General features: G+C 44.6%; 1 protein-coding gene across 1 annotated transcript; it reads right to left on the bottom strand.

The window, feature by feature from the left end:
- Window positions 1–8,121: 8,121 nt before the first annotated feature.
- UFM1 (ubiquitin fold modifier 1) lies at window positions 8,122–31,858 on the bottom strand. Its single transcript, XM_075337312.1, has 6 exons — window positions 31,776–31,858; window positions 26,369–26,425; window positions 23,436–23,493; window positions 18,803–18,842; window positions 18,117–18,149; window positions 8,122–11,368 (listed from the first exon to the last, which is right to left on the bottom strand). Coding segments are annotated over exons 1-6 (258 nt in total). The 5' UTR covers window positions 31,778–31,858; the 3' UTR covers window positions 8,122–11,300.
- Between the last annotated feature and the right edge of the window lie 40,231 nt (window positions 31,859–72,089).

The raw sequence follows: 72,089 nt of genomic DNA on the forward strand, positions 1-72,089 counted from the left end.
AACCTGAAGTGCCCATTGTAAGGAAGTGGGTCTTTTGTAGTATAGCCCTTTGGCAGGGCAGCCAAAAATTGGGAGGCTCCACATTGTCCCTGGATAGAGACGTGCATGAGGGCCTGTAAACCTGAAGTGCCCATTGTAAGAAAGTGGGTCTATTGTAGTATAGCCCTTTGGCAGGGCAGCCAAAAATTGGGAGGCTTCACATTGTCCCTGGATAGAGACGTGCATGAGGGCCTGTAAACCTGAAGTGCCCATTGTAAGGAAGTGGGTCTTTTGTAGTATAGCCCTTTGGCAGGGCAGCCAAAAATTGGGAGGCTCCACATTGTCCCTGGATAGAGACGTGCATGAGGGCCTGTAAACCTGAAGTGCCCATTGTAAGAAAGTGGGTCTTTTGTAGTATAGCCCTTTGGCAGGGCAGCCAAAAATTGGGAGGCTCCACATTGTCCCTGGATAGAGACGTGCATGAGGGCCTGTAAACCTGAAGTGCTCATTGTAAGGAAGTGTGTCTATTGTAGTATAGCCCTTTGGCAGGGCAGCCAAAAATTGGGAGGCTCCACGTTGTCCCTGGATAGAGACGTGCATGATGGCCTGTAAACCTGAAGTGCCCATTGTAAGGAAGTGGGTCTATTGTAGTATAGCCCTTTGGCAGGGCAGCCAAAAATTGGGAGGCTCCACGTTGTCCCTGGATAGAGACGTGCATGATGGCCTGTAAACCTGAAGTGCCCATTGTAAGGAAGTGGGTCTATTGTAGTATAGCCCTTTGGCAGGGCAGCCAAAAATTGGGAGGCTCCACGTTGTCCCTGGATAGAGACGTACATGATGGCCTGTAAACCTGAAGTGCCCATTGTAAGGAAGTGGGTCTATTGTAGTATAGCCCTTTGGCAGGGCAGCCAAAAATTGGGAGGCTCCACATTGTCCCTGGATAGAGACGTGCATGATGGCCTGTAAACCTGAAGTGCCCATTGTAAGGAAGTGGGTCTATTGTAGTATAGCCCTTAGGCAGGGCAGCCAAAAATTGGGAGGCTCCACGTTGTCCCTGGATAGAGACGTGCATGATGGCCTGTAAACCTGAAGTGCCCATTGTAAGGAAGTGGGTCTATTGTAGTATAGCCCTTAGGCAGGGCAGCCAAAAATTGGGAGGCTCCACGTTGTCCCTGGATAGAGACGTGCATGATGGCCTGTAAACCTGAAGTGCCCATTGTAAGGAAGTGGGTCTATTGTAGTATAGCCCTTAGGCAGGGCAGCCAAAAATTGGGAGGCTCCACATTGTCCCTGGATAGAGACGTGCATGAGGGCCTCAAAACATTGTTCCCATTGCAAAGGAGCGGGTCTCCTGTCGTTGTAATGTCCATTCTGAAAGAATGGGCGAAAAAATTTACCACTGGGGGTATACCTGAAACAATGGCCTAACTATTGTAACGGTCATCATGGTGGCGCATGAGGAGAAGGAGGAGCAGTCCAGCGATTATCCAAAGTCTAGAAGTGTGTACCCATGGGTGAGTGTAGGTACATGGCAAATTCCCGTTACAAACGTTAAATTCCGCTCTCATTTGCTGGTGGTGTGGGGAAGTCTGGCCCAATTCAACCCTTGTTCATCTTGATCATAGTCAGCCTGTCAGCATTTTCAGTTGACAGGCGGGTTCGTTTATCTGTAATGATTCCACCTGCGGCACTAAAACCACGCTCTGACAAAACGCTAGCGGCAGGGCAGGCCAGGACTTCCAAGGCGTAGAGAGCCAATTCATGCCACGTGTCCAGCTTGGATACCCAATAATTGTAAGGCACAGAGGAATGTCGGAGTACAGTTGTTCGATCTGCAAGTTACTCCTTGAGCATCTGGGCAAACTTAGGATTTCTTGTGGCACTACCCCGCACCTCAGGGGCTGTGGTACGTGAGGGGCTGAGAACACTGTCCCACATCCTAAAGACTGTTCCCCTACCTCTGGCGGATTGGACTTGTGCCCCTCTCGGCTGTACGCCTTGGTTGTCCACTGATTCCTGACCTATGCCACTAGCGTTTTGTGAGGGGAATGCTTTGCCTACTTCCGTGACTATGGCCTTCCGGAACTGCTGAATTTTGGCTGACCTCTCCGCCTCGGGAATATGAGACATAAAGTTCTCCTTGTAGCGTGGGTCTAACAGTGTTACCAACCAGTAATGATTGTCGGCCAAGATGTTCTTAACGCGAGGGTCACGAGACAGGCAGCTTTCCATAAAGTCAGCCATGTTCGCCAGACTCTTAACAGCCAGTACTTCAGTATCCTGACCAACACGATGACTGAACATGCTGTCCTCCTCCTCCTCCTCATCTACCCTGTCCTCTGGCCAGCCACGCTGAACCGAGGATATGACTGGTGTGCATGTCATATCCTCAATTTGGCCGGAGAGTTGCTCAATGTCTTCATCCTCCTCCTCGTCATAGTCCTCCAATGCACGTTGTGATGAGACGAGGCTCGGCTGTGTGTTATCACCCACACCCACTACTGTTTCTTGCTCCAACTCATCGCGCTCCGCCTGCAATGCATCATGTTTGTTTTTGAGCAGAGACCGTTTTAGAAGGCAGAGAAGTGGTATGGTGACGCTAATAATGGCGTTATCCCCACTCACAATCTTGGTGGAGTCCTCAAAGTTTTGGAGAATGGTACATAGGTCGGACATCCATCTCCACTCCTCAGGTATGTGTGGAGTTTGACCCATTTCCCGACGGCTTAGGTGATGCAGGTACTCAACAACTGCCCTCTTCTGCTCACATATCCTGACCAACATGTGCAGAGTTGAATTCCAACGCGTGGGGACATCACACACCAGTCTGTGAGCTGGAAGATGCAAACGGCGCTGAAAGCCGGCAAGGCCGGCTGAAGCAGTAGGTGACTTTTTGAAAATGTGCAGACAGGCGGCGAACTTTTACCAGCAGATCAGACAGCTCTGGGTATGACTTTAGAAACCGCTGAACCACGAGGTTGAGCACATGGGCCACGCATGGAACATGTGTCAGCTGGCCTCGCCTCAAAGCCGCCACCAAGTTCCGGCCATTGTCACACACGACCTTTCCTGGCTTTAGGTTCAGAGGTGTGAGCCAGTGATCTGCCTGCTGTTTCAGAGCTGTCCACACCTCTTCTGCATTGTGGGGTTTGTCACCTATGCAGATTAGCTTCAGCACAGCCTGTTGCCGCTTCGCCGAGGCAGTGCTGCAGTGCTTCCAGCTTGGGACTGGTGTGGAGGGTAAAGTGGATGAGGATGCGCAGGAGGAGGATGAGGCTGAGGAGCATGACATTCCGGAGCTGTAAAGTGTGGGTGAAACCCTGACTGAGGTAGGGCCTGCAAACCTTGGTGTGGGAAGGATGTGTTCCGTCCCTCGCTCAGACTGGGTCCCAGCTTCCACAATATTAACCCAGTGTGCCATCAACGAGATGTAGCGGCCTTGCCCACAAGCACTTGTCCACGTGTCTGTGGTTAGGTGGACTTTGGCTGAAACAGCGTTGTTCAGGGCACGTGTGATGTTTTGTGACACGTGGTTATGCAATGCGGGGACGGCACACCGGGAGAAATAGTGGCGGCTGGGGACCGAGTAACGTGGGACAGCTGCCGCCATCAGGTCGCGGAATGCTTCTGTCTCCACCAGCCTAAAAGGCAACATTTCCAGCGCAAGCAGTCGCGAAATGTTAGCATTTAGAACTGTGGCATGTGGGGCGTTGGCAGTGTATTTGCTGAATGGATAACTGAATGCTACGCTGGGACAAGGACGTGCTTGATGATGGTGTTATTTCTGCGTGGGCAACTGCAGGTGCAGGGCCAGAGGAGGCTTGTTCGCAGGCAGCATGGACAGGGGATTGGCTCGCATGCACAAGCGAAGACGTAGCAGTGACATCAGCAAGCACTGCTCCTCGACTCTGTTGTACCTCCCACAAAGTCGGGTGCTTGGCTGACATGTGCCTGATCATGCTGGTGGTGGTCAGGCTGCTAGTTTTGGTACCCCTGCTGATGCTGGCACGGCAGGTGTTGCAAATGGCCTTTTTAGAATCATCTGGAGCCAACTTAAAAAACTGCCAGACTCGGGAAGACCTAACATTTGTACAGGCACCTTGTGTCGTGTTGTTGTTCCGGGGAACGGTTGCCTGACTTCTGCCTGGGGCCACCACCCTGCTTCTTACTGCCTGTTGGGATGCTACGCCTCCCTCACCCCTGTGCACTGCTGTCCTCGCTCTGCATATCCTCCTGCCAGGTTGGGTCAGTTACTGGATCATCCACCACGTCGTCTTCCTCTTCCGCACCCTGCTCCTCCTCCTGACTTCCTGACAATTGTGTCTCATCATCGTCCACCCCTTGTTGAGACACATTGCCAACTTCGTGAGAACGTGGCTGCTCAAATATTTGGGCATCTGTACATACGATCTCCTCATGACCCACTTCAACAGGAGCTGGCGAGAGGCCAGAATGTGCGAATGGAAACGTGAACAGCTCTTCCGAGTGTCCAAGTGTGGGATCAGTAATGTCCGTGGACGTGTACTCAGCCTTGTGGTAGGAAGGAGGATCAGGTTCTGAAATGTGCGGTGCAGTATCACGGCTACTGACACTTGACCGTGTGGAAGACAGAGTGTTTGTGGTGGTGCCAATCTGACTGGAAGCATTATCCGCTATCCAACTAACAACCTGTTGACACTGTTCTTGGTTCAAGAGCGGTGTACTGCTGCGGTCCCCAAGAATTTGGGACAGGACGTGCGAGCGAGTAGATGTGGCCCTTTGTTGTGGCGAAATTAGAGCTTGCCCACGACCTCGGCCTCTGCCTGCACCACCATCACGTCCACTTCCTTGTTCGTTGCCAACGCCCTTGCGCATTTTGCAATGCTGTGCTGACGTGTATTCACTAGACTTGTGCGTTATATCCAAGTTTGTGCAAAACGCACACAAGTGCACCTGTACGCTGCCACCGACAGGCACACACGTGCGGTTTTTAAATGCAAGCACGGACGCACTAAGAACCTAACAGGTTTTTAGGAGCGACAATTACTGAGAAGTTTGACACGATCAGACACTGCTGACTGACGTGTATTATTCACTAGACTTGTGCGTTATATCCAAGTTTGTGCAAAACGCACACAAGTGCACCTGTACGCTGCCACCGACAGGCATACACGTGCGGTTTTTAAATGCAAGCACGGACGCACTAAGAACCTAACAGGTTTTTAGGAGCGACAATTACTGAGAAGTTTGACACTATCAGACACTGCTGACTGATGTGTATTATTCACTAGACTTGTGCGTTATATCCTAGTTTGTGCAAAACGTGCACCTGTACGCTGCCACCGACAGGCACACACGTGCGGCTTTTAAATGTAAGCACGGACGCACTAAGAACCTAACAGGTTTTTAGGAGCGACAATTACTGAGAAATCTGACACTATCAGGACTGTTTTAGACTGTGTACACCAGCCCCAGATATGATGAAGGCTGGTATATGGTCACCACTAGGAATGGCTATATACCCTGCCTGCCTGTATACAGCTACAATAGTCCTGAGAAGGACTCTTCTGGTCACTAGCCTGTATTCCGACCTGGCTATACCCTGCCTGCCCTGCCTGTTTACAGCAACAATAGTCCTGAGAAGGACTCTGCTCCTGTACTCCGACCTGGCTATACCCTGCCTGACTGTATACAACTACAATAGTCCTGAGAAGGACTTCTGGTCACACTGTTTGCAGCTCTGCTACGGAAATAACTATAAAGGGCCGCAAACCTTTCCCTGAAGCAGCAACACTCTCCCTGCACTCACTGTCTGGATAGCTGTGAGCAGAGCACAGCGCGCCCGCCAGTATAAAGCCTCGGTCACGCTGTGCAGGCCGGCCAATCACTGCAATTCCACAACTAACAGGGCTGTGGCATTGCAGTGGTCTGCCAGCCAATCCCTGCATGAGGGCTGCCTCTCAAAAGAGCGCCAACATGCAGGGATGAAGACCACGAGTACAGCACGAGTATCGCGAGATTACTCGGTCCCCGCCGAGTAGCCCGAGTACAGTGATACTCGTGCGAGTACCGAGTAGTGACAAGCATACTCGCTCAACACTAGTGCCACCCCTTTTACTTTCAGAAAAAGTTTCCTGTTCCTGGGAGTGGATACACTCTTACCTACGGTGCTGTCATGGGAAGGGAAAAGACTGAACCCAAAGTGTGTTAAGAAGTCAGTGAAAAGTGATGGAGGAAGTTTCATGGTTTGAGGAGTGTTTTCTGCTGCAGGAGTTGAACCTCTCATACAGCTACATGACAGAGTGAATGCAAGTGTGTATCAGAACCTTCTTCAACATGTGGTTCCTTACTTGAGTTCATAACTCAATCAACCAGCAATTTTCATGAAGGACAATGCCCCCTGTCACACAGCAAAACAGATAAAGCAGTTCCTCGAAACATTAAACATTGAAACAATGAAATTGCCAGCCCAGAGTACTGTTCTAAACCGAATAGAAAACCTCTGGAAAATCTTTGGTGACAAAGTTATGGCAAAGAAACCCAAAACAGTCAAAGAGACTGGAAGAAGAGTGGACCAAAATCACACCAGAGCAGTGTGAGAGACTAGTGATGTCCTGTGGCCGCAGATGTGCTGAACTCATTCAAAGCAAAGGTCTGTACACATCCTGATTGGTGACTGTTGTTACCTTCAGAAAATTTTGTTATAATCTTTCTCTGTGCTAAAGTCATTGTTGTCCTCTAATTATGATCATCACGTTTTGGGCAAAATAATGGTTTTATGGTGATAAACTTTTGTAAAACGCTGTTCTAGTGGCATGGTGTACCCCTTACAAAAAAACTTTCAAATGTTCATCAATGTAGATTACATTATTTATGAAAAAAGCAAGTGATCATACATTGTTCTCTAATTTTGATCTCCAGTGTATATCACTCAATACAGCAAGTTTCATTCTGTTTGATCCACGACTATTTCTTCAGTAATATACTGTCATTATCTTCGCTCTGCTCTGAAATGGTATTACAAATAGCTGTCCGCCTATAAGTGATTCTGCTCTGTAGGATATAGGTGGACTGGGAATCCATAATCCTGTGTATTAATAGAAAATATGATTCACAGAGCTTCAATTTATTACAGGCACCTTCCAGTACCTTGAAGCAATGTGCAAACAGCTGGTTCAATAAAGTTGGATTATTCTGCCATGTAATAAGTTCAGCTGTATGGGATCAATATTCAAAACTGATTTAATTCCAACATCAAATTTTCTTAATCTGATTTTTCACATCTGAATTCTACATCATAGATAGTCAGGTCCTAGAATGGACCACCAGACCTGTCAAGCAACATACAACCAGCTATGTGAGGGTGACAAGATATTAGTGAGCGAAGGTCATAGATTCAAAAATTCTGTACAATAGGGAAAGACATATTGGATAGTATGACTTTATACTCCATTGGCTTGGCCAAAATGATGCTTACACATATATATGAAATGGCACAAGAGCTACCTTCCAGGCTACCAGATGATCAGGCTGAACTTTCAGTAACTACTGAAAGTGGGACCACCCAGATCGTGAGGAGGGTTAGTTTTAACATTTCTCTTTCTTCACACGTTAGTGAAAAACACACATTTTTTCACTGACATGTTAAAGATGCATTTGTCCCTCGGCGTGCCATGATTTTGGCGCACGTGTGTTCTCTGTGTGATATCTGTGATAACACTCGGAGATCAGGGACTTCTATACTCACCTATCCATGCCGCTGATGTCTCCTGTGGTGCTGTCTCCCCGCTGCTGTTACTTCCGGGTCGTGGTGCAGTGAATATTTCCGAGTATAATTAGCCGACCTGAAAGCAGGAAACAGCAGCTGCTAGAGACAGCATCGCAGGAGACACGTGAGTATAAAAATAATTTTATTTCAAAGACGTGTTTTCTCTGGTACGTGTCACACGGATCACATCACTGTGTGGTCCATGTGACATCAGTGATGCCGAAGAAGAACGGACTTGTCACCGTGCGGAACACACAGACACACGTGTGCGCTGCACGGAAACACGGTCAGTAAGAAATCACTTATGTGTGTGCAGACCCATTGATTTTAATGAGAAACAAGAAGAAAACATTAAGAAAGAAATTTCTAAAACTTATAAAACACTGAACTCCCACTTAGAAGTTGAACATGATTATTTAATGTGTAACATAAAGAAACTGTTATAACAATATTTATTTCTTAGCAAAAATAAGCAGTATCTGTATCTTGCTGTATGTTGTGTTCTTAAATGAAGCCATGGTCATATTTAAATTTTGTCACTTTAGGCCTTTATTGCAGTTCGGTAGCACCTCCTTGTGGGTGGCAGATATCGGGTGCCTATAGAAGTCTATGGGGCTGCACTGTTCCTTCACACAGCTCTGATGTCATAAGGAGGCAAAAAAATAATATACAATGCTCCAGTATAACGGAGATATTGTCCAGTAGAATTATTGCTTATAGCGGAAACTCTGCAATATAGTGCCATGTACAAACAGACGCACGACAGTCATACAGTGCCATAGGGGCTACACAAATCAGCTTTCTATTAGGAGGAAGAAAACAGGCCCTAGCGCCACCTATGAGTCTTATTACACCAGCTTGCGCTTTGCACATGGAGAAACCTTTGCCCTTAGATCTGTCACTCAACAAGACTCTCCACTGAGTGATGCACAAACAATTGACAGCAAATGACTTTTCTTTGGAGAAGACCCTGGTTTGGCAGAAACTCATGTGGCAAGATTAGTCCTAGTGTTGGATATGACTGGTGGTTACTTCCAAGAGGTGGCTCTAGAGAGCAAGCATTCTTCCTTTCAGGGCTCGCTCACACCACCGTATCAATTGGACAATTGTTATCTGATTTTTTTATCGGATAGCACTCAGGCCAGTGATATGTAACAGGGCAGTGCCAATCAACATTTTTTTTTCTCACAACAAAATGGCATAAGCAAAAAAAAATTGCAGCATGCTGTGATTAGACACGGAAATCAGACGACACACACCCATTCAAGTCTATGGGTGCATGGAAACTATCGAACTGTACTCGGATGACATCTGAGTGCAGTCCGATTACCTTGGACTCATGGAACGGAGAAGATGGAAAAATGTTGCTCTGCATCTTCTCCTCACCTGTGCCATGATTTTCTCACTCGAGAGAATCAGCTGCCACTCTGATCAAGCTCAGATCAAAGTTTGATTGGAGTGTCATTAGCAGAATCGACCCAATTCTCTTGTTTTGGAGAATCTATGGTCATGTGACCCTGGCCTTAAAGGGAATTGGCCAACAGGCTTTTACCATTTATTCTGAATGCAGCATAATGTAGAGGCAGAGACCCTAATTCCAAGGATGTATAAATTAATAATTGGTGTGCTGTAGTTTCAACACAATCAGTATTTTATCAGCAAGAGATTATCTCGACAGGACTAGGTCTCATGTGCAGTCCAGTCATGTTAATCTGTGTAAGGGGTACTTTTCACATAGCGAGATCGCTGCTGAGTCACAGGTTTTGTGACGTTCCAGTGACCTCATCAGCGATCTCGCTGTGCGTGAAACTAAGCAGTGACCTGGCCCCTGCTGTGAAATCAGTGTTCTTGTTCATTTTTTGCTCGTTGGTCTCCCGCTGTGCAGCACACATAGGCATGTTTGACGGTGGAAGACCAACAAGCACCGACTCTGTGTAAGCAGCGTACACTGGTAACCAGGGTAAATATTGAGTAACTAAGCAAAGCACTTTGCTTAGTAACCCGATGTGTACCCTAGCTACGTATACAGGGAGCCAGTGCTGGCAGCCTGTAAGCGGTGTACGCTGGTAACCAGGGTAAATATCGGGTAACCAAGCAAAGCGCTTTGCTTAGTTACCCGATATTTACCCTGGTTACCAAGCGCAGCATTGTTACACGAGTCGCTGGTGGCTGGTCGCTGGTGAGATCTGCCTGATTGACAGCTCACTAGCGACCCTGTAGCGACGTACGAGCGATCCTGACCAGGTCGTATCGTGGTCAGAATCGCTGATATGTCATTTAGTGAGACGGTACCCTAACCCTGCCCTCACCACTGATTGGTTGCTTGCCGACAATGTACAGTGTATACAGGAAGCTGCCAGTCAGTAGTATGGGTGGCGTTATACACAGCGCAGCATTCATAGCATTGCTACATCTACAACAGAAAAAATACAGATTCTATCCAAACTACTCCAAGCAATCCAGAAAGTGATACATTGCTAGAATCAGGTTCTCTACCCCTACATCATGCTGCTCTCAGATTACACAGCAAAAATCTGCTGACAGATTCTCTTTAAAAGGGGGCTAATATGCATTATGAATACCTTTATTCCCAAGAGGCCAATGCTTGACCTAGACGTCTATGTTTGCATAGTTTTCCCAACAAGGAAAAACATACCTTGTATGGAGGTCTAGCACTAGAAGTCCCAGAAATTTCAAGCTCCATAGGGTTCCAATGGTAGAAATATTAAATGACCCCTCTCTGGGGCTTCTAGTGTTAAGGGGTTATATAGAGTAGGCAACATGATGAAGTGATCCCAAATCATTGAGAATGAGTATTTAGGCTATAACTATCAGGTACGTGGGGGTCAAACACTTCACATTCCTACCAATCAGCTGTTACCTGCTCCTGCAGTGGTCAAATTAAAAAGTGTTTAAAAAACAATGCAGCTCCGACACATTATTTTTGTGGTCCCTTCTATTCATCTGAAGGGGGCCTGATCTGTAGCAGCCAGGAGCGGCCACTAAGCTGGGACAGATCTCAGCGGTTTCGCTCCTACAGGCTAATCGGTGGGGGTGCCGGACTCCCAAAGATCTAATTCCGAAGACATATCCTTAAGAAAGGTCATCAGTATCAGATTGGTGGGAGTCATCAATATGAGGGTAGTAGACAACTCCTTTAAGATACCCATGTAAATATATTTGCTTTCCAATTCTCTTCCTGTACATGATAGCGTTTGACCACAAAGAAAATAGCAATTCTTTTACATAGTGATACACATAATAAAATGTGAAGTACACCCATGTACACAATGGACTCCGTTCTTCAAAAGTGGCAGACTACATTGATGGATTAGTAAAAGCAATATGGTTTTATAGACACGAGAGGCAATAACCTTACAAATCTTTAATCTTCAAAGTCACTTTGATTTTAAAGGGAAATGGGCCTGACTGAATTAAATCTTAAAACCGACTTAACATTCAGTGTCTGATCTTTTTTTATATTTTTAAGCCTGGAATAAATTAGTTTTTCTTTTTTTTTTTTTTTCCTTTTAATGTTTCCAAAAGTAAATTTACAAAGCAAAATGTCCAGATATTAACAGCTGCCCACTCGGTCTCTGGGAATGAGTCTAAGTTCTGATCCGTGTTTAAGGAATACATTTCCTAGAAAGAAAGAAAGAAAGAAAAAAGGAGAAAAATGTGAATAAATTGAAAATTCATTCAAGTCTATAAGAATAAATAATTTATAAAAAGAATTAACTGCAAAGTTTGTTGTCATGAAGCTCGATTCTCCTCCATTCAGCAATGATGACATCAGAGAATGTAATGTAAGAGGCAACAGAAAACAAAATACTAAAAATGGGGTAGTATGGTTGAAGAATTGTATGACAGCAAGCTGAGATCTTAAAGGGAATCTGTCACCTTTTTGCGTTTTTTTTCGGTATCAATATGAGCATAGAGGTGAAATTAGCCATACCTGTATGCCTCCTGGATGAGGGGTTGTTTTCCTATTATTACCATCTTTTCAGTTAAAATTAAAAGGTATCAACCACTGAGGGCTCTTAGTTCTTTTAACAATTTTTTGATCAGGAAGAAAGTGGAATGGGGCCGGTCATGAACTGGATAAAGTCAACCCCACAGACACCGATTGCTGCAGCACTGCACACGAGCATCAGACCGCGCCATTGGACTTCTCGCGGTAATCAGAAGAGAACGAAGGAAAAATGTGCCCCATTCTGTCAAACAGGAAGGGTCCTAGAGGGTGCCCACACTGATCTAAAGGGTGCTTTAAACGCTGTGACATCGCTACCGATATATCGTCAGGGTCACGTCGTTAGTGACGCACATCCGGCGCCGGTAGCGACATTGCAGCGTGTGACACCAAGGAGCGACGATCAACGATCTCAAAATCGTTCAAATACGGTGATCGTTGACATGTCGCTCCTTTCCTTAATATTGTTGCTGCTGCAGGTACGATGTTGTTCGTCGTTCCTGCGGCAGCACACATCGCTATGTGTGACACGGCAGGAACGACAAACATCTCCTTACCTGTGTCCACCGGCAATGAGGAAGGAAGTGGGCGGCATGTTACGTCCCGCTCATCTCCGCCCCTCCACTGAACGCACCTCCCCCTTGAAGGAGGGATTGTTCGGCGGTCAAAGTGATGTCGCTGACAAGGTAAGTGCATGTGACGCTGCCGTAGCGATAATGTTCGCTACGGAAGCGATCACCACATATTGCACCAACGACAGGGGCGGGTGCTATCACTAGCGATGTCGCAGCGTGTAAAGTACCCCTTTCAATTATCACTTATCCAGTGTATAGGCGGTGCTTTCTAGAGACTGGGACACCCCTCTACGGTGTATTACTTTTAATCTGTAGACCACGCATGAAGTTTTCTTCGCACTTTATAGAACAGGAAAGCGCTCAGTTCCAGAACATTTAATGCTGGAGAGGTTCATTACACAAGCAAATGACAAGTATATTAATTACACAGTAAGGGACCTCAATTAATTGCTTCATGCGTGGTGAAATTACATCTTGATTTTAATATGATGTGTGCGGCTCTTTGCCCACTGTTGCTACGTTGCACCCTGTTGCTGCTGGGACTAAATTTTTAATGGCGACGTGGAAAAACCCATCAGGATGAATTTTAAATGACTCGGGATCAAAAGGTCCTAAATTAATTCCGAAACTTGCGTGAACACAGAGATGGTGTCGGCTGAAGTCAATTACTGTATCTTCCTACAAGCAAATAACAGTATATAGCTCTGCGTCCGGTAAATCACGGCGTGGACATATTTATTGTTCAGTAAACGGCAAAACATAATCGGAAGTGTTAGCGATAAATTGTGGCACATCTAAAGACAAGAAAAAGAAACTGCTGAAAAACCTGCCATGTAGATCTAATAAAGTGAATATTATACCAATTTCATATGGAAATTAGAATAAAAATAGAAATAAAAGAATATGTTCAAGAATAGGATCGGAATCACATACCTTTCAGGTTTCCTTTTTTACTATAGGAACAATTGGTAATTACGGTATATAAGGGGAATCTGTCACCAGGTTTTTGAGTCCCTAATTCCAGAGATATATCACACACTGTAGTGGTTGCTGAAGTTTTGATTTTCTCTAAGAATCTACCCATTTTCTGAATGCCGAGCTCTGTATAACCCCGCACACAGTGCTGATTGGCAGCTTTCTGTGTCCACTGTGCATAGACAGAAAACGGCCAATCAGTGGTGGGGGCGTCTTTAGACTAACTGGCAGCAGGTTTACTAGTCCTGCAATGATAATCTCCTGCTGATAAAACATTGGTGTTATATAAACTACAGCAAGCAGCCCAGTAAAAGTTATACATTACCAAAATCAGGGTCTCTGCTTCTATGTTTTGCTGCTCGGTAGCAAAATCCTAATGACAAATTCCCTTTAAAGGGCTTGTACCACGTTAACAAGCTACCCCCCAATCCATAGTATGGGGACAACTTATTGATCACTGGAGATCTGACCACAAGGACCCACCGATAGGGGCTGTGAAGAGCCCTATTTATACGGAGGAGGATGGTGTCAAGCATGTGCACATCCACTCCATTCACTGTCTACGAGACTGTTGGAAAAAGTTGAGCACACGACTGGCCTATCTCTGGCAGGTCCATAGAGAATGATTGGAGTGGACGTACACATGTACGATCTCTCTTCAGAGCCTGCTTCTCAGGACCAGTAGGGGATTTAGCTGTCAGACCTCCAGTCAATAAGTTACCAAATATCCTATTGATAGGGATTTATTAACCACTTTAAAGGGATCCTCAGCAAAGAACATCGCTTTCTAATTATTGGGGATTTGACATCTGGGACTGGTATCGACTGTAAGAATGAAAAGGCTGAGGTGGTGTTTCACACTGTGCCTCCTTCATTGTTTTCATCCTGCACAGCAGCGCCATAACCACACGCTGTGCAGCGGAAATGCAGAACAGCTCTAATATTCCTGGTCAAATGGAAAGCTGGGCAACTGTGGGAAGGGTCTTACAAGGAACAAACAGAAGATGCACTACTGTAGCCCCTTCATTCTCTGGGTCAGTGGAGGTCCCAGAGGTAAGATTCCCATTGATTATGCAGTGACGACATATCCCAGCAGTATGCAATCATGTTGAATGGGAATAAACCTTCAAAGTGGTTGCTTCATTATTTTCTGTTAGGGGACTCTCAATGAAAAATTGATTGCATGGTATCCTGGAGCTGGGACCCATCAGCTAGACGTTTGTGATTATACGGCCGGGGCCACATGGGGGATTAATGCGATCCTCGCATGACACTCGGCTCACGCTGGCAGCACAGCGGGAGCCAAGTGTCATTGCGATCGGACCTCAGCTGCGGGGGGCGGGCCGACACTGAGGAGAGGCGGGTCGGCTCTGAGGAGGGGCGGGCCGGCGCTGCGGAGGGGAGGGCCGGCGCTGAGGGCCGGTGCTGAGAAGGGGAGGGATTTATCTCCCTCTCTCCTCCGTAGCCGGCTATTGCCATTCTTGCTCTGCACTCGCAGTACACCGGTGTACCGCGAGTGCAGTGCGATCTTTCTCTCGCCTCATAGACTTGAATGAGTGCGAGAGAAACAAGGATCGCATTGCACCCACAACATGCTGCGATTGTTTTGTCAGTCTGATTAGGGCTGAGAAAATAATCGCTCATGGGTGCTGACACACAGGCTAATATTGGTCCGAGTGGAATGAGATGTTTTATCACATTCCACTCGTTCCGATTTTCGTGCCGTGTATCTTAGGCCTAAGGGGTACACTGAAAGTGTCAAATGACCCTGCAACACAGGGCAAATGTAGCATTACATGACAGTCATTAAAATCAATTGGGGATAGATGCTCTTTGCAGCTGCTTTCTACTCTGGCTCATATATTGGACATAAATCCCCATTTAGGATATGTGCACGCGTCATCCTATAGACGCTGGTGTACTGCAGAGGTTTGAAAGCAGAAGAAGCTTCTTGAAAATGTTTCTCCTGAAACGTATTGTCGCCTTTTCTGTCATTTGTTTTCTACATTTTTGCCACCGGCGCCTTTATTTTTAAATAACTTCATATATAAAATAATGTCTGGAACCAGGTGGATGGCGCCTTCAAGGTTTTTTACGCTTAAATTGGTTAAAGAGAAGTTAAAGGGGTGTTCCACTACAAAGCATAGTGGCCACATCGGTGTAAAGCTGTGACATAAGGCTTTTTCTAAATACCTTCTGTTGTCAATTCTGCCTTTGAGGGGCACTATTGCCCTCCGCTCATCCCCTTCACGTGACTGGGCTGTGGGCGGAGTTTCATCACGTCACAGTCCATCAATTCACACGTTCTCTCCTTCACCGCAGAGCACCGCAAGTACGAGCGATGCTGGGCTGTGATGTGTGGTGAAACTCTGCCCAATTCCGGATGTTGACGTAACATCATCAGACGTCACATGATGGGGATGAGCGGACAACGATAGCGCCCCTCACAGGCAGCATGGACAACAGAAGGTATTTAGAAAAAAGCCTTCCGTCACAGCTTTACATCGATGTGGTCACTATGCTTTGTAGTGGACTATTTTAAAAAAAAACTTATTACATATGCACAGCAAGTTGTTTTGGCATTGCTGTACAGATATTCAATATTTTTGAGCTGTTTTTCAGGTTGGGTCTGCTGGTAAAAGATATCTTGGGCACATACTATTAAACAAAACGTGTCAGGTGCCGTGGCCCCCTGAACAACTTCTATAACGCTACTCCATGCTACGGCTGTATTCGATCTACTTGCTTCCCTTGTTTTACAATCTATATTTTCAAAATCAAGGTTTTTTTGCTTTTGTGCTATGTAAATATCACATGTCCTGCGTGGAGATGAGCGGACTCGTGGAAGTTCTGTTTGGCGGAACTGCCTGGACTTTAGATGAAGTTCAGTTTGGGACCCGGACTTGACCTGAATTCCAAGGGAAATCACTAATTAGGCAGTTCGGGTCTCCACCCACGTACAGCCAGCCATAAATAGAACAATTCCAGGGGAGGGCGTTTTTTCTTTTTGGGACATTACATCCGATCACGCTGTTGCTACCCCCAGTGTGAGCTGTTGAAACACTGCAAGTGGCTTGAACTGAGCTGAGCACCGAGCGTTCCTGATCACAGCACTGCTCGATCGGGTGGTTTGCATACGTAAAGCACCCGAACTCCGAACACTGATATGTTTCTTAAAGGGAACCTGTCACCAGATTTGGTGACTATAACCTGTGGCCACAACCAGTGGGCTCTTATATACAGCATTCTAAAGCCTGCTTTACACGTTGCAATTTCGCATACGATTTCGTATGCGATTTGCAACGCCCCCATCATATGTGTGGCACGTTCAATTTGTTGAACGTGCCACACAAACGATTAACCCCCGTCACACGTACTTACCCGTCCATACGACCTCTCTGTGGGCGGCGAACGTCCACTTCCTGGAGTGGGAGGGACGTTCGGCGTCACAGCGACGTCACACAACAGCCGGCCAATAGAAGTGGAGGGGCGGAGCTAAGCGGGACGCAAACATCCCGCCCACCTCCTTCCTTCCGCATTGTGGGCCGGGAGCCGAAGGACGCTGGTAAGATCTGTTCATCATTCCCGGGGTGTCACACACAACGATGTGTGCTACCCCGGGTACGATGAACAATCTAACGTGCAATTCTAGAGACAGGTACGATGTGTATGCGATGAACGTTTTAACGTTCAATCGCAATCGCACGTACCTGTCACACACTGCAATGTACTTACAATGCCGGATGTGCGTCACTTACGACGTGACCCCGCCGACACAGCTGTATATAAGAGCCCAGGCCACTGTGTAGAAGGTAAAATCACTCTATAATACTTACCTAAAAAAGGTCGCTGTGGTGGAGTTGGGTCATATGGGCGTCTCCGTTCTCCGGTGCCAGCGCCTCCTCTTTCGGCCATCTTCGTTCTCCTTCTTCTGAAGTCTGGGTGCATGACGCTTCCTACGTCATCCAAACGTGCCGGCATTGAGGTGTTGCGCAGGCGTACTTTGATCTGCCCTGAGCAGGGCAGATCAAAGTATTGTAGTGCACCTGCGCGGGACCGGTGAGTCTGTATGATGTAGGATGTGTCATGCACACAGGCTACAGAAGGAGGACAAAGATGGCTGAAAGAGGAGGTGCCGGCACCGGAGAACGGAGACGCCCCATATGGCCCAACTCCACCGCAGCAGCCGTTTAGGGTAAGTAGTATACAGTGATTTTTATTTTCTACACAGCGGCCTGGGCTCTTATATACAACATGTTAGAATGATGTACATAAGAGTCCACTGGTGGTGGCCGCAGCTTATAGGCCCCAAATCTGGTAACAGGTTCCCTTTAAAAGTCTGTGTTCGGTACAAACCCCAAACTTTACAGTTTGGGTTCATTCATCACTAGCCCTGGGTAAAGATGAGCTCACCCAAACTGTAAAGCATACACCCTGCTTTGTTGCGCAGTAGGAGGGAGGCAGAATATTGGGCATGTGCGTGATCGGCAAAGAACCACTGGTGACATGGCACTTGCAAATTATGTAAATCGCTCACAGAGAGGCGATGTTATAAGGTTGGAGGACACCACACCGGACAGGACCTGAGGCATTTACAAAGCAGGAATTCAGAATAAACCTTGATTTTGAAGATATTTAAAGATCACAAAGCTACAAGAACGGTGTAGTCAGAATACAGAGATAGCGTGGAATAGGGCCATGGAGGTTGGGGGGGTTAGTGCAGCTTCAAGGTTCCTGTTAAGTACAGGATTACACCTGAAGCAGAATAGATTCACTTGTAAATACAACTTATCAGATTCTGTGCAAGGATCTTGGAAACAAAAATACATTTTGAACCCAGAGCAGCCCAATTCTATGTGATGCCACTTACCAGCTGTCTGTGCTGGATTTAATCCTACTCCATCTGTAGAACAAAACCGCATAAATACATTTAGAAATAAATTAATAGTAAACTGACTCATATGAAAAATTATGTAACAAATAATCCCAGAAAATAGAAAGGAAAATGAAGTATCGGGTTTGCATAAAAGACAATTTTTACATCTTGAGCCAATAGCAAAATGATTTAGGCCAACTATGTGGCATATTGCCGATGCACCCAGCTCACTGCATTAACCCTGATAAAGGATTTCCTATACTAAAACAGTGATGGCGAATGGCTATAGATATGGCAACAGTGATGGTGAATGACCTGGATATAGTCCAGTCCCCCCCTTCCCCGATTTTAAGAAGGAAGGGGCCGCAGCGCTGGAGGATACTTTTCTCGGGCACGGCGGGATCAGCAGTAAACCTACACTGTGGCACATTCATTGTCAGGCTTTGCTTGGATGCCGTCAGACTCCCACCAAATTAGAAAAACCCCTTTATGGCTACAGGAGCCTGTTTAATAAGAATCATGTATGAGAAAAAAAGGATCAGCCATGAATAGGTGATCGGCACATGAAAGACTTTCTTGCAATCCAGGATGAATCCTTTCCCAATATAATGCAGGATTGCGCCTGAGGGACAATACACAATGGTGTCATAAGAGAATGTTAAAAAAAAAAAAACACTTACCATTGGTAATGATGGCGCTGGTTTCTGCAGGGACCTTAAACTAAAAGAGAAGAAAGAAAAGAACATTTTATCCCCTTGTGAGACAGAACAGAACAGTACTTAGTTTGATAGGTACCCAACAAAAATGAGGTTGCTGGCTGGCTGTTGGGCTCACATAAAACTGGCCATTTTTGTGTGCTAAGTATCTCAAATTTTACATGTTTTTTTTCATAGCAGTAATGCATGTCTATATTCCCATATTCATTGTTCCACATATCTTAGCACTGCAGTATGCAACTGTCTCCTTTTTGTTATTCTTTCATGTTCAGTTTGCACCTGTTCACATTAGAAAGATAGGATGTGCCATCAGTCCTTTTCTTACATTACAGGGCTATGCCTTCAGATTGAGCACTGCTGCTCTACAGCCTCAGGCGATTTTAATTTTCTATTTGCAGGTTCCTGTCGCCCCTTAAGTTATAGGTTTTTAACCCAAAGAGAGGCATTAGTTTGATGGCGACCCAACAAAAATGAAGTTGCCTTGTCGCTGGCTGTTGGGCTCACATAAAACTGGCCAATTTTGTGAACTAAGTGTCTCAATTTTTACATGTTTTTATCATAGTAGTAATGCATGCCTATATTTCCAAATTCATTGTTCCATATATCTTAGAACTGCAGAATGCAACTGTCTCCTTTTTGTTATTGTTTCATTTCCAGTTTGCACTTGTTCTCATTAGAAAGATAGGATGTGCCATCAGTCTTTTTATTATAATTAGAAATATAATATAATAATATATTAAACATGCGCTACCATCTTTTCTTAGAACTCAGTTCAGCACTGTTCCTCTGTTATTCCTCATGGAAATATATAAATTGACAACTGGGTGGAGTCATGTGACTTTGCAAAAGAGGGCACTCCTTCACATTCAAATTTTAAGGACATAATGATTTACAATGGCCAATCACGGCCATTAAACAACCACCGGTTGGCTCCGCATAACACGTTGGGGGGGTATCAGTTGATTGACAGGTGGAACATACTTTCATACACAAATTGGGGTATCAGTTGATACACAGGTTGACCATACTTTCATACACAAATGAATTATAATCTAGGCAGAGAAATCGTAATACCTGAGAAATTACCATTTTGATCAGCGGCCTGTTTAGACATGCAAATAATTGGGAACGAGATTTAGCAGTGTGGTTGCACTTTCAAAAGGAACTCTATTCACCTCCTGGTATAGAGTTAATCTGCAAGTTAATACCATTAGAAAGATGCCCGTCCGCAGTACTGAAAATGTGGCTAAGACAAGAAAATGAACTTTATTCTTCCTGCCGGCTTTCAGTCATATTGTCACCGCTTACAGAATTGCGAGACTGTAAGGACTTTTTCTAGCAGCCGGCTCTGTACTGATGCAGTGCAGACTGGGCTGTCAGTCAAAATACCAGGGCACACTTACAGTCATGACTCCCAATGTTGAGAGTGGTGACTGTAGCTGGCACTCCTATGTGACTGAAAGCCGGGGGCTACAGGGAGAAGTAAAGTTCATTTTCTCCCAGTAGCCGCACTTTCAGTAGTATCTAATGTTATTAACCTGCAGACTAACCCAATATCTCCAGGTTAATTGACATCAGACGTTACCTGACATCACAGATTCCCTCCAAGGCCTTTGACAAGGTTAATGGTAAAAATCAGTTCAATCAAACACTTCCAGGAGAAATATCAAAGGTGCAGCATAACAAAGTTTTAAGAAAAGATGATTCAGTATTTTTTATTTTACAGGGAATGATTGAAGTAAATTGAGCACCACTGCTTATATAATTTGTGGAGTGACCTCAAATGTATTTATAAACCCCGTTACTGTGGGAAAGTGCACATGAACTCCAAAAATGTGTCCTGTCATATGATGGACACACAGGTGCACGACTCATTACAAATCATAGGACTTTTGCATTTTTGCCTTGTTCGCAGCAGATCCGCAGCATGTTCACTGGAGGAATAGCATCCTCTGTTCAATGGGGCTAATCCCCGGTGTTTCCTCCTGAAATATGTGACATGCTACTCTTCTCATTACTTGGAACGTTTTTAGCCGTCATGCAGTTGGAAATGTGTATACATTTTCCGGAGTAAGTCACAAGGTTGCAGAAACACCATTCACATCACGGGATGCGGATTTAATTGCAGAACTAATATCGAAATCCGTGCAAATCCTGACAGATGTAAATCTACTCTGTAGAGTCAGGCAGCAATGTGTCCATCATGTGGCAGGGACAGATTTTTATCTAGCAGAAGTAAAGGTGGCCACACACCAGGGTTGTCAGATGAAAGTTTGTTCAGCAGACGCCTGCCGCACACATGAGCGCTCAGCTTGGCAGAGCGTAAATGCGTTTTCCACAAGGAGAGGACAGAGCTGCTGCCAATCACCTCTGGTAGCGCCTCACCTTCCCTGAAAGTAAAAGGGTCGAGTGTTAAAATTCCAGATGTTTTCATTTCTTCCCAATTTTATCTGTTCAGATCTTGAACCAGTCCTGTTGAAATGGATGAGCTCATCCGACTGTCATCTGATGTATATGGGGAGAGGGGCTTAAACTATGAACACTGCCATTCATGTTTGCAAGCAGAGATCATCAAAGTAGAATTGAGCAAATCAATTGCCAAATTCATTACACTGGCCAAAACTGCGGCGAGAATACCTGCAGTAAGGAGCTGGCCACGAGCTAAAGACTATTGGATGTTTTCCAGCATGGAGCACTGGTTACGTTGACCTCATTGTTGTGTCTATTAGACATTGCTTGCTCAACAGTTTAAGGTACACAATTTGAAGGGGAAGAGGTTGTAAATGTGTGTATCCTAGTTGGCATCCATGGACTCTAATGTAATCAGGCCTGGAGTAGGATTCATTGTCCTGAATTTGGTGGAGGTTGTGCGTCTTTTGTTCCCCTCTGCAGGGGGCCTCCAGAATACACAATACTGCAGACTGGCTGTAGACTTGGACATCTATGCCCCCCTTCAATACTTGGAGTTACATGAAACAAATGGTTATTGGAGTGGGATGTGATCACCTCTCCCATCTAGGGTTCTGACTCCAAAAGAGGTAGAAAAGCGAGAAGACACATGTTTTGTCAGTAGTTGGTGCTGTGACGTGGAGAAGAGAGGTTCTGTTGTGGCAGTCTGGTCCTGGTGCCTATGGATGAGACTATAGAGCTTGAAGCTGAATACACGTGCTACGGTCGTGATATGCGTTGTCTGGATTTAATGAACAATCCTAAGGACTATTGTTGATATTCATCACCTGGAATTGAGGAACTATCCTAAGGACTATTGTTGATATTCGTCATCTAGATTTGATGAACTATCCTAAGGACTATTATTGATATTCATCACCTGGATATGAGGAACTATCCTAAGGACTATTGTTGACATTTATCATCTGGATTTGAGGAACTATCCTAAGGACTATTGTTGAAATTCATTGTCTGGATTTGAGGAACTATCCTAAAGACTGTTGTTGATATTCATCATTTGGATTTGAGGAACTATCCTAAGGATTATTGTTGATATTCGTTGTCTGGATTTGAGGAACTATTCTAAGGACTATTGTTGACATTCATCACCTGGATTTGAGGAACTATCCTAAGGACTATTGTTGACATTCATCATCTAGATTTGAGGAACTATCCTAGGAAATATTGTTGATATCTGTCGTCTGTAGGAACATAAGGACTATTGTAAATAAAAATAATAGTATTGTTAATCTGCTTAGGTGATTAATACAACCCACAACCTTGGATCTTCACACCACCTCTTACCTGCCAGCGCCAGTGGCAATTCTATTAATTAGCCAATTTGGAGCAACATCATTGTTATAGTGTGATACACATGCTAGGCTAGATGATCCGCGGATGCCGGCAGGTAAGAGGCGGTATTCCCGCTCCTGTGTTCCGGCCACAGATCACTGTCATGGCTGAGGGAATTGGACGAGCGGATAAAAGCCATGAAGTTAGAAATCTGAATATTGTTTCACTGCAATTAGGTTTATGTTGCGGCAGGCAGAATAGCCTTTTAAGAGCATTTCCCATAAAACAAATGCTCGGTGACAACTATTAATGGCAGCAGTCTCAGTGCCTGTAAGGGCTGTCCTTCAGAAAGTGACTCTACGACGACAGTTTGACAAGGCACAGTTCTCTGGATACAGATTACCCCCAGGTGAGACACCACCATCTAGCTGGTGACTAGTTACTGCCAGGGACGGGTAGGGGGGCGCCTGTCAGAATCTTCACGTCATCGTCACAATAAAGGTTGCTATGGAAACCTTCTCCGGCATTGACATTTTAATCAGTTAGTAAAAAAAGGAGCAGGAAACAATCCTTTCCAGACGACTTCCCTCGTTTACTTTGCCCAGTCTCATATAAGCACATTATGGAAGATTCACAAATGCAGCAGGAAATAATCCACAAATTGGAAAGAGCGGTGGAAATGCAATGAAACATCCACTTCATCATTTTAACACAGTAAAATGCGAGAGAGCAGCAAATGAACGTCAATGTCACCAAAACGGCTGCTAGATGCCCACAGTGGTCCGGCTACGCTGGGTTGGCACATGTAGTGGTCCCGGCAGCTGGCATAATATTAGAAGATTAGCTCTGCACTCACCTCCTCTGCTGCAAACTTCAGCACCGCGGTGAACGGCGTGCTCTCCGGGACACACAGCCTGCGGACGGGAAGGTGACAACCTTAGAACACTGGTGGTACAGCAAATCCACACACGTATGATGCAGATTATGCTGCGAAGATAGTTACTGGTCATCTCTGGCTATGGTCCCTGGGCGGATTATTAAAGTACATTTTCTCTAAAATACTGGAGCATATCATAAAAAAAATGTATTGTTGACTGCATTCGTGCCACCAGTCTGCCATTCACGGTGCCCGTGGTTTTGGACAACATCAATTCGATGACAGGTTCCCTTTAATAGGAAGTTGTCGCTGTGATAGTCCACCTGAATCTCTGGGACAAGGCGTAAAGGCCTCGTTACACACTTTGACATATCTAACGATATGTCGGCGGGGTCACGTCGTTAGTGACGCACATCTGGCATCGTTTGAAATATCGTAGCGTGTGACAGCTATGAGCGACTGTGAACGAGCAAAAATACTCACCTTATCATTGCTCGTTGATACGTCGCTCATTTAAAAAAAAAAAAAAAAAAAAAAAAAAAAACGATCGTCCTTCAGCGCACCGGTTGTTCATTGTTCCCAAGGCAGCACACATCGCTCCGTGTGACACCCCGGGAACGACGAACTGCAGCTTACCTGCGGCCGCCGGCAATGCTGAAGGAAGGAGGTGGGCGGGATGTTACGTCCCGCTCATCTCCGCCCCTCCGCTTCTATTGGGCGGCCGCTGAGTGACGTCGCTGTGACGCCGAACATCCCTCCCCCTTCAGGAAGAAGATGTTCGCCGCTCACAGCGAGGTCGTTCGGGAGGTAAGTACGTGTGACGGGGGTTACCGATGTTGTGCAACACGGGCAACAAATTGCTCGTAACGCACAAACGATGGGGGCGGGTGCGATCGCACATGCGAACGCACGATATATCTACGCGTGTAATGGGCCCTTTAGGCCGGGGCCACATGGAAACTACTGCGATCCTCGCATGACACTCGGCTCACGCTGACAGCACAGCAAGAGCAGAGTGACATGTGAGGGTCACTGCGACTGAGGTCCGATCTTGCGATCAGACCACAACTGCAGAGGGGCGGGCCGGCCCTGAGGAGGGGGAGGGAGGGATTTATCTCCCTCTCTCCTCCGTTGCCGGCTATTGTGATTCTTGCTCTGCACTCGCGGTACACCGGTATAATGCGAGTGCAGTGCGATTTTTTTCTCGCCCCATAGAACTTGAATGAGTGCGAGAGAAACAAGAATCGCATTACAATCGCAGCATGCTGTGATTGTTTTCTCGGTCCGATTAGGGCTGAGAAAATAATCGCTCATGGGTGCTGGCACACAGGCTAATATTGGTCCGAGCTGAATGCAATAAAACATCGCATATCATTCGCTTCAATTTTTATGCCGTGTGGCTTAGGCCTTTATATGTAGCACGTGTGTAAACTCACTGCAGTAATAAATGCCTGAATTACCATAATATCATTTAGGTGCACTGCGCTCTGCATTGTGATGTTCCTCAATTATTCCTCCTGGAAGTGTGTGCATTTAGAACTGGTCATTACCATTCTCCTTCTACATCTCTCTCCACACACAAACATTGCCTAATCACGACTGATGGTGTCCAAGGGAGCACATACAAGTGACATGCTAAAACATACCACTGATAAATATAAAATATGCTCCTTTTAGTGCGGTGGTAGGCTGTGCAGGTCCGCACTGAGGCCGGGGTCACCCCAGCATAGATTCTCTCATCTGAGGGGATGGGCACAATTATGCAAATGACACTAAGCAGTGTTTCATCCCTGTGTAATCATAGTGCAATCAGATCCCCTCGGATCACAAGAAGATGAAGAAACATTTTTTTTCCATCTTCGCCACTCTGTCAGTCCGAGAAAATCGGACTGCAGTCTGATGTCATCCGAGTGCAGTACGATGCTTTGCACAGACTCAGTGACTTGCATGGGGGATTGACAAGATCCAATAATCAGATACAACTGGGACATGCTGCGATTTCTTCTTCTGATTGACGCGGTCCATGGAAAAAGAAAATCGGACTTGTGCATGGCCCCATAGAGTAACATTGATCCAATTTTTGTTAGATCGCAGTTGGACTGAAAATACAGTGATGTGAGCGAGCCCTTAGCCTTAGTACTGCCAATCCAAGAACTCATCCAGGCATGTTTCTGTACACATGGTTGAGCCTTTGCCTCCACAGGTGTCTCACTCCATACAAAGGGGTAATCGGGCTCACTCACTTCCGTATTGGCAGATGATGTCACGTGTACAGATGTCTGCCATGTAGTGAGAATTGTAGACATGATACCACCATATGTACCCTGGAGATATATATACCGATTGCCAATTCTTCTACGGGTCCCTTCTACGGGGACCCATAGAAGCATCGGCAATAGGTGCGAAATGGCCATAGTCTGTGTGCACGCCATCCCAGCACCCTCCCCCAATGCCTGAATAAATGTAACATCTGATTTTTCTGCAAACCGGTGAGTGCTTTCTTTTTCTTTTTGGACAACATGTTTTGCTGTTGTGTGCCCCAATGGCTTCTCCCATTCACTTGGCTACAATGAAGGGTCTCCTTCTATAGCGGAGCATGCACAGAGAACCGGTGGGGACATATCTCTCTGACTAGTCCCTGACCATGGTATCAACTGAGTTTTTTTTCTAAAATGCTGCTGGCTATCATAGTACAACATACATGGCACGAAAACAGGAGCCAGTCTTTGATCCCTAGTACCTGTGGTTCGGACAGCATGGACCGAGTGACAGGTTCCCTCTAAGCAGTTACACCAAACCCAAAGGAGAAAGTAATGGCATAAAACAGGGGATATATGTTACCAGCCTACTGGTACAAACGCGGTCAGGAAGGGTTTATGGTATGAAAGCACCAAGAACGGGTGCACACTTACACTTTGTAAGGAAGTCGGGGGTCCGCTGTAAGCGTAATTTTAAACGTTACTTTTGACCTGAAAGAATAAAAAAAAAAAATTATAGTATGCTCAATACCAACATTTCCATTTCACCCACAGACCAACATAGAATGTCATTATACTGAGAGTGTGGGAAAAAAAATACATACATATATGAACCTAAAGATGGAGGAAGACTCATGTACATATATATATAAAACTCTCTACATGTGTCCATACTGACGTCTCCACTAGTGAGGGGTGAGTCTCATCTGCCTGATCTCTAGTTACTACAGATAAAATGGCAAACAACGCCAAGAAGTTATTAATATAATAATAATATTATAATAAGAAAGAACAGTAAAAGTGTCCCACATGGGGTATATTTCTGTTGGATGCCTCTGTGGTATATAGTGAATACATTATAAAAAGACAGTATTGGCACATGATGGGTCAATAACATGTGTTTGGTGTTGGCATAAGTTTAAAGTGGTGTCTGGTCTTCTTCTTAAAGTCTGCCGTCCCACTATGTGATGGCAGATTGCTGAATCCTTACAATAATTCAGCGAGGCGGCGCACATCTAGTTGGAATGTGGATGAAGTAGAAAAATCTTGGCAGCAATACAGGAGAATCCTAACAGCCTGCAGTGTGCGCACTGTAAGGATTCAGAAGTCTGATGTCACAGAGTTTTAGAAGAATACCAGACAACCCCTTTACTGTGGTGTTATAATGTGATGCCCGCACCATATTCAGCATCCATTCTTATTTAAAGGGCTTGCCTGTAACTACTTAATCTTAGAATGGATGAGAAGTATAACATTGGTGGAGGGGGCCAACATCTGGCACCACCACTGATCAGCTGACATCAGCAATGGCATAATTTCAAGCGTATTGGTCCCAATGCAAAATCTCCAACTATCACAGGCCATTAATAGCATTGTTCTTCTCAGAAAGGGCCTTTTTTGCCTTCCAAAGACTGAGTGCGACTGCAACCCTGGCACTTATTATACTTGGAAATCACCGTTGACAGCCAAATGTAAGTAGCGTTCAGAGCGGTACAGTACAGTGCCATACACTGATTAGTGGCCACTGCCGGTACTGCAGATCAGCTCCACTCCATACACTGTGTACATCAGTACACTGATGGAGGTGTTGCAGCACCACGGATCTTATATTGATGAGAAAGGAAAAGTTTTTTTCAGCTCACCCGTAGTATTATTTCACCTGGCTCCAGGACCCAGAACGGTGCAAGGATTGTAGATTCCGTGTTCAGGAATATATAGCAACAAGTGGTGGAAATTCCTTTCCTAATCCAGCAACACGTCCGAGATGAATGTGAATTAAAAATGAATGGACCATGACTAAGGGCCACAATGGCCAGAAACGCGTAAGACGCTTTCTTTTTAAAGAAAAATTTTTTGGATGTCATTCTGATTATTGGTATTTTAACAATTTTTCAATAAAATGAATTTTTAATTCACATTCATCTCGGACGTGTTGCTGGATTAGGAAAGGAATTTCCACCACTTGTTATCTTATATTGATGACCCACCCTAAGGATTTGTATATTTTGCTGATTCGCTGCCCATTGAGATCCATTGATGACTTCTCATCACCATGGCTAATTTTTCAGAACAATAAGCAAATTGTTTCTCCAGTTTTATTCTATAGCCCAGCAAATAGAAATAAGCAAAATGATTTGCAGGACCCTGGTCCCTGGTCTGGTGTCCTCTTCCATACTCCATGAGCCGGAGCAGGCCTGTGCACTGAAATGACGGCGTCCTGGGCGCCTCTTCTGATAATTAAGCCCCCGTGACGTCACACATCATGATGAATGAACAGGTGCCAAGTAATCAGACGAGGCACCCAGCATTACCGTGGATTTCAACTTGTGTGACTTCATTTCTGCATTTTTCCCTGTGTTTTGCCATTGACAATGTTAAAAAAAACCAGCAAGCAACAATGCAGCAGAACATGGTAAAATCACATGCATTTTTGGTGCGATTTCTCCGCAGGTAGGTGAGTTTTTCTGCCAGAAGGTGCATTTTTCGCTGGAGAAACAAATGTGCAGTGTGCGCACATAGAATAGAATACCAAGAGAGATAGGGAGAATAAGATGGCCAATAAGGTAAATAAGAAAAAGTCTATCGCATCCTCTATATGAAAGTAAATAAACCCTTTGTTACATGCACGGTTTTAAAATTACAAGAGGAGACATGAAAAAGACAATAGAAAATGTAAGTATACACACAGGAGAATATAAGAGCTCCAGAGAACACCAGCAGCCAGTGAATTCTGGATAGGTGCACCCCATATATAACTCTAAGGTGTCCCATAGATGTCGGATGTTCGCAAGACATAAGTCAATCCTTATTGATGATAAAGAGACCTCACTTTAGGTCCTATTAATAAAGTACAGCGACAAAAGGATAAATAGTAACAGCCAGGATCCCTGTAGGTTAAACAAACCAGACATCGCTTATCTCAAGGGTTAATAATGCTTACCCATCCTGAATGCACTGAGTAATGGAAATGCGCCCCATTAGGCTGCTTTCACACATCCAGTTTGTGCTGAGCGGCACAATCCGGCTCAAAAACCTATGCAATGGATGCGTCGGAAAAAAACGGATCCGTTGCATAAGTTTTTCCATGCGGCCCGTCCGATTTTTGACGGATGCGGCATGATACTGAGCATGCGCAGAGCAAAAAAACGCATCCGGTGGCCATAGGCTTGCATTGTGAATTGCACCGCATTGCGGATCCGGCGCGATGCGGTTTTTTCGCCGCACCAAAAAACGTGCCAACGTTCCATCCGGCCGCCGCATGGGCTAAAGATGCCGCATTCGGCAAAAACCGAACGCAACGCAAGGCCATGCGTCACAATACGGCGCTAATGCAAGACTATGCAGGAAAAAACGCAACTGGCGGCAAAAAAAAACGGTTGCGTTTTTCTGCAGAGCGTCGTATTGCGCCGCACGGCAAAAACCGGATGTGTGACAGCAGCCTTACTATTGCATTCAGGATGGGTAAGCATTATTAACCCTTGAGATAAGCGATGTCTGGTTTGTTTAATCTACTTAAATTTTCTATTGTCTTTTTCATGTCTCCTTTTGCAATTTTAAAACCATGCATGTAACAAAGTTTTTTTTTTACTTTCATATAGAGGATGTGATAGACTTTTTCTTATTTACCTTATTGGCCATCTTATTCTCCCCATCTCTCTTGCTATTCAATTCTGTGTGTTGTGTGTCCTTCCTTGTTTCTCATAAGGCCATGTGCGCACATTGCATTTTTTTCCCTGCATTTACGCAGCATTTTAAAGTGCAGCATAAACTGCAGCGTTCTGCGTCCCCTGCACAGTCTATGAGAAGTCAGCAAATTCCATGCGCACGTTGCTTTTTTAAACGCAGTGTTTTGGATGCCAAATATCTGACAAAATCGATGCGTTCTAAAAAGCAGCATGTCACTTCTTTTGTGCGTTCTGGATGTTTTTCCCTCTCTGTCTGTGGGAGAGCACGCATCCAGAGCACATCCAATCTGCATTCACAACGCAGCGTTTTGGATGCTTTTTGAAACGCACATGCAGTGACAAAACGCTAAAGTTTATTTGTCAAGCCAGAACGCAACGTGCGCACATACCCGAAAACTGTAAGTATGGTTTAAACAGAGTTTTAGGTGACAAACTCCCAAGGGTAAAATTCCCATTAATTGTTTCCAAGGGATTTGAGGTGCAAAAATTCCCTGTGATCAAATATTAATGGGTTAATTCCCATCTCCAAGATCCTATCCCAATATGTAGTAAGTGTAATAATAATACAAAAAATAATATCAAATATCTCCAATTAAAAATGTAGCATAGTTCTCCTGATATAGTCATGTCTCTTACCTCATGTGCAGGGCATTGCAGCTTAGGTATCCATGGTTACAAACATAGATAGTCATAGTTGCGTGTGGTCATAACCATGGCTACCTAACGCCCTGCACATGAGGTAAGACACATGGCTCTGTCAGGAGAACTACATTTCTAATTGGAAGTATTTGCTATTATTATTATGATTATTATTATTCCTACTACATATTGGAATAGGATCCTGGAAATGGGAATACCCCTTTAAGCCATGTTTTTCATGAGTTATATGCAAATGCTCTTTTTATTACAGGATCAGCAAAATCGGAGATGTCAGAAATCTCATGCACACACTTTTTCTTCTGCTGACAAATGGCAAAATGCAGCAGGTTTTTAAGAAGCAGACTGTCCCTTTTTTCAGGTTCTGCTGCTTTTTTCACCATTGAAAGCAATGAGAACGGGTAAAATCGCTGCTGAGTTTTTGCAGCTTATGGAGGAGAATAAAAGCAACTTTATTGAAACATGTACTGTAGACAAATGACAACAAAAACAACAAAAAATAAAAAAAACAAAAACACAGCAAAACCTTTTTGGAAGCATCTTTTTTTGTCAAGAGAGGTTTTGCTGCAGGAAAAAAAGCAACGTGTGAACACACCCTAAGGCCTCTTTCACACGTCCATGAAAATCACGCACGTTTTTCACGGACATGTCAAAGGTGCGTACTGCCCTCTGTGTGCCGTGTTTATGGCACACGGAGAATGTGAGCTTTGTGCTCACCTGTCCCTGGCGTCGCTGTCCATGGTGTTGATCTTCGGTCTCCGGGCCTGCAGACTCCCCGTTGCTGCTGCTGCTTCCGGCCGCAGTGAAGTGAATATGCAATGAGCGGGGATCAGAAGCAAGTGACAGCAGCGGCAGAGACAGGAGGACTGGAGAAGGGGAGTATAGAAATTCTTTTTATTTCACAGACACGTGTGTTTTCTCCGGTGCGTGTCACAAGGATCACATCCGTACGGTCCGTGTGACACCCGTGATACCGGAGAAAAATGGACATGTCTACATGTGGAGCACGCGGGCACACGTATGCTTCACACGTACACACGGTCCATGGCAAAATATGCACATGGGCGCAGAACCATTGATTTTAATGGGTCCACGTGTGCCCGTGTCTCGGACGTGTGAAGGAGGCCTAAAGGTGGATGTCCACGCGGAAAACAAAGATCCACCACACACTCACCTGCCTGTGCCAGTGCTCACAGACATATAACCACCACAATACAGGTATATAACGCTGGGGGCTGCCCTGCCAGGACTCTGCTGACCTGCGCCTCTGCTATTGTACTGCACTGTGTGCAATATGCTACTGCGTTACTGCCCTGTGTGCACTATGCTACTTCTTTACTGCACTGTGTGTACTGTGCTACTGCGTTACTGCACTGTGTGTACTGTGCTACTGCGTTACTGCCCTGTGTGTACTGTGCTGCTGCGTTTCTGCCCTGTGTGTACTGTGCTACTGCCATACTGTTGCCTCGAGGACAGAAGGCAGCGTCCATTATACTCACATGATGTATGAAGATCAGCAAACCCCAAGTATCACTCTGCCCAGCACAGCGGCAGCCACACCGTCACCTACGTCACCCACATCCAGGGCTGTCCTGAATGATGCCTGTACAAAAATGCCTCACAAATACGCGCAGAAAGCAAAGCAGTCACTACACATCTATTCTTTATTACGACTAGTCACTTATCTGACAAATGTTGTTTGGTATTTAAGTAAATAAAAGCAGATATTTATTATGCGACGAGCACAGGCAAAAAGGGACGCCCCCTCCGAGGGTCCTAACGTGTTATTACGTGTTCATTGGATTCAGAGTCAGGCCGTGTAATGACGTCATTGTGTATGAGTCATCCAGCAGCCATGTTTAGTAAGGGCAAAGAGAGTGGCATTGGCGAATTTCAGGTGTAAGTTTCTGGAATTTATTTGCTGGTGAAGCGGATTTTTATCTGGACACAAATACTACAGTTACCTAATAAATAATGCTGATATGCTGCATGTATAAAATATAAGTAATATTATGGTACTTTTAGATACTGCACATAGCTATAGTGATAACATAATAGCTATATTGTAAAATAATAGATATATAATATAATAAATTAACACAGAGAGCTGAGCAAGCGTCTTCAATCCAAGTATCCATATTGTTTTTCCCAGCCAAAAAAAGATCATCTTAAAGAGAACCTGTCACTTGCTCAAAAATGACTTAAATATGACATTAAAAATCTCTGATTTCCCCTAATTCTGCCGCTTTTTCCATTTTATGCTGCGTCGCTCAGTTGCAGAGTTATTCACATTTATTGCTTTTGGAGCGCAGTATGTGAAATCTCTTCTTGTACAACTGGGCGTTTATTCGGAGTCTTCTCTGGGGCGTCCACTTCCGCCCTCCCTTCCAGATGTTACCAATCACAATTTGGAAGCTGATCTAGAAGTCTCAGGCGCTGTCGGGCTGTGGTTGGAAACGTCTGGAGGTGAGAGGTGAAAGCGCACGACCCCAGAGAAAACTGAAGAAACACCCAATTGGACTACGAGAAGAGATTTCACATACTGCGCTCCAAATCCAAGAAAAGTGAATGTCTCTGTGATGGAGCGACACAGAGCAAAACGGAAACAAACCGCTGGATAAGGGGACCTCAGGGGTTATTACAAGATATTTAAAGAGGTAGCCCCATCTTCAAGATCCTATCCCAATGTGTAATAGGTGCAATAATAATAATAATAATAATAATAATAATACCTTCAATTAGAAATGTAGTATAGTTCTCCTAATATAGCCATGTCTCTTACCCTATCTGCAGGGCATTGCAGCTAAAATATCCATGGTTACAACTACTCATATAGTGATATTTTGTTAGATAGTTGCTAGGGGTTGTAACCATGGATACCTAAGCTACTGCAATGCCCTGCACATTATGTAAGCTAACATTTTTAATATGAGGTATTTGCTAATATTATTATTATTATTACACCTACTACATTGGTGTAATAATAATAGGTGCTTCCTATTTAAATGGAAGTTCTGAATTTCATACATAAAATTTGATTTTTTTTTTAGTCCCTATGTAAAATCCACTACAGTAACGCTTCTGAGTTAAAGCCAAAAAGGGACCTTTAGGGTATGTGCACACGATATGGAGATCAGGACCTGCTGCGTCCTGACCTGCGGGGCTGCGAGTCTCTTCCACAGGAGACCGCAGCTGCTCGTGCCCACGATCAGGGTTCAGGTAGTTGCAGTCTGTTTATTCTGTTCTCACTGCGGAGAACGCTTGCAACTCCGCAGCAAAGAGTTGACATGCTGTGAATCGGTGTGCCGCACCGCAGATCAGTTTATGCTGAGCTACACACACGCACAGTGGGCAGGAGATTTTTATAACTCCCATCCACTGTGCTTGTATTGTACAATGCAGAGTTTTGGCCGCAGCTGAAACACGTTCCAAAATGCTGTGAACACTGATCATGGGCACGCAGCCTAAGGCTTTGTGCGCACTAGAACTGTGAAGTTTCTCAAGAAAATTTCTTGAGAAACTTCTGGGAGTGGAAGATTTTCGGACCTCCGGAAAAAATCTGCACCAAATCCGCGGTAAATCCGCATGCCGATTTGCCACGGAATAGCCGCGGATTAGCCGCGAATTTGCAGCGATTTTCCCGCAGGTTGTTCCCTGCGGATTTTGCAGGCTGTACTGCCGAAATCCGCAGGGTACCTGCAGAAAAGAATTGACATGCTCATTTTCTCAAGAAATTTTCTCAAAATTCTTCTCAAGGAAATTTCTTGAGAAAAATCCACAGCGTGCGCACAGCTATTTTTTTCACATAGGATTTGCTGGGAAATGTCTGCACAAAGATTGCAGACATTTCTCAAGAAATTTCCGCGGGTAAATCCGCGGGTAAATCCGCGGGTAAAACGCACTAGTGCGCACATAGCCTTATAGTCCAAGTCTAGACAATGATGTCTTTTGAGACTGTTACGTTTGAATCAAGAGAACCACAGCCGGTCCGGACATCGCGGTCTGTTCTTGGACAGTGAATGTCGGACACGTGAAACTTGCCTGAGGCCTCATTCAGATGTCGAAGATTGATTTTGTACTTAAAAACATGGGCCAGTTTTAATCAGAATTTTGGATCTGATTTTCTTCAGTTTTGGTCATTTTTTAGCATGAGTATTTTATCAGTGATTTTCCATTTTACAAAACAAAAATTGCAAACTCATTACACTGTTAATCACGAACAGCGCACGGATTGTCTACAGATTCCTCCCATGTAATGTCAGTGATGAGTTCCAGACCCATAGACTTGTATGGGTAATCCGTGACTTAGATCAAATATGTACACAGCGCTGTGAGGTTTTTTTTGACACATGAACAGCTCCATAAAATATAATGGTACGTGTTCTATCAATGAGTATCAGATAAAAAACACATGAGAATCACTGATGTCTGAATGAGGACTTACAGTGAGTACAAAAAGTATTCAGACCCCTTTACATTTTTCACTCTTTGTTTCATTGCAGCCATTTGGTGAATTCAAAAAAAGTTCATTTTTTCTCATTATTGTACACTCTGCACCCCATCTGGACAGGAAAACAACAGATATGTAGAAATTTTTGCAAATTTATTAAACAAGATAAACTGAAATATCACATGGTCATAAGTATTCAGATCCTTTGTTCAGACACTCATATTTAAGTCACATGCTGTCCATTTCCTTGTGATCCTCCTTGAGATGGTTCTACTCCTTCATTGGAATCCAGCTGTGTTTAATTAAACTGATAGGACTTGATTTGGAAAGGCGCACACCTGTCTATATAAGACCTCACAGCTCACAATGCATGTCACACCAAATAAAAATCATAAGGTCAAATACACTGCCCAAGGAGCTCAGAGACAGAATTGTGGCAAGGAACAGATCTGGCCAAGGTTACAAAAGATTTTTTTTGCAGTACTCAAGGTTTCTAAGACCACAGTGGCGTCCATAATCCTTAAATGGAAGACGTTTGGGACCACCAGAACTCTTCGTACACCTGGCCGTCTGGCCAAACTGAGCAATCGTGGGAGAAGAGCCTTAGTAAGAGAGGTAAAGAAGAACCCCTAGATCACTATGGCTGAGCTCCCAGAGATGCAGTAGGGAAATAGGAGAAAGTTTCACAAAGTCAACTATCACTGCAGCCCTCCACCAGTCGGGCCTTTATGGCAGAGTGGCTCTACAGAAACCTCTCCTCAGTGCAAGACATATGAAAGCCCGCATAGAGTTTGCAAAAAAACACATGAAGGACTCCCAGACTATGAGAAATAAGATTCTCTGGTCTGATGAGATGAACGTAGATTATGCAATCAATGGCACTTCCTAATTATGGATAATTGTAGGAATTAGGGGTGCACTTAGTAAGTTCCAAGGCCATGAATTTCAAAATAGAGACAAGGCACTCCCAAATTTGCTGCGATGTGTATTTATTCTTGTGATTCAAACAATGTGCATAGTAAAAACGTTTTCGGTCACAATGGACCTTTTTCAGTTGCACATTAAGGGATGCCTGTGATGATCACATGAAGATAGAACTTTTTGGTGATAAATCTAAGCGGTATGTGTGGAGAAAAGCAGGCACTGGTCATCACCTGCCCAATACAATCCCAACAGTCAAACATGGTGGTGGCAGCATCATGCTATGGGGGTGTTTTTCAGCTGCAGGGACAAGACGACTGGTTGCAATTGAAGTAAAGATGAATGCGGCCAAGTACAGATATATCCTGGAAGAAAACCTCTTCTAGAGTGCTCTGGACCTCAGACTTGGCCGAAGGTTCACCTTCCAACAAGACAATGACCCTAAGCACACAGCTAAATAACAAAGGACCACTCCTTCAGAACAACTATGTGACCATTCGTGACTGACCCAGCCAGAGCCCTGACCTAAACCCAATTGAGCATCTCTGGAGAGACCTGAAAATGGCTGCCCACCAACATTCACCATCCAACCTGACGGAACTGGAGAGGATCTGCAAGGAAGAATGGCAGAGGATCCCCAAATCCAGATGTGAAAAACTTGTTGCACCATTCCTATGAAGACTCATGGCTGTACTAGCTCAAAAGGTGCTTCTACTCAATACTGAATAGGGTCTGAATACTTATGACCATGTGATATTTCAATTCTTCTTGTTTAATAAATTTGCAAAAATTTCTACATTTCTGAGTGTTTTTTCTGTCAAGATGGGGGATGGGGTGCAGCGTGTACATTAATGAGAGAAAAAAAAAGAACTTTTTTGAATTTACCAAATGGCTGCAATGAAATAAAGAGTGAAAAATGTAAAGGGGTCTGAATACTTTCTGTACCCACTGTAGTCTCTATTTTCGTGTACGCCTAAAACTAAAATCAAGACAACTGATTTTGGTAAAACAGCCACCCCCACGCTCCTGGAGCCCACAGTGATCAGCTGTTCTTACCCCGGAATTCAGTTCAGTGATAATTATTGTGCCATCATTGTCCACAGCACGTGAAGATTGTATTTTATATCTGCAAAAATAAAGCCTAGTCAGACATGTAATACATTGCTTCTGGAGCACGAGTCAACATTTTTACCCTTGTTACCTAACAGGAGTGTTCCTAGAAGTCTTCCACTGAAGAATCCACCAATGCCAAGCTGTGTCCAGTAGTTCAGATTGTCGGGAGTGTTGAGCTGGTTTTCCTACATAATTGCTTTGTTCTAGGTATGATGGTAATTTCTTTCCATTTCATTCGGTGGTGAATGTTTGGATTGTTATCCGGGCCTCTGATGGTGTGTTATGGCAGATTAGCAGGGTTATTGTTATCTTCAAAGATGGGAAAAATTGGAAAGTGCTTGTAAATCACTCAACCAATCAGCAGTGTATTAAAATATGACATTGTTCTCCCGATGTTCTTTCTTGTTGCCTGGATAATTGGCCGACGCTGCAGTGTAGGGTCACACGAGTGAATAAAAAAAATCAGTACGATTTCCATCTAGAAAAGTGGGATGATTGTTTCCTCCCTTGTCATCCTTGTGCAGTCTGTCTTTTTACAGTAGCTATTAATCATTTTAAGGACCATTTACAGTTTTCTACATTACAATGTATCCATGTGTGTCCATTAAATACGGATGCTATACTGTGGCATCTCATTTTTTTCTTAGGGGTACTTTGCACACTACGACATCGCTAGCCGATTGTAGCGATGCCAAGCGCGATAGTCCCCGCCCCCGTCGCACATGCGATATCTTGTGATATATCTTGTGATATCTTGCTACGGCAGCTTCACATGCACTTACCTGCCCTGCGACGTCGCTCTGGCCGGCTAACCGCCTCATTCCTAAGGGGGCGGGTAGTGCGGCGTCACAGCAAAGTCACACGGCAGGCGGCCAATAGAAGCGGAGGGGCGGAGATGAGCGGGACGTAAACATCCCGCCCACCTCCTTCCTTCCTCATTGCAGCCGGGACGCAGGTAAGGAGATGTTCCTCGCTCCTGCGGCTTCATACACAGCGATGTGTGCTGCCGCAGGAACGAGGAACAACATCGTACCTGTCGCTGCAGCGACATTATGGAAATGACTGACACTACACCGATCATACAATTTCGACACTTTTGCGCTCCTTAATCGTAGTAAAAAGGATTCACATACTGCGATGTCGACAACGACGTCGGATGTGCGTCACTTTCGATTTGACCCCACCGACATCGCAGCTGCGATGTCGTAGTGTGCAAAGTTCCCCTTACACCCATACTCATGAATGGGTGAGTCTCATCCGATTTCAGAGTCAAATTGCATCATGCTGCGTTTTTTTTTCACAGAGATTCTGTCAGTGAAAAAAATCTGTCACACTGCCTCATGGAAAAACATAGGATCCATGTGCAATCCGATAAACATTTGGATAACACATCCGTTTTATACGGTTGTCTGAATGAGCCCTAGCAATGGTTGCTGAAATTGTGTATCTAACAAGCTTTTTTTTTATTGTGCATGTAAGCAATGAGGTCAAGCCGGCCCGGATCGCTGCTGCGTGCTCTTACCTCTTAAAGGGAACCAATCACCAGGATTTTCGCATATAAGCTAAAGCCAGTGCTATACTGGCACTATCAGGCTGATTCTATGCATACCTGTAGTGGATGTTTAGGTTTTGAAATCCAAGATACAAAAGTTTATAAAATCATCAGCTTCTTGAGTGACAGCAGCTGAGGAGCAGATCATATCTGGGGGGAATATTCATAGTAATCGTCTTCCCCTGTTAAAATTAGCATAAGTATTATTCAATCAATTTAAGTTTTCACTAACAGTACCTGTGTGAGGTCACACCCATGTGACCAGAAAGGGAGGTACCTCATACAACAAAGTTGATACCAGGATGCAACATTTTCTGTTGGCTGAGGCTCCGCCCCTTCTGGTCACATGGGCTTGACCTTTCACAAGTCCTGCTAGTGAAAAATTAAATCAATTGTATGAATTGTTTGTATTTATTCAGCCTAGAAGATTTCTTTCTTTTAATGTCACACACCTTCTCCAGCAGCTCACCAGTATGTGTGCTTACGAAATAACTCAAAATATGTGTGCTTACAATACAGCTCACTTGTGCCAATGTGCCTATGATCCAGCAACTATGATCACGGTACAGCTGACCGGTATGTATGCTTCAATACAACTCACCGGTATGTGTGCTTACGATACAACTCACCGGTATGTGTACCTACAATACAATTCACCGGAATGTGTGCTTACCATACAACTCACCGGTATGTGTGCTTACCATACAACTCACCGGTATGTGTGCTTACGATACAATTCACCGGAATGTGTGCTTACCATACAGCTCACCGGTATGTGTGCTTACCATACAACTCACCGGTATGTGTGCTTACGATACAATTCACCGGTATGTGTGCTTACCATACAACTCACCGGTATGTGTGCTTACCATACAACTCACCGGTATGTGTGCTTACCATACAACTCACTGGTATGTGTGCTTACAATACAACTCACCGGTATGTGTGCTTACGATACAACTCACCGGTATGTGTGCTTATGATACAACTCACCGGTATCTGTGCTTACAATACAACTCACCGGTATGTGTGCTTACCATACAACTCACCGGTATTTGTACTTACGATACAATTCACCGGAATGTGTGCTTACCATACAACTCACCGGTATGTGTGCTTACCATACAACTCACCGGTATGTGTGCTTACCATACAATTCACCGGAATGTGTGCTTACAATACAACTCACCGGTATGTGTGCTTACGATACAACTCACCGGTATGTGTGCTTACGATACAACTCACCGGTATGTGTACTTACGATACAATTCACCGGAATGTGTGCTTACCATACAACTCACCGGTATTTGTGCTTACAATACAACTCACCGGTATGTGTGCTTACCATACAACTCACCGGTATGTGTGCTTACCATACAACTCACCGGTATGTGTGCTTACAATACAACTCACCGGTATGTGTGCTTACGATACAACTAACCGGTATGTGTACTTACGATACAATTCACCGGAATGTGTGCTTACCATACAACTCACCGGTATGTGTGCTTACCATACAACTCACCGGTATGTGTGCTTACCATACAATTCACCGGTATGTGTGCTTACCATACAACTCAACGGTATGTGTACTTATGATACAATTCACCGGAATGTGTGCTTACCATACAACTCACCTGTATGTGTGCTTACCATACAACTCACCGGTATGTGTGCTTACCATACAACTCACCGGTATGTGTGCTTACCATACAACTCACCGGTATGTGTGCATACAATAAATTCACCGGAATGTGTGTTTACGATACAACTCACAGGAATGTGTGCTAACTATACAATTCACTGGTATGTGTACTTACGATACAACTCATCGGAATGTGTGCTTATGATGATACAACTCACCGGTATGTGTGCTTACCATAGAACTCACCGGTATGTGTGCTTACCATACAACTTACCGGTATGTGTGCTTACCATACAACTCACTGGTATGTGTGCTTACAATACAACTCACCGGTATGTCTGCTTATGATACAACTCACCGGTATGTGTTCTTACGATGCAACTCACCGGTATGTGTGCTTATGATACAACTCACCGGTATGTGTGCTTACAATACAACTCACCGGTATGTGTGCTTACGATACAAGTCACTGGTATCTGTGCTTACAATACAACTCACCGGTATGTGTGCTTACGATACAACTCACCGGTATGTGTACTTACGATACAATTCACCGGAATATGTGCTTACCATACAACTCACCGGTATTTGTGCTTACAATACAACTCACCGGTATGTGTACTTACCATACAACTCACCGGTATGTGTGCTTACCATACAACTCACCGATATGTGTGCTTACCATACAACTCACCGGTATGTGTGCTTATGATACAATTCACCGGAATGTGTGCTTACCATACAACTCACCGGTATGTGTGCTTACCATACAACTCACCGGTATGTGTGCTTACCATACAATTCACCGGTATGTGTGCTTACCATACAACTCAACGGTATGTGTACTTATGATACAATTCACCGGAATGTGTGCTTACCATACAACTCACCTGTATGTGTGCTTACCATACAACTCACTGGTATGTGTGCTTACCATACCACTCACCGGTATGTGTGCTTACCATACAACTCACCGGTATGTGTGCGTACAATAAATTCACCGGAATGTGTGTTTACGATACAACTCACAGGAATGTGTGCTAACTATACAATTCACTGGTATGTGTACTTACGATACAACTCATCGGAATGTGTGCTTATGATGATACAACTCACCGGTATGTGTGCTTACCATAGAACTCACCGGTATGTGTGCTTACCATACAACTTACCGGTATGTGTGCTTACCATACAACTCACTGGTATGTGTGCTTACAATACAACTCACCGGTATGTCTGCTTATGATACAACTCACCGGTATGTGTGCTTACGATACAACTCACCGGTATGTGTGCTTATGATACAACTCACCGGTATGTGTGCTTATGATACAACTCACCGGTATGTGTGCTTACGATACAAGTCACTGGTATCTGTGCTTACAATACAACTCACCGGTATGTGTGCTTACGATACAACTCACCGGTATGTGTACTTACGATACAATTCACCGGAATGTGTGCTTACCATACAACTCACCGGTATTTGTGCTTACAATACAACTCACCGGTATGAGTGCTTACCATACAACTCACCGGTATGTGTGCTTACTATACAACTCACCGATATGTGTGCTTACCATACAACTCACCGGTATGTGTGCTTACCATACAACTCACTGGTATGTGTACTTACGATACAATTCACCGGAATGTGTGCTTACCATACAACTCACCGGTATTTGTGCTTACGATACAACTCACCGGTATGTGTGCTTACGATACAACTCACCGGTATGTGTGCTTATGATACAACTCACTGGTATCTGTGCTTACGATACAACTCACCGGTATGTGTGCTTACGATACAACTCACCGGTATGTGTACTTACGATACAATTCACCAGAATGTGTGCTTACCATACAACTCACCGGTATTTGTGCTTACCATACAACTCACCGGTATGTGTGCGTACAATAAATTCACCGGAATGTGTGTTTACGATACAACTCACAGGAATGTGTGCTAACTATACAATTCACTGGTATGTGTACTTACGATACAACTCATCGGAATGTGTGCTTATGATGATACAACTCACCGGTATGTGTGCTTACCATAGAACTCACCGGTATGTGTGCTTACCATACAACTTACCGGTATGTGTGCTTACCATACAACTCACTGGTATGTGTGCTTACAATACAACTCACCGGTATGTCTGCTTATGATACAACTCACCGGTATGTGTGCTTACGATACAACTCACCGGTATGTGTGCTTATGATACAACTCACCGGTATGTGTGCTTATGATACAACTCACCGGTATGTGTGCTTACGATACAAGTCACTGGTATCTGTGCTTACAATACAACTCACCGGTATGTGTGCTTACGATACAACTCACCGGTATGTGTACTTACGATACAATTCACCGGAATGTGTGCTTACCATACAACTCACCGGTATTTGTGCTTACAATACAACTCACCGGTATGTGTGCTTACCATACAACTCACCAGTATGTGTGCTTACTATACAACTCACCGATATGTGTGCTTACCATACAACTCACCGGTATGTGTGCTTACCATACAACTCACTGGTATGTGTACTTACGATACAATTCACCGGAATGTGTGCTTACCATACAACTCACCGGTATTTGTGCTTACGATATAACTCACCGGTATGTGTGCTTACGATACAACTCACCGGTATGTGTGCTTATGATACAACTCACTGGTATCTGTGCTTACGATACAACTCACCGGTATGTGTGCTTACGATACAACTCACCGGTATGTGTACTTACGATACAATTCACCAGAATGTGTGCTTACCATACAACTCACCGGTATTTGTGCTTACAATACAACTCACCGGTATGTGTGCTTACCATACAACTCACCGGTATGTGTCCTTACCATACAATTCACCGGTATGTGTGCTTACCATACAACTCAACGGTATGTGTACTTATGATACAATTCACCGGAATGTGTGTTTACGATACAACTCACAGGAATGTGTGCTTACGATACAACTCACCGGTATGTGTGCTAACTATACAATTCACTGGTATGTGTACTTACGATACAACTCATTGGAATGTGTGCTTATGATGATGCAACTCACCGGTATGTGTGCTTATGATACAAATCACCGGTATGTGTGCTTACGGTACAGCTCACTGGTATGTGTGCTTATAACACAGCACACCTTTATGTCTGCTTATGTAGCAAACCTGAACCCGTCAGGGTGCTACAAGGTTCTGCATCCCTACCAGGATGCGGGGCCTACACTCTTAGGTACCCAGAACCCCAGTGCTGGTACTACCAAAAACCCAAGTAATCCCAGTTTTTCCTTAACTATCCCCCATACAATGGTACCTAGCTAGGGTGGGACCATGGATGGCCGCCTAGAGGTGGAGCCACTCCAGTCCACTAGTTGACTAGGTGGGAGGGGCAGACTGTGGAGAGTAGTCAGTTGAGTAGTGACTGTGGAAGTGTGAAGGTGAGAGAGAAGTGACACCCTGACTCGGGGTAATGGTGATCTGGTACCCAGGAGAAGAAGTAGTTGCTGGTGGAGTACAGTGGAGTACTCCCGGAACTACGCACCGACGGGGTACAGGACCCTAGGACAGGAAAGAGCTTCAAACCGACCTGTTAACAGCTGCACAGCAAAGGGGACCATCAAGGACCTTGCTGACCCTAAAGAATCCGAAGACTCAGTAGCAAAGAGAGAACCAGGGACAGGATCAGAGACTCCATCCCCACAGTGTTCATGCTACCATCAGGCGGACCGAGGTGCACATACCACAAACTGGGGACCCCCAGTGTTCCATACCACAAGGACCCACTTACCAGAGACAGGTGCAGGGGAAGAAGGTACCAGAGAACCAAACTGGCACTGGGACGAAGGGGATCTGGAGCCAAATCAGCCGGCCTCGGGCAACCAGTTGACACCCGAAAAGTGAGGAAACCAGTTGCACTGAATTCCTGTGTTGAATCTTTCTTCCGACGTCTACTGCACCATACACCTGCTGGGGTAATACGCTACTTGCGGAGGGCCCAAGTTATCAGAGCTGCACATTCCATCAGCCCCAGCAAAACCTGCAGCTGCGGCTCCCTACTCTTAGCCGCAGCACCGCAAGTGGCGTCACAAATAACTTTATTCATAAATATCCTGTAAATATCCCCAATTACAAAAAGGGCCCAGGGCACGGAACCGGGTAATGGCCACCACTGTGACACTTCCAATAGAAACACTGCCCGGAACTGAGTACCCCATATCCCTGGGTGCAACACTTATGCCGGAGTCACATGCTACGATATATCGGGCGATATGTCGTCGGGATCACGTCGTTAGTGACGCACATCCGGCATCATTTGACATATCGTAGTGTGTGACAGCTATGAGCGACTGTTAGCGAGCAAAAATACTCACCTTATCATTGCTCGTTGACACGTCACTCATTTTCATAAAATCGTTCCTCCTTCAGCACGCTGGTTGTTCATCGTTCCCGAGGCAGCACACGTCGCTTCGTGTGACACCCCGGGAACGACGAACTACAGCTTACCTGCGGCCGCCGGTAATGAGGTAGGAAGGAGGTGGGCGGGATGTTACGTCCCGCTCATCTCCACCCCTCCGCTTCTATTGGCCGGCGGCTGTGTGACGTCGCTGTGACGCTGAACGTCCCTCACCCTTCAGGAAGAGGATGTTCGTCGCCCACAGCGACGTCGTCCGGGAGGTAAGTATGTGTGACAGGGGGTTAACGACTTTGTGCGCCACGGGTAACAAATTGCCTGTGACGCACAAACGACGGAGGCGGGTGCGATCGCTCATGCGATCGCACGATATATCGTCCCGTGTGACGCCGGCCTTACAATACAGCTCACTGGTATTTGGACTTATGATGCAACTCGCCGGTCTGTGTACTTACAATACAGTTCTGCAGTCGGTTGAGACAGATCTTGGGAGTTTTGCTTCCACAGATTGCAGCCCACATGACTAGGACGAAATGCTATTTGAATTATGTGATGGGGGCCATTTTATTAATTTTTAGAGAGCACCTTAAATGTGTGTTCAAGGGGTAAGGGTGCTTTACACGCTGCGACATCGCTAGCAATTGCTAGCGATGTTGAGCGTGATAGCACCTGCCCCCGTCATTCGGGCGACATTTGGTGCTCGCTGCCATAGCGAACATTATCACTACGGCAGTGTCACACGAACATACCTTGTCAGCGACGTCGCTGTGACCTCCGAACAATCCCTCCCTCAAGGGGGAGGTGCGTTCGGCGTCATAGCGACGTCACTGCGGCGTCACTAAGCGGCCGGCCAATAGAAGTGGAGGGACAGAGATGAGCGGGACGTAACACCCCGCCCATCTCCTTCCTTCCGCATTGCCGGTGGACGCAGGTAAGGAGATGTTCGTCATTCCTGCGGTGTCACACATAGCGATGTGTGATGCCGCAGGAACGACAAACAACATCGTACCTGTAGCAGCAGCGAAATTAAGGAAAGGAGCGATGTGTCAATGATCACCGTTTTTGAACGATTTTGCGATCGTTGATCATCGCTCCTTGGTGTTACACGCTGCGATGTCGCTACCGGCGCTGGATGTGCGTCACTAACAACGTGACCCCGACGATATATCGGTAGCGATGTCGCAGCGTGTAAAGCACCCTGTAGAGCGGAGATAGCCTCTGACAAATAGCTCAGGGAGAAACTTGTCTCCTGAATACCAAAATGGATGAGCATTACAATTCTTATCTCCCCCAACATTATAGTCAGGAGGCCTCCATACATATTAGACTGTAGGCCAATCCCTAATATAATACTAGGTTCTGCGTGGTTACTCTAATTTATATGGATACCGTTAGTGCTGATATCGAAGTAATGATCACACCCAAGTGAGGTAGGTGTACCCAATAGAGATCAGCAAATCTCTTGAAATTGACCATCTTTACTGAATTTTGACAGAAAATTTGATTCACAGTGTACTTCAATTCACATCGTCAAATCATATGATGCCATGTATATATGATGCCATCATATGATGCCATGAAGAGATGGTCTCTGTTTTTCGTGTTGTGCTATGATATACTATCTGTAATGTTTATTGAGATTTTTATGTCTTTCTCTCCCTATCTTTGCTAATCTGTGAGATGTGATGTCCTTTCCCTATCCTAATTCAATACTAAATGGCTGCTGCATTCCCTGCCTTGACTTTTATATAGGCTATGATAGTCTCTCCTTATTGGCTGTGCTCTACCATGTGATGTTATAGCTGGAGAACATTAAGGTGAAGTGCATCCAATGTCATGTGAGCCTTCATCGAGATGAAATCTCCTGCCATGTGTAAAATGGCTTAAACCATTTTAGGCGATTCGCGCAATGTTGAAATTCTTAAAACGTCTTGAAATTCTTCCAATAGGTGGCGCTAGAGTTTGTCTCCTTCCTCACTGGAGGGACAATTTCAATAATTCCCAGAGGGGCATTGCAGCTATAAGTCACCTCACTGGCAGCTAGACTGGTTTGTCAGGTCTCCATAAGGAGAATAGTCTTCCCCGTGGTCCCCACATAGCTTCTCATAAACCAGATCAGATACCCACACTTTGCACTGACGAGGGGCAATCACCCTGAAACACCGTGTCTGCAAATTGGGATTCTGATCTGGTATAAATCCTAAATCTTATGAAAAGGCTTGTTTAAAAAACACTTTTGACTTTTAGGATTGCTCCTTCCAATAGGTGGCGCTAGAGTTTGTCTCCTTTTTCACTGGAGGGACAATTTTAAAAATTCGACCGGAATTCATCTTTTATCTATAGTTCTCGTCAAGCTAGTGAAAGATGCAAGCTGTCACTTAGAGGCCCCCATGGTAAAAAGGTATATGTTTGGGGAATAATGTAGTCATCATTACATTGGTGTTAGCATTTATATTTGCCTGTTCATAATTATGGTATATACGGCCCTGGGGCCTATAAGGGTTGCAGAATCTACCCAATCCAATAGGTTGTGATAATCAGACCCTCCTCAGTACTAATCTGTCCTAATGATAACACTTATTGGAATGTTAAACAGTATTAGATATGTGTTTATTGCAATAGTAATGAGATCACTAATCTGTGTGTAATCCGGAGATCTCATCTCAACCATTTATGGACCTGGACTGATTTTCTTCTAGCACAAGGGCAAACAATAATGACTTTATATGGATTGTTCATTTTTACTTTCTTGTGTCAAGAAGAAGATACATTGTAACGGACTGCTGATATAAGGTGATATCATGGCTCTATCTGTACAGTGTGTTCCTTCTGACCATGACTTTATCTGAGTGTTACTATGTATTATGGCATCCACAACGCTCTCCGCTCTCACCATACTAGGCTGCAAGAGACACACAAGCAAATGAACAGAAAGTTGAAGGGCACAAATGCTTCAGCAATAGCTGACATAAGTGCTTTATAATGACAAGCTAATAATCGGAAACAATAAGCAAATTATTACAATACACAGTGTAGCATAAATACAAAAATACCATTATAAAAATAGACGGGATCACACTAAACTTTCTCTAAGGCTTAGGTCACATCTCCCTATAAATACACCAAGTGCAATACAATAAAAAAAAAATCGGATGGCACTCTCTTATTCAATGAGTCAGTTCTGATCTGCTATTTTTTCTTCAGTTGTATTTGGCCTGGAGGAAAAAATTGCAGCATGCAGCCTATTATGTAAAACAGCCACGGGTCATCAATGTATGTTAACGGGCACGAGAAAAAAAATCAAATGTCACACGAACCATCCTTCTGACGTCCTATTTTTACGGATACATCACCATTCTGTAGCATAGAACATTGTAAATGGCCCTGTAAATGATTGTAGAATAATAACTGCTGAGAAAAGAAATTGTCTTACGAATTGCAGGCCAAAAAAAGTCACAGACTCACATAGAACTCTCATGACATAAGGATTTCACTTGTCCAACTTTTCTTGATTAAAAATCAAACTCATTTTTTTATACACAGATCTAAACTAACCCAAAACTAGAGATGAGTGAACCTCAGGCTCGAGGCTCAGGCTTCGGGCTCGGAAAATGACGTGAAAATCTCTGTAGTGAGTTGAGCACTGTGCTTGTGTCTGAGTGATTACCTGCATTGTCCGTGCTGCTGAAAGTGTTTGTTCGTCTCAAATTAGGCTTTAAATCAGCATACTAAGATGTATTGTTCATGAAAAATTAATAAAAAAATAAACACTGTTCACCCACCTCCGGAAATGTTTTGCTTTAGGCCCATAGCAAAATATTTCCGGAGCAAGTGACACAGAGAATGACATCATGGTGAGAAGATAGCACATGGAAATCAGGAACTTCTATACTCATTTTTCTTGGCGCTGCTCTCCGTGGTGCTGCTGTCTCCCCACGGCTGCTGCTTCTAGGTCACGGTGCAGTAAATATACAAAAGCATAACACTGGTCAACAACAAAATTGCATTTGGTTTGTAATATACCAAATCATATGTATTTTTGCTTCCAGATTCCAAATATACCGTCAGAAATGGTGTATCACGTAAGATTTTTTAGATATTGCGGATATTGCAGATTTGTTAAATGTATTTTATGTATTTGCTTTGTCACCGCAATCCCTCTTTTGTTTTTTTTGCTTGAAATGATTAAATCACTGACTAAGCATGTGATAGTATTCATTTCGGTGTAATATCCAGTGTAAAAAGGTATAAACAGTCACCAGAGGCCAGGCGTCCTGTATGATTTATATGATTGATATTGCGTAATGTGATTTAGCGGGCTTCCGTGGTATTGCTCAATGAAATGGTATTGCGCAATGATATGTAAAGCTTGGGAATGAGTGAAATGTCTGAACGGTATATAAATGTGCAACCATAGAGTTCTGGTGTATTTATTAGCGTTGGTGAGACCCTTTTAAAATCCTTGTCTTATTTAATTACAGTGAAATAGCAAAATGGCAAGTGTTGTGTAAACCATCCTGATAACTTCTGCTTTGTGTGTGGAAAGTTTATGACAAAATTGGGAAATATAAAGATCATGTTTCGCCCAGGGTTATGGGGTACTCGGTCCCAGGCAGTGTATAACTGGGGAATGTCACTTCGGCGGCCGTTGCCCCATTCCGTGCCCTGGGTGCTTTTTAAAAAAGGGGAATATTTACAGGGGATGGTTGAATAAAGTTTATATGTGACGTCACTTGAGGTTTTGCAGTTATGGGGATGGAGCCACCGCTGCAGTTTTCACTACTGGGGCTGGTGTTGGTGGCAGCATGGATGTTAGGCCCTCTGCAAGCAGGACCGGGCCCCAGAGGATAGGTGAGGTAAACGGGTGTTGAAAGAAGGTAGGCCACACAAGTGGTTGCAGTGTAACTGGATCTTTTACTCACAGTAAGCTGGAAACTGGTCACCCGAGGCTGACTGGTCTTAACCGCAGGTCCCCTTTGTTCCAGTGCCAATTTAGTGACCAGGTGGCTTCTTTCCCCTGCACCTGTCTTTTGTTTTGTGGATCCCTGTGTCGTAGAGCGACTGGGGGTCCCCTCCTGTTTGTCTTCTTCAGCAGTCCGTATGAAGGTAGCATAAACCCTGTGGGGTTGGAGTCTCTGGTCCGGTCCCTGGTTCCCTCGTTGCTACTGTGTCCCGAACTTCAAGGTCAGTGAGGTCCTTGATGGTCCCCTCACTGTGCAGATTTTATCAGGTCTGCCTGGAGCGTTTTCCTGACCTAGGATTCTGTACCCCGTTGGTGCGTAGTTCCGGGAGTACTCCACCGTACTCCACCGGCAACTAACCGCCTGGGTCCTCAGGTCACTGTTACATTCTTAACAGTCTGTCTGCTCACTTTCACTGTCACCGATACACTACTGTCCCCTCCCCTGTTCATCCACTGTCTGCCCATCCCACCTGGTCGTCTAGTGGACTGGATTGGCTCCACCTCTAGGCGGCCATCCATTGGTCCGACCTTAGCCTGGTACCGTTCTATGGGGGATATTTGGGGAAAAACAGGGATTATCTGGAGTGTTTGGTTGTTACCGGCACTGGTCTTCTGGGTCTCTAGGGGGTAGGCCCTGCATCCTAGTGGGGATGCAGTACCTTGTAGCTCGCTGATGGCTTCAGTGATGCTACAGTCATGAATGGCAGATTTGCTGTGATTTAAAAGTTGTTGCTCTGCTTTTAGGTTTATAGGGTGGTTTTACTAAATTCTGCTGCTTTTTGTGTCTGTGGGACAGCCGAGACACAAAAAACCACTACACAGTCAGTCAAACAAGGAATGACCTGTGAGGAAATTGTACATTGCTGGAAAAGAAAATGTCAAATATATCCCACTGGTTGATCCAAGTAAAATAATTCTGCCGCCTCTATATATAAAACTGGGGTTGATCAAGAACTTTGTAAAAGCTCTTGAGAAAGAGGGTCAGGCTTTCAATCATTTGGTTGCTATGTTTCCAAAATTTAGTGCAGCTAAGTTAAAGGAAGCTATATTCATTGGACCTCAAATCAGAAAATTGCTAAAAGATGAAACGTTTAAGTTAAAACTCAAGAAACATGAGTCATCTGCTTGGTCCTCCTTCAAAGCAATTGTTGATGGCTTCTTGGGTAACAATAAAGATGATGACTATGTTTCCATAGTCAAGGAGTTTTTGCAAAACTACAAGGAAATGGGCTGTAGAATGTCATTGAAAATTTATTTTTTACATTCGCACCTTGACTTTTTTCCAGAAAACTTGGATTCTGTTAGTGACAAACAAGGTGAGTGTTTTCACCAGGACATTCTTACCATGGAGAAACACCACCAAGAATGCTGGAATCCTGCAATGATGGGCGACTACTGCTGGATGTTGTGTAGGTAGACAGATGAGACTACATACAAAAGCAAAGCCTCATCAGCCCAATTTGCCCAAAAAACATGATATTAGAATTTGGATTTTGATAGGAATTCAGCTGAAAGTGTATAATTTAAATTCTATTGCTATTATTATGGCTTTATGAGTTATCATTATGACTTAATGACATTGATAGTGTAGCTTCTAAGTAAGCCTAAGCCTTAAGTAAGTTTCTTATCGTTTTTCTTAAAATTCTGTGTATCTATTAAATGTGATGTAATAGAAAGAATCAGACTTCTCCACTGAAGTCAGCATCAGTGTAATTAGCTGGCTTGGAAGCAGGAGACAGCAGCGACCGGAGACAGCATTGCTGGAGACAGGTCAGTATAAAAATAATTTTATTTCAAAGAAACGTGATAGATGGAGGACAGATCACTGCATTTCCCACGGTCGGCAGTCAGTTCACATTACCGGCCGTGGGAAATGACCAGTAATTACCTCTGCTGCCTCGCTGCGAGGCTGCATTCATTCAACGCTGTGTGTCAGTCGCGGCTGGATGTAAGCAGCGCAGGACCTGTGGATTACGCCGGAGCTTTGTTGCGGGAGGGGTTAATAAAAGGGTGAACGAGGCTTGTTTGTGTTTTATTTAAAATAAAGGATTTTTCGGTGTGTGTTTTTCACTTTACTTACGGGTTGATCATGTCAGCTGTCACATAGACGCTGCCATGATAAAGCCTAGAGTTAATGGCGGTGATCCGTCACCATTAACTCCTTGTACTACCTTGACTGCCACTGCTACACGGCAGCAGGAAGAGTCGGGGACACTCCGGTACTGCCGCATAATGCACGCGACAGTCCCGGGGCAGCTGCGGCTGATATTCTCGGCTGCGGGAGGTGGGAGTGAGGCGGGGGACATTAACCCTGCCCTTCTCCCTCCCCAGCCTGAGAATACCGGGCCGCCGCTGTGTGCTTACCTCTGCTGGACGGTAAATATACAGTGGAGTCCACGTGCTTTGTTTTCTATATTTCCGTTTGCTTTCTATGTGTGTTCTATGTGTCTGTGTCTGTGTTCTATGTCTGTGATGTCTGTGTGTGTGTGTGATCTCTGTGTGTTTACTCTCTGCTCTGCTTCCTCTTCGTGTAATGACATCACTTCCCTGCAAAACCGCAGACAGGCGATGTACATTACCGGAGGTAAACCGCGAAATACCGCAGGGAATAATGCAGGAAAACGCAGTGAACCGCACAGAATTTGCTGCCTGCGTTATTCCCTGCGGGATTTCACGATTACATGGCAGCCAATGGAGTGAAATCCCGCAGCTACCTGCGGAAAAGAATTGACATGCAATTGTTTTTGCTGCGGGAATCCCGCAGCAAAACATGCAGCTGTCAAATTCCACCTAGTGCGCACAGGATTTTTTTTTCCCCATAGGTTTTGCTGGTGATTCACTGCAGAGATGTTATGAACATTTTCTGCAGCGAAACATGCAGCAAATCCACAGAAAATCCGCGGCAAAATCCGGTAAGTGCGCACATAGCCTAAAGGAGCTTTTCGAGTTTCATAAAACCCTGTCTCCAGGTTTAGCTTATTTTTTTGTTCAAAAAACCCCTCTACAAGCCTTCCCCAGGTCCAGCGCTCAGTCACCAAAGCTGCTCCTGGTATCTATTATTTTCTGTCACACTGGCGTCGTGTTTAGAAAAATAACACCTAATTCGTCTATGCAAAAGTATGTAACTATACATACATCATTAACTATGCTAATCAAATGTATTTTATGAGACAGATGCACAAAGGAACCTGCATTACACATGATTTACTCCAAATTGGATTACACTGAGATGGAATATCATGATACATGTGAAATCCAATGTGTGACATGTCACCAAAATTATTCCGCCACTCCAGAGCAGTATCTGAGCCCTCGTGTTTACTCCATCACCTCAGTAGTTTTCTAAATATAATTTATATGCCACCAAGAATATCTTAAAGTAAAACATTGGTTTTAATTAATCCTGTACAGCATGTTTGCCTTTCATGAAATGTGGAGACATATGGTCTATTAATTCTCTTATCAGCAGTAGCTGATGTTTTGGAGCTCCAGGTTTTGCATATTTAATTTTTGCGATGAACCCAAGCTGGAAACATTCTCTAAACTTCTTCAATTTCAAAAGTAAAATGTCAGCGGTAAGCACACCCGAATGATTTCTATTTTCTAAGCTGTGCTCCATAATGCATTATTGACACTACATCATAAATGATTCTGTGAATTGTAAAAGGGAGAATCCACACTGAGCTTGATATTAAAACAGTAGTTAATCCATTTAATAGAATATATATTACCGTGTAATGTTTAGTAAAAATATGCTGTGCAGTTTGCAAAACCTCCTGTTGTTCCTATATTATTTTTAATGTGTGCGTGTCATTTCATCCAGACCTATAGAAAAGCATGGTCTTGTAAAACTGCTCTTTGTGTATAGTCTAATTTGTCCATGAAGCCGGTAGACAAGCAACAACACACTCAACCAACACATAACATGGGAGCTCTTCCACTGGGACTGGGCTAGGGTAGGTGTTGGGGTGGCCATCACGAGGTATGGGACCTCCAGCCCACTAGTTCGGGAACCTGGGAGGCGAGGTACCAACAGGGGTAGTTAGGAGCCATCACACACAATAGTCAGTGGGTTCCGGGTGCAGGAAGTGCCAGGTCACACTCAGGAGGAGATAATGAGAGACACGGACAGTTCGGGACCCGTGGTCTGGAGCTGGAGGCTCGACCCAGGTTCTTAGGAAAGAAGGGGGATCCCAGGGTTCACGGGGAGTGCAGAAGGCACCCGTGAGCCATTCCACGGCCAAAGGGGCTGGGGGTGGAGGGAAACCGTTGAAAGGAGACGCATTGAAGGAAACACCGGCCTCGACCTCTGAAGTATCCGGGATCGGCTGGAGCCCATAACTTAGTGCTCCATACGGCAGTGTGCTTCCAGTGAGTAAAGAACTTGAGCTGCACCCTCTGTGTCATCTCGCTACTGCTGGCGCTCTCAACATGGCGCCCCTTCGTCATAGGCAACTACCACTCCTATCATCCTCCCTGGGGCCAAGCTCTACCTGTGTAGAGCTGTGACACCCGAGCTGCATTACCATTCACCCCAGAAGAGAGAAGTCCCACAGCGGCGGCTAATAATTGGCTGCACACCACAGGTGGCATCACGAACAACTACCCCCATCGTCCCCTTCCCCATCTTTATTGACATCGCTGGGGTCATGAAACCGGGCAAGGCCTCAACTGTCACCAGACCTGAACCCAATCGAGATGGTTTGGGGTGAGCTGGACCGCAGAGTAAAGACAAAAGGGCCAACAAGTGCTAAGCATCTCTGAGAACTCCTTCAAGACTGTTGGAAGACCATTTCCGGTGACTACCTCTTGAAGCTCATCAAGACAATGCAAAGAGTGTACAAAGCAGTAATCAAAGCAAAAGGTGGCTACTTTGAAGAACCTAGAATATAATGCGGGCGTCACACGAGACGATCTATCGTACAATCGCACGAGCGATTGCACCCGCCCCCCGTCGTTTGTGCGTCACGGGCAATTAGTTGCCCATGGCACACAAAGTTGTTAAATCCCCGTCACACGCACTTACCTGCTGAGAGGGCGGCGAACATCCACTTCCTGAAGGGGGTGGGACGTTTGGCGTCACAGCGACGTCACACAGTGGCCGGCCAATAGAAGCGGAGGGGCGGAGATGAGCAGGACGTAGATATCCTGCCCACCTCCTTTGTTCCGCATTGCCGGCAGGACGCAGGTAAGCTGCAGTTCATCGTTCCCGGGGTGTCACATGGAGTGATGTGTGCTGCCCCGGGTACGATGAACAACCGGCACAGAGAAGAAGAAAAGACTTTTTGAAAATGAGCGACGTGCCAACGAGCAACGATAAGGTAAGTATTTTTGCTCGTTCACTGTCGCTCGTAGCTGTCGCACGCTACGATATATCAAACGATGCCGGATGCGCGTCACTTACGACGTGTCCCCACCGACATATCGCACGATATATCGTCTTGTGTGATGCCCACATAAGACATATTTTCAGTTGTTTAACACTTTTTTGTAAAGTATTTCATTCCCCATGTGTTAATTTATAGTTTTGATGCCTTCAATGTGAATCTACAATTTTCAGTCATGAAAATAAAGAAAACTCTTTGAATGAGGTGTGTGCAAACTTTTGTTCTGTACTGTATATATATTGTGAGAAAGTGGAGTCATATCTACAGTATATCATAAAAAGTGAGTACACCCCTCACATTTTTGTAGATATTTTATATATTTTCATGGGACAACACTGAAGATCTGACACTTTGATACAATGTAAAGTAGTCAGTGTACAGCTTGTATAACAGTGTAAATTTGGTGCCCTCTAAGTAACTCAACACACAGTCATTATTGTCTAAACTGCTGGCGACAAACGTGAGTATACCCCATAAGTCAAAATGGCCAAATTGTGCCCAAAGTATCAATATCTTGTGTGGGAACTGTGGAGACATGAGAGTCAGTGGGTGATCTTGTTCACTGACCTGGCTGTCTTTAGAAAAACCGCACAGCCAGGGCTCCTTCCACTCCTATCCTGTGGGCAAAACACTACTCAGACAACACAGGGTGAGTGAACCACACATTGGTAAGACTATATTGGTTCACCAACAGGCAAAGAAATTTAGTACATTCCCAGCAAGGACACAAGAGGGTACAAACAAAAAAAGTCTCACCCTTCCGCTGGCCCACCAGGGATTAGGGTCTTCTTGACTTTGGGGCTTCCAGAGCCATCTATCCCAGTCAATCAGCACCCCGCTTTTGGCGGGCACCCATTGAGAAGAGATAACGGCAATATTAGGAAACAGTTCTGTGTTTCTTCAGTCGGAACCTAAGCTCCTCGGCGAACATCATGTAAAATCCTTTATCTTGCTGCAGTTCTGTGATTCCCCTGCTGGAGTCAAAGTTTATTGGCTGGAGGCAGGTAGAATAATACACTCATGGCAGAAACAAACCCTTTTATACCACTCAGTTCTCTTACAGGATTGATGAAGATGGCTGCTGCCTCATTGGTCACAGGTTCAATCCGACTGCATAATATTCCTCTTAACTATGCAGTCAGAGGGGCTGCGGCAATACATATTTATAGACTGTAAGGCTCCGATCAGTCTGGGAAGAACCAATGGTTAACGTCTCTTCATTTAACAAACAATAGGACCCATACGTGTGGCCTAATTAAGAACAGTTCATCTTCATGCAAGTGGACAAATTCTAAGTGGTCACAGCCACCATTATTTTCAAGCACTGCCTCATTTCTCTTGGGCATGCAGTTTACTAGAGCTTCACAGGAGCCACTGGAATCCTCTTCTACTCCTCCATGACGACATCACAAAGCTAGTGGATATTAGAGATCGTGCCCTACTACATCTTCCATTTGAGAATACCTCACAGATGCTCCAAAGGGTTTAGGTTTGGAGACATGCTTGGCTAGACCAGCATCTTTACCCCCAGTTTCTTCAGCAATGCAGTTGTCATCTTAGAAGTGTTTGGGGTCACAATCATGTTGAAATACCAGTTTCTGAAGGGAGGGGATCATTCTCTGCTTCATTATGTCAGAGTACATATTGGCATTCATAGTTCCCTCAATGAACTATAGCTCCCCACAGCCGTTCACACTCAAGGAGCTCCAAACCATGACTCTGATACCACCATGCTTGACTGTAGGAAAGCCACGCTTGTCTTTGTACTTCTCGTGTCTTTGCCACCACACACACTTCACACCATCTGAACCAAATAATTTTAAATTGGTGTCATCAGACCACATGACATGATTATAGTAATCCTTGTCCTTAGACTGCTTGTCTTCAGCAAACATGCAGGTTTCCTTGTGCATCACCTTTGGAAGAGGCCTCATTCTGAAATGACAGCTATGCAGACCAATTTGATGTAGTGTGCAGCATATAGTCTGAGCACTGACAGGCTTACCCCTCACACCTTTAAAGGGAACCTGTCAGCAGGAATTTTGCAATAAACCTAAAAGATCCCCCCTCTGCAGCTCCTGGGCTGAATTCTAGCAAAGTTCCTGTTGTTATTGTGCCCCCTTTGAGACCGAAATAAATACTTTATAAAGTCTTACCTTTTTGTATGCTAATCTTTTTTTATGTACACGGGGGCGGGCTCTCGCGTCCGTTATTCGCCCTCCTGCCGCTTTACGCCATCCCCCATCACTCATTTCGATAACTGAGGACGCCGCCCAGTGCTCCAGAGGTCCCCGCGCATGCCCAGGGCCACTCTCGCGGGAGTGAGCACTGTGCACAGTGTGACCGCTGGTGACGTGATTGCGCAGGCATGAGATTATGGGCGGCGCTGTGATTGTCATCAGCAAGTACCTGCTCATAATCTCGTGCCCGCGCTTTTCACTCTGCCTCCACCGTTATGCTGCTCCGCTCCTCCCTTCTATTTCCTGCTCCAGGGAAAGATGGATAAGAGGTGACGTGGGTTCATCTGGCCAGCGCTTGCGCAGAATGGTGGAGGAAGAGGAGAAAGCGCGAGCACAAGATTATGGCCGGGTACTTGCTGATGACAATCACAGCGCCGCCCATAATCTCACGCCTGTGCAATCATGTCACCAGCGGTCACACTGTGAACAGTGCTCAGTCCCGCGAGAGTGTCAAAGCGCATGCGCGAGACCTCGGGAGCACTGGGCGGCGTCCTCAGGTATGGAAATGAGCGATGGGGGATGGCGAAAGCGACAGGAGGGCGACTAACAAGACAGCCCACCCCCGTGTCCATAAAAAAAGATTTGCATAGGAAAAGGTAAGACTTTATAAAGTATTATTTTGGTCTCAAAGGGGGCACAATAACACCAGGAACCTTGCTAGAATGCAGCCCAGGAGCTGCAGAGGGGGAATCTTTTAGGTTTATTGCAAAATTTCTGCTGACAGGTTCTCTTTAACCTCTGCAGCATTATTGGCAGCACTCATACATCTATTTTGAAAAAACAACCACTGGATATAACGCTGAACACTTGCCCTCACCTTCTTTGGTTGACCATGGGGAATCCTCTTCTGAGTAGAACCTGTCTTGTTAAACCGCTGTATGGTCGAACACCGTGCTGCAGCTCAGTTTCAGGGTGTTGGCAATCTTCTTATAGCCTAGGCCATCTTTATGTAGTACAACAATTCTTTGCCATGAAGTGCCATGTTGAACTTCCAATATGGTAAAAAAGAGAATCCAAGGATATATGATGAAATCCTTTTTCCTTATTTCTGCAGGTCAGTGCATTTCAAAGACATAGCCGTATTCTTTATCAGACAAAAAGCAAAAGGAACAATATTATTAGTTATTGTTCCTTTTGCTTTTTGTCCTGATGAAGAAGACGGATATGTGTTTGAAACGAGTTGACCTGCAGAAATAAAGAAAAAGGATTTATTTCATCATATATCCTTGGATTCCTGTGGTTTCTCGCGCAGCATTAAACCCGGATCTCTCTTTCTTACCATATTGTGTCATCGCTTTCTTCGGGGCTGCTGCTGACCAGCATTTGAAATATATGTGCTTATAAGGCGTTGTGCCTGACACAACTTTATCAGGTGAGTGTGCTTTTGCCACCCTATCTGTGAAATCCCATACCGGCTAAGACCCTATGTGCGCTTTCTCTTCCACAGATAAACAGTTCATGTTGAACTTCTAGTGACCAGAATGAGAGAGTGTGTTGGCAATAACACAAAATTTAACACTCCTGCTCCTCATTCACACTGAGACATTGTATTACTAATGAATGACATGACACCAGGGAGTGAAAATGGGTAACTCGGCACAATTTAGCCATTTTCACATAGGGATGTACTCACTTTTATTGCCAGTGGTTTAGACATTAATGGCTGTGTGTTGAGTTATGCAGCGGGCACACCAAATTTACACTGTTATACAAGCTGTACACTGGCTACTTTACATTGTATCACATGGTCTGATCTTCAGTGTTGTCCCATGAAATGGTATAATAAAATATTTACAAAAATGTGAATGATGTGCTCAATTTTGTGATAAACTGTAGATATCTTGAAGTTTATATTCAAGTACAAGTAGTTAGGATGAATAGCCAAGTAATATTACAAAACGTCTCATTACAAACTGAAGTGCTTTACCAGTAAAAAAAGAAACAGATGATGCAACATTTTGAGTTCTAAGATTGTTCCACGCGAACACGTCATAAGAAACATGCAGCTGATGAGCTGACGAATAAGTGAAATGTTCATTCATTGGCTGATGGGATTATTTATGCAGGCCATTAAATCATCTTTATTGGCAGCTAGAAATGAGCAAATATATTCAAATGGAGTAGAGATATCCTTAGGTCTCTCTCACACGTTCGTGAAAAACCACGCACGTTTTCCACGGACGTGTCAGAGGTGCGTTTTGCCCGCCGTGAGCCGTGTTTATGGACTACGTGTGTTCTCCGTGTGTTATCCGTAAAAACACATGGAGAACGGGAACTTTGTGCTCACCTGTCCCTGGCGTTGCTGTCCGTGGTGCTGATCTTTGGTCTCCAGTTCTGCCGACTCCCCGCTGCTGCCGCTTCCGGCCGCAGTGAAGTGAATATTCAATGAGCATAATGAGCGGCGGTCAGAAGCAAGTGACAGCAGCGGCAGAGACAGCAGGGCTGGAGAAGGTGAGTAAAGTTTATTTTTTATTTTCTCAAACACGTGTGTTTTCTCCGGCGCGTGTCACATGGAACACCTCCGTGTGGTCGGTTTGCGTTCCGTGTGACACCCGTGATGCTGGAGAAAAACGGACATGTTCCATGGCTGAACACGCACGTGAGCATAGACCCATTGATTTTAATGGGTCTACGTGTGCCCGTGTCTCCGGTGCGTGAGGAAAAGGACCAAACACGTACCGGAGACAAGGACTTGTGAAGGAGGCCTTATATTGTACAAAAAAAATCATATTCTCCAGAATACAGATTTTTTGTTTTGTGTGAATTTAGCAAAATATCAAAAATCAAGTGCTACAATTTTGCTGGGCTGTAGATGTCTGTCAGGCGGTAGGTTTAAAAAAACCACACTTTACTGACTAGCTGTCCCGCTGTCTGTAGACCTGCGTCTGGTCCTCTGCATCTCTTCTTTTGCCCTTACCCACTTGTACGCATTCTCTTCTGTGTCTTCTCTCCAGGCCAATGCTTTCAGCTCCCCTAGGCCTCAGACATCACTGCACATCATACCGTCACAACGCATCTCGTGTTTTCACAGCATTACGATACGATTTGTGTCACTCAAATGATGGCATGGTGCAAAGTGACATCAGTCTGAGGCTTCGCGGAGCTAGAAGTTGCAGTGGTTGCAGAGGTCAAAGATAATAATAATAATAATCTTTATTTCTATAGCACCAACATATTCCACAGCGCTTTACAATTCAGGAGGATCATATACAAACAAGTAACCGTTATAGAAAATACAATAATTAGAGGGGGAAAAAAGAGACAACCCTGCTCGTGAGAGCTTACAATCTATATGAGATGGGGACAAGATACAAGTGCTTATTTAGAATGACAATCCAGCCATCTCAAGGAAATGGGGATAGATAATGGCTGCCTGGACCAGTTGGCTAGAACCTTGAGATGCATTTGGGTGCCATGAAGTTTGACGTGGGGTTATGTTCTAAGAAGGCGTGGAGGGACTATGTGAATCTAGTTTGGCTAGGGAGTGTGATAGGCCGCCCTAAAAAGATGTGTTTTTAGGGAGCGTCTGAAGCTGAGTAATTTGTGATTCGTCCTAGCTTTTTGGGGTAGAGTGTTCCAGAGGATTGGTGCAGCTCAGAAGAAGTGTTCAATCATGGAGTGGGAGATTCGAAAATAATGGGGAAGGGGAAAAGAAGGGGAAAATAAGAGGCACTGAGGACCGGGCTGTGGTGATAGTGAAATAATTGAATGTTGAGATGAGTATGAATTTATTTTATTACATCTTACATTTCTTGTGCTCTGTGGTCTGGATCATCTCTACTTGTGAAACATGGAAATAAAGAAACATAGGCTGGAAGTTTACGAGATCAAAGTTACTTAACAGATTAATAGTACAGAATATATTTATATGTAGACCCTTAACAGCTTTTAGATGTTGTTCTACACACCTGGAAATGAAAACTTATGATCAATGTGGTGCTCGTATCCAATGCCGTCACACTTGGCTGGTACTCCTGCAGTTAGCTACAGAAAACAGCTTGATGTACTGGGAAATAATTAGTAAAGAAGGGAGGAGATGACAATCACAGCTCCAGTGACATCGAAGTGACAGAAAACAGGGTAAGCAGCTGTGTACAAAGACAGATTGTTATCAGTTATAATGGCCATTTACAGTTTCTCTGTGCTCCTCTGCATCTCAAGAAGCATTTTAATGGCTTTCTAATCTCAGTTTAGATTAAAGCTGGCCCTGAAGTTCACTTTCTCTGAAATAGCTGTGGGGAAACCATATGTGTCCCTTCCTTTCGGCACCTTTATTTCGCTGCAGGAGTTACTGTTATCAAGTTCAACCATAATTTCATCATCTGAAATGGTTGTGACTTTTATTTTTATGAAGCGTGTCAAGTAATGCGATTATACAGATGGGAGTAAACACTGTCAGATATTAGTTCTGCTAATGTCTCAACTATATCAGAAGAAAAACACACAAAAAATGTAAAAAAACAAAACAAACATACCAGCTAACCTATAGTACATTGACATGAAGAATAGCATTGTTTTATATAAACCTGACATCTACAGAGTATATAGTTACTAGCTAGTGATTACATTGCTATTTTATATGATTTGTCTGATACATTGATGATTATTTCAGTAAATTTACCCCCTCTGAAAGGTATGTAATGGATGAAAGAAAAAAATAAAAAGCTCACCATGCTGATATTATTCCTTTCATATCTTGCAAGTGTGGCACAGGCCAGAAGTTGAGAAATAATTGTAGAAAACGACGTCCTTAGTCATAGTATATTGTTACGATTGAGCCCTTCCACTCACTCGAGGTTGTGCAAACCAGAAAAGATGTTAGGCCTAAGACACACGGCGTGAAAATCGGAGCGAGTGGAATGCGATAAAACATTGCATTCCACTCGGACAAATATTAGCCTGTGTGTCAGCACCCATGAGTGATCATTTTCTCAGCCCTAATCGGACTGAGAAAACAATCGCAGCATGTTGCGACTGTAATGCGATCCAGGTTTCTCTCGCACCCATTCAAGTCTATGGGGCGAGAGAAAAATCGCACTGCACTCGCAGTACACCGGTGTACCGCGAGTGCAGGGCAAGAATGTCAATAGCCGGCAACGGAGGAGAGAGGGAGATAAATACCTCCCTCCCCTACATAGCATCGGCCCTCCCCTACTCAGCACTAGCCCTCCCCTCCGCAGCACTGGCCCTCCCCTCCTCAGAGCCGGCCCACCCCTCAGCGGCGGCCCGCCCCCCGCAGCTGAGGTCCAATCAAATGATTGGACCTCAGTCGCAGTGACACTGGCATGACACTTGGCTCTGCTGTGCTGCCAGCGTGAGCCGAGTGTCATGCGAGAATCGCAGTAAATCCCCGTGTGACCCCGGTCTTAATGACAGGTCCCTATACAGACTAGGAGTACCCTGTATCTGACCCTGTTTTGTCCCTGGCTGATCGAGGAGGTTTTCATCCTAAAGTTATGCAATGGAACTGCCACTCAATCTCAGTTGACCCTGAGTGTCCTTAATTGTGTCCTAAACTGTAAACCAAGTGTAACACAAAACACCAATAAACATAAAATAAGTGCAAACAGGCAGAGGGTGACACACGTGTTCACAGAGTCATGCAGAGAAGACAGAAGAAACTGAAGGAAACCTAAAAAGACATACAGAATAAGTGGAACCCCTCCTAAGCCCAAATTAAACAGAAATGGGGGAAAGGGAAACTGGAAAGGGAAAAACACAAACAAATGGCAGGGAAAAGCAAAAGTGATAAGCAAGATTATCCTGAACTGAGCTGGAACACTCATCAACCTTAGACTGTAGTAAGCACTGATGCGTGTGCATGGTGACTACAAATAGCCCCTTCCAAGGTGTGATAGGACATACAAAACAAGGAAGTGAACACACCTGAGTAGAAATAAAATAGAAAGGCAAAGGAAAGACAAGATACTGAACAGCAGTTGGACAAAAAAAATATGCTGTGGTCCAACAGAGAGAGAAACCGACCACTAGGTAGAGCCATGACAGATGTTCAGGGCATCATGGGAAGTTCATTTTAAACACCAACAACCAATTATATTCATTGTAACACATTAAAGGCCGCTTCACACGCAGCGACATCGCTAAAGCGATGTTGTTGGGGTCACGCACATCCGGCCGCGTTAGCGATGTCATTGCGTGTGACACCTACTTGCGATCAAAAAAGGTTGCAAAATTGTTAATCGTTGACATGCTCCCCTATTCCCAAATATCGTTGCAGCTGCAAGTACAATGTTGTTCGTCGTTCCTGCGGCAGCACAATCGCTATGTGTGACACCGCAGGAACGAGGAACCTCACCTTACCTGCAGCCGCCGGCAATGAGGAAGGAAGGAGGTGGGCGGGATGTTCGTCCTTCTCAACTCTGCCCCTATGCTTCGATTGGGCGGCCGCTTAGTGACGTCGCTGTGACTCCGAACGAACCGCCACCTTAGAAAGGAGGCGGTTCGCCGGTCACAGCGACGTCACTAGGCAGGTAAGTAGTGTGACGGGTCCGAGTGATTTTGTACGCCATGGGCAGCGATGTGCCCGTGACGCACAAACATTGGGGGCGGGTACACATGCTAGCGATCTCGCTAGGGAGATCGCATCGTGTAAAGCGGCCTTAAGGCTATGTGCGCACTAGAAAAAGGATTTTTCTCAAAAAATTTCTCAAGAAATTTCTTGAGAGTGAAGGAATAGCGCATCTGCGTTATAAAACGCACCAATAACGCACCGAAAAACGCGTGCGTTTTTACCACGTTTTGGTGCATTTTTGGTGCGTTTTTTTCCAGGTTGGTCCCTGCATTTTTTAATGCTTTAACAGCAACAAATAATATAGATAATAGATAGCTAATCGATAGATAGATTGATGGATAGACAGATAGATAGATAATGGATAGATAGAAAGATGGATAGATGAATAGATAAATAGATAATTGATAGATAGATGGATAGACAGATAGATACCGTAAATAGATAGATAATGAATAGATAGAAAGATGGATAGATGAATAGATAAATAGATATATAATGGATAGATAGATAGATGGCTAGACAGATAGATAAATAAATAGCTAGATAATGGATAGATAGAAAGATGGATAGATGAATAGCTAGATTTATAGATAGATAATGGATAGATAGATGGATAGACAGACAGATAGATAAATAGATAGATGATGGATAGATGGATGGAAAGATGGACAGAGGAATAGATAAATAGATGGATAGACAGATAAATAATGGATAGGTAGATAGAAAGATGGATAGATAATCAATAGATAGAGAACAGATCAATCAATCAATAGATAGAGTCCCTGTGAGGACACACTGCAGTTCTCGCGAGCGGTAATGTGTTCACATTACCGACCATGAGAAATGACCTGTAGTTACACCTGCAGCATCGCTCACTGAACGAGGCTGCATTGAGTATGTGTCAGACGTGGCTAGATGCAAGCATCGTGGGACCTCGGTGGATTACGCCAGAGCTGTGTGTTGGGGGGGTGGTGGGTAATAAAGTGATGAAACAGGGGGCTTTTTTGTTATTTTATTTAAAATAAAGGATTTTTCGGTGTTTGTGTTTATTCACTTTACTTACGAGTTAATCATGAAAGCTGTCTCATAGACACTGCCATGATTAAGCTAGGACTTAGTGGCAGCGATGCGCTGCCATTAACTCGTTACTACCCTGATTGCCACCGCATCACGGCAATCTGGAAGAGCCGGTAACGCGCCGGGACTGTCGCATAATGGATGCGACATTCTCGGGGCAGCTGCTGGCTGATATTCTTGGCTGTGGGAGGGGGCATTAACCATGGCCCTCGTCCTCCCCATACCGAGCTGCCGCTGTGTGTTTACCTTGGTTGGACGGTAAAAATATGGCGGAGCCTGCATTTTTTTTTTCGTTTTTTATTTTTATATGTACCATATTTTTCGGACTAGAAGATGCACCGGACTATAAGATGCACCCTGGTTTTAGAGGAGGAAAATAGGAAAATAAAATTTTAAGCAAAAAATGTGGTCATGACACACTGTCATGGGGTGAGGATCTGCTGCTGACACTGTTATGGGGGTAATGTCCCCAAATCCTCTACTAAGGTGCCGCATCCTGGTAATGATCCTCCCTGCCTGGTATATACAGTATATGTCCCTCATCCTGCTATATACCGTAATCCTGCCATATGGCCGCATCCTGCTATATACTGGCATGTGGCCGCATCCTGCTATATAACCCATCATGGCATATGGCCCCATCTGGCTCATAATATGCCCCCATCTGGTTCATAATATGCCCCCATCTGGTTCATAATATGCCCCCATCTGGCTCATAATATGCCCCCATCTGGCTCATAATATGCACCCATCCGGCTCATAATATGCACCTATCCTGTTGTATGGCCGCATCCTTGGTACATAAAAAAAAATAAACGTTCATACTCACCTCACTTTACCTCACTCCCTGCAGCATCGCTCATCCTCCCGTCTGTGTCAGCGGCAGCGCCGCTGATTGGAGCCGTCCCCATTACCCTGCTAGATTGCGATCATCTCCTGTGTCTGTGCCAGTGTCCCGGCGGCTGCGTGTGGACACGTGCGCACAGCGATGACGTCATCGCTGTGCGCGCCGCTAGTCTCCACTCAGCCGCCGGCACAAACACAGGAGATGATCGCGATCCAGCAGGATAATGGGGCGGCTCCAATCAGCGGTGCTGCCGCTGACACAGACGGGAGGACGAGCGATGCTGCAGAGGAACGGTGAGTACTGTACACTGATTCACTGCTCCCCGCGCTGATGATGATGCACGGGGGGCAGTGAATACAGCCGCACATGATCACTCCAGGCCGTAGTTGCCAGGGGTGATCATGCGAGCCGGCTGTTTATCCCCCACCCATCATCCCGCCCACCTGTCAGCGCTGGCTTCAGCGCTGAGGGATGATGGGTGGGGGATGGGCGTGCATATTAAATGAGCTGGTCCACGTGGTCACGACAGGCTGCTACAGATTGCTCGTGCCCCCGATGACCCGCTCCACCGCAGCACCCACATTCCCCGCAGCCACATTCAGACCATAAGACGCACCTCCCACTTTCCCCCAACATTTGGGGGGAAAAAGTGCGTCTTATGGTCCGAAAAATACGGTACATTTGATTTCTATGTGTATTCTATATGTCTGTGTCTACGTGTGATATGTGTGTGTTTACTCTCTGCTCAGCTTCCTCTTCCTGTTATAATGACATCACTTCCTTAAAAACGCAGGGCAGGGATGAACATTATGTCCCGAAAAACTTCTATGAGGGGGTAAGTTCAAACCTGGATATTGGTAATGCAGCTGATGTGATTTATTTGGACTTTGCAAAGGCATTTGATACTGTACCACATAATAGCCTTATACTAAAGCTCCAGAAGCAAGGACTAGGGGACACAATATGCAACTGGGTAAGGAATTGGCTAAAAGATAGGAAACAAAGAGTAGTCATAAATGGTACATTCTCTAAATGGGCTATAGTCAGCAGTGGGGTGCCGCAGGGATCTGTGCTTGGACCGATTCTTTTTAATCTCTTTATTAATGACCTTGTGGATGGTATTGATAGTACAGTGTCAGTCTTTGCCGATGACACCAAACTATGTAGGATATTAAAAACTGACCTGGATAGTACAATATTACAAAAAGATCTGGATAAGATGTCAGAATGGGCAGATACTTGGCAAATGAGATTTAATGTTGATAAATGTAAAGTAATGCACCTAGGACGGAGTAATCCTATAGCTGCGTATACATTAAATGGAAGTAAACTCGGGACTACAGAACAGGAGAAGGACTTGGGTATTCTCATTACAAATAAGCTGAGCAGCAGCACTCAATGTCAAGCAGCAGCTGCTAAAGCAAACAAGATTTTAGGGTGTATAAAAAGAGAGATTAGATCCCGTGATCCCAACGTATTGTTACCCCTCTATAAATCACTTGTAAGGCCACATCTGGAATACGGGATCCAGTTTTGGGCTCCACATTTTAAAAAGGACATTCAGAAGTTAGAGTCAGTTCTAAGGCGGGCAACTAGACTATTACAAGGAATGGAAGGCCTCCCATATGATGACAGGTTGAAAAAGTTAGATATGTTTAGCTTAGAAAAAAGACGTCTCAGAGGAGATCTCATTTATATGTATAAATACATGTGTGGTCAATATAAAGGACTGGCACATGACTTATTTCTTCCAAAGACAGTACTAAGGACCAGGGGGCACTCACTGCGAGTGGAAGAAAAGCGATTCCAACACCTAAATAGGAAAGGGTTCTTTACAGTTAGAGCGGTCAGACTGTGGAATACACTACCACAAGAGGTAGTAATGGCAGATACTATAACAGCTTTTAAAAAAGGGCTGGATGATTTCCTCAGTATACAAAACATTGTTGGTTATAAATGACTTAGTGACCAAATGTAGAACTGGTGGAGGACGGTTGAACTAGATGCACCTAGGTCTTTTTTCAACCTAAGTAACTATGTAACTATGTAACTTGAAATAACACGGGAATAACTCAGGAAACGGAATGAAACGCACATAATTTGCTACCTGCATTATTCCCTGCGCTATTTCATGATTACATTACAGTCAATGGAGTGAATAACGCAGCTTCCAGCAGAAAAGAAGTGACATGCTCATTCTTTTTCTCAAGAGAATCTACTCAAAGAATTTTCTTGAGAAAAAAACGCAGTCTGCGCACAGCTAATTTTTTTTCTCCATAGGTTTTGCTGTGGAATGTCTGCAGAAAGTTTACAACCATTTTCTCAAGAAATTTCTGCAGCAAAAAGACACAAAAAACGCGAGTAAAAACGTAGTGTGCGCACAGGGCCTAATACTTTTACACAAATCACAAATATGAATGTAAATAAATATATCCTAAATATAAAGGATCATAACATTAATCAGTAAATATGACATTTTTCAAATTCATACCATGAGAATATTTTTTTACTCTAGATTGAATATCCAAAAAGCCTCCCATAATGCTAGATGTTTTATTTTCCAGTTTCCTTCTCTTATTGGGTGTAACACTAAAGTAAATGGTAAGAATGAAATGTGATGCAGGCCTGAAGTTGTGCTTTTTAATTCTTTCTATTGCTATTTATAGAAAAAGAAGAGAGATCTAGGCTTGCTGCTATGGATTCTGCCTGTTTGACTGAGACTGGTTTGGTATTTACTGTACGTAGTAACCACAAAGACAGGCGCACGCACACATACAGACATGCACAAGAACGCAGCCAGGCGCATGCAAGCACACAGACACACACACACATATGTATAACTTTTGAACAATAGTGTATATTCCATTAAAAAATCCCTTTTCAAAAGTGTTGCCCAAATAAGTATAGCTTTCAAAAAGAAACCCGCGGAAAGAAGAGAGTGATCTCCTATACGTGGGAATCAAAGTGACACCGCAACAAATATGACAGATGTAAAAATATGATTTTTTTTACATGGATTAAAATTATGTACTTTACAGTAATTACACTACTGGCCAAAATTGAGGCAACACCTGCAGTTTTTCAGCATCACCAATATTTAATGAAAGTTTAAAAGGCAGTTTTTATATTTTACAGCCAGTTTGTCATCAAAATGTAAGCAATTACATGTTTTTATTCTGTTATACTGTCTGAATTTTATGATATAGCATTAATGACTGCATTTTTGTACGGTAGCCAGCTAATAAAAAATAAGATTTATTTTAATAATTAATTAATTATTTAAATTTGCAATTTAACTGTGTGATATAATGACACATTAAGTGATTTTCACCATTTTTTCATTTAAATTTGAGATTTTTGAAATGGCCAGCAGTATTAGACTAGACAGGAGTGGTCTTCTAAGAATAGAGCCAAAGCTGTTACTTTAAGAGAAGGGTACGGGAAATTGCAGCACGAATTGGAAAACAGATCTCACTGGCCAGCGTTGCCAAAGTGTGTAAGACGTTTCAAGAGACTGGTTCGATAAAGAATAAACTAGTTAGAGGAAGGAAGAAGGCTACAATTCCTCAGACTGATAGAATTGTGAGAATCGCCCTAAATAACAGGAAATCAACTGCTGTTGACATTAACAAGAAGCTTGTCAACACTGGAGTGACAGTGTCCGATTGGACGGTTCAACGACAATTGGTAAACGCGGGGTTAAGAGCCATAATACCACGTAAAAAGCCATTTTTTAATGCCGTACAGCATCAGAAATGTCTTCAGTGGCCAAAGAACATTCTAAATGGACCATTGAACAATAGAGAAATGTTTTATGGAGCGATGAGACACGTATATCTATCTTTGGTAGCGACGGTGTCCATTACTTACAAAGGATGACCTGGAGAGGATTGCTTGCCAGAGTGTACAGTACCCACCATGAAGCATCCTCTGAGTGTTATGGTATGGGGCTGCATGTCTAGAGATGCACTTGGTAGGCTGCAGATAATTGCTATCTAACTAAGTATTAACATTTTAGTGTTAGATATGAAAATAGGACAAATAAATGGCTTTTCTCCCACAGTCATCTGAGTGACAATAGTGTCCAATTTGTTAACAACTAAATTATGCTATTTCATAAATCTTGAGAGTGTTGCCTCAATTTTGACCACTATTGTAGGATATGAAAAGTCTTCCTTGCACACCCCTCCCTCAGGAAGTCAGAGAATGACGAAACACGCATTGGAAACGGGGCACACAGGCACATAAGCTTAATAGGTCCTGCAACAGGTAAATACCACTCTTGCTATACTTCCATCCTTTTGTATGCTTTTTGTATTTTGTATGCACTGGTTGCACTTTACTTTCCAGCATAGGAAGTCTACATTAGTCTCTTAATTATAGCACTGTCTATTTTATTATTATTATTATTATTATTATTATTATAAAGGAAGAAGGAGGGTCACACTCCGTAAAGATCTCGGTGTTGTTCCATCTTTATTTCACATTTACATGCAGGTACAAGCGGTACCTGCATGTAAATGTGAAATAAAGATGGAACAACACCGAGATCTTTACGGAGTGCGACCCTCCTTCTTCCTTTGGATTATTCTGTGATATTTTCACCGAGTCTGCACCCGGATCTCATCCATGCATATTGGAGATTGATTGCGGCAGCACGTGGAGCAAGTGGTGCACCGGGATTTCTTACACTTCAATATTATTATTATTATTATTATTATTATTAATGCTGGTAACATAAAAAATAAAATGGCTTTTATTCAAACTGATTTTGGCTACTATACTCTATTTTTCATTTACCTAAATGGCCCGATATTTTACATCCTTCTCGTTCTGCCTCTTATTAGGGAAACCCTGTCTATGAATGCACTTTTCATATACTAATTACTGTAAAGCACATGATTTTAATCTATTTAATAAAATTCACATTTTTACATCTATTATATTTGTTGCTGTGTAACTTTGATTCCCACATATAGGAGATCACTCTCTCCTTTCCGCAGGTTTCTTTTTGAAAACTATACTGGTTTGGTATTTACCCTTGGTGTTCTCATTCATCTTTCTTACACCTTCCTTCTGTTTTTTATCAGGTTAGTATTAGGCAGTGGCGTAGCAAAGGGGGGGAGGGGCAGAGGAGGCGGTCCGCCCCTGGCGGTACGTGTCAGGGGGGCGGCATTTTGGGGGTAAAAAATAAAAAATAGAAAGCTTATAGAAAAGGGCCATCCGCAGCTGCATTCCTGAACAACTTTAACCCCTTAACGACCCATGACATACTGGGTGCGTCATGGTGACATGGTACTTAACGAACCATGATGTACCCAGTACATCATGGCGAAATTGCGGCCCCGGAGCCCCGGTGGCTGCGATCGGTGTGCAAAAACCTTAGATTCGGGGAGGAGGGGACCTCTGCCTGACCTCATGAAGGGTGGTGTCTCCCCCCTGGACCTACAGAGGCTGTGATTGGCTGACGAATGCCGCTCAGCCAATCACAGCCACTGTGATGTTTCAGCCATTGAAAATAGCTGAAACATTGAAATCCAGCCATGATCAGTGCAGCTATAGCACTGATCATTGACTGGAGCTGGGTGAACTTTGTTTCACCCGCCCCCAGCTCTGATTGGAGTGATCGGCCTTTTGACCGATCTCTCAGACCACCTTGGATCCGGGGTCGGTGACCTGTAGGTGACCACTCCCCTCAGCTTCACTCCATCCGTGAAAGCTGAGGAGAGTGATCCCTGCAAGTGGCATTTGGTAAGGGCCCCCGATCCACCGCTGCGCCCGATCAGCCCCCGCAGCAGCAGCAACAGTAGTTACCGCCCCCGATCCACCGCCACTACTGCCTCCGATCTGCCACCGACCTCCTCCATCTGCTGCCCCCCCGCTATCCGCCATCGCTCTCCCCATCAGCCGCTGCCCGCCTTCATCCACCACCACTCTCTCCATCAGCTGCTGCCCGCCTTCATCCGCCACCGCTCTCCTCATCAGCCGCTGCCCCCCTTCATCCACCACCGCTCTCCCCATCAGCCGCTGCCCCCCTTCATCCACCACCGCTCTCCCCATCAGCCGATGCCCCCCTCCAACCGCCACCACTCTCCCCATCAGCTGCTGCCCCCTCCCTCATCTGCTGCCCACTCTCTCCTTCCTGTCACCCTCCTGCATCTGCTGCTCCCTCCCGCACTTCTCATCATCCTCCATCTTCTGCCTCCTCCATCTGCTGATCCTGCTGTCTAGATCCATCCTGTAAGGTAGCTATCCCCAATCTCACCTTCCACCCTCCCTACCCCCCCTTACCCCTCGCCAACGGAGGGGTGCGGCAAATTTGACGACCGCCCCAGGCGGCAAAAGCAGTTGCTACGCCACTGGTATTAGGTTTCCTTTGCTTGGATTTATTATTTTTCCACTGTCCACTTGTGCCCGTGTTTCATGGTTCCTCACTTGGGTTATCTACACGTTTTCCCTATCTAGGTTTGTAGTGCCTTATTTATCCCCCTAGTTCCTTTAGGAAATACGTGAAACAATCTAATGACCTATTAGGTAGTCTAGTCTGCATTGTGTATTTCTAGTTGTGTAGCTATGGTTTTTCCAGTCTGTGCAGTAACCTTTAGGGTTCTGTGCAGCTTAATATACTAGTCTGTACCGGTGCAGGTGGGGTA

This window comes from Anomaloglossus baeobatrachus, chromosome 2 (genome assembly GCF_048569485.1).
Source record: "Anomaloglossus baeobatrachus isolate aAnoBae1 chromosome 2, aAnoBae1.hap1, whole genome shotgun sequence".
Taxonomy (NCBI): domain Eukaryota; kingdom Metazoa; phylum Chordata; class Amphibia; order Anura; family Aromobatidae; genus Anomaloglossus; species Anomaloglossus baeobatrachus.

Excerpts from the sequence above, each read along its gene's own strand:
- UFM1 (XM_075337312.1), bottom strand. Across the intron at positions 18,843-23,435 it reads TGAAGTTTGCAGCAGAGGAG|TTTAAGGTCCCTGCAGAAAC; the intron begins GTGAGTGCAGAG and ends CTTCTCTTTTAG. Across the intron at positions 18,150-18,802 it reads CAGCGCCATCATTACCAATG|ATGGAGTAGGATTAAATCCA; the intron begins GTAAGTGTTTTT and ends TTTGTTCTACAG.